Source organism: Alexandromys fortis, unplaced genomic scaffold, assembly GCF_014885135.2.
Source record: "Alexandromys fortis isolate MF-2015 unplaced genomic scaffold, M_Fortis_MF-2015_v1.1 scaffold_208, whole genome shotgun sequence".
In the NCBI taxonomy this organism is placed as follows: Eukaryota; Metazoa; Chordata; class Mammalia; order Rodentia; family Cricetidae; genus Alexandromys; species Alexandromys fortis.
In genome coordinates, this window is record NW_026068082.1 from 1067330 (window position 1) to 1138557 (window position 71228).

A 71228-nucleotide genomic window follows, 5' to 3' on the forward strand; every position below is an offset into this window, starting at 1 on the left:
CTCTTCTGTTTCTGTTAAGGAAAGGGGCAGGTCTCCCATGGAAATCAAAAAAAAAAAAAAAAACCAGAAAAACATGGCATCTCAACTTGCAATATATTAAGGCTGGACAAAGTGACCCAGGTAGGGTCCCAAAAGCCAGTAGAAGAGCTGGAGACAGCCTGTTCCCACTGTTAGGAGTCCCCCAAGAGGATTAAGCTACACAGCTGTAACGTATATGCAGAGTGCATAGATCAGACCTAAAACGATCGTTTTTAAAAAGACTGAATTAGGTGGCTTGTTTTGCACGCTGCTTTAGCCCAGGGTGATAGCAAACACCGATGCTGGCTGAGCCAGGCTCTAAGCTTTACAACAAATCAGTGCAATTCCAGCAACACTCTTGGAGGAAGGTACTATTAGCAAGCTTCGTTTCACAGGTAAGTAAGGTGATCTGAGTTTACTGTGAGTTACCACCCAACCGCACCATGGTTTCCCGGCTAGTGGAGGACTAGCGGGGATTCCAGAGCAGGAAGCACACTGGAGCTTACGTGTTCTCTACCAACACAGTGGGGCTGTGACTTCCTATCTGGCGCTGCCACCGGCCACAAAGACCAAAGTGTACAGGGACCTGGTTACTGGCAAAGTAGCCACCGATGACACATTTTCTGATGGAGGGGTTTCCCTGTCAATCCTTAGCTGTAACCAGCCCTCATCTGTGCAGTGGGCTAGCAGTCTCCATAAACACCTCTGTGAAAGGACTTAGAGAGCTGTGGTTTTGAGGCTGAGCCATCTCAACAGCCAAATGGCCTTCATTTATTTCTTTGTTTGTAGTCAGGGTCTCACTATTCAGTCCTGGCTGGCCTGGAGCTCCTTATGGAGACCAGGTTGGCCTCTAACTCACAGGGATCTGCCTGCTTCTGCCTTCATAAGCTACCATACCCAGCAGATCTGCAGTTAAAACAAAACAAAACAAGCAAAAACTAAAAATCTTATACATAAAAGAAAACTGACTCTCCAGGAGCTGAGGAGCTGGCTCAGAGGTTAAGGGCATTTGTTGCTCTTGCAGAGGACCTGAGTTAAATTCTCAGGACCTGCTAGGTGGCTCACAACCAACTGTAACTCCAGTCCCAAGGGATCCGATGGCTTGCTTCTTCTAACCTCCTCGGGCACCAGGCACACATGTGGTACACATACATGCGTGCAGACAAAACATACACATAAAATGACCGACCCCTCCCCCAAATAAAAATGGGAAAAGTTCCTGCTGAACGCACATGGACTTGGATCACCTGAGTCTCATCCTGAGATCTGCAAAGAACCTCAAAATGCTGGCCCTGTCCCCTGGGTTATCCGACGACCGAAATCCAAGAGCAGAAAGAGATGGCGAAAGCTCTTATCCAGGGGCCCCTTGTCTTGTGGGAAGGCGAGCTGGTTCTCGGAGTAGAAGTGTGTTCCGAGACGGTTTCAGTTCGCTTCATCAGATCTTAGCTACTCTGCTGCAGAGCACGGGTGAGGACAGAGCCTAGGCTACAGAGAAATGGTTTCTCAGGTGGGGGAGGGGAGTGGCGGGGAGCAGGGGTTAAGCAGACTCCTCACTGCAACCCTGCCTGGCTTGCAGGCCTGTGGGCTCCAAGACCTAGATTTCCAATGAGTAGCTAAGACCTTGGCTTTTGTGCGAGAAATCTCTCACCTTCCTTTATTTAGTGAGTGTGGGAGACGGTCTCACTATGTTTGCAGGCTGGATTCGGTCTTCCAGGTTGCCACCTCTGGGCTAGGCACTGAAGAACGCGACGAACCTGGGTCTCAGCTGATCCAAAGGGAGAGACTATCGGACTGTGAGGGGTCCATGCAAGGGACTGGCCTGAGGTTGGTCTCTGCAAGCTGCCATCCCCGGGGTCAGGTGCCATCCCCGGGGTCAGGTCTCTAGCTAGGCCCATCCTAGTGGCTTTGTAAATTGGTTCTATCTGTGGCACCAGCACCCCCTTGTGGGCAACACGGGAAGGGCCTCATACTTGAACCCAAGTTGACACCTGCAGATCTAACACGTCTCAGGGTCTGTGAGTACCTTGTCACTCCTAGTGATATGGATGTGCTGCGGGAGCGCCTTCCGCTCCTTCAGCCAATAGCTGCTGAAATACCAGCCCACTGGGGCGTGGTCTATTTATCTTAAAAAAAAAAAAAAAAAGCGGCAAGCCTTGGCCTGCTCTCTTGGTTCCGGCTTCTACTCCAGCGACTAGGCTCCTTTCCTGACGGTTGGTGTATTGTGAGTTTTACTCCCCAAAATAAATACCCCTTTAAATCCTAACTGGTGTGGGATTGTTTCGCGCATTATGGATGGAGTCAGTGTCTTTGGTAAGGAAGCAAAGCCTTCAAGGGACAATGACATAATGACGGTGAGGGAAGAGAAAAGAAAGGGGAGATGGGCTTCGTTATACTCTTCTCTGACTCTGACGGTCACTTCTGGTTGCTCGGCCCTCACGGTCCAGAGTGTACCGCCGCCAGTCATTCATCTGGACCCTTGCAGCCCTACGCCTTCAGGGCTGCGGAGAAATCAGGTAGGTGCTTGTTCAGTGTGGCGAGTTTGCTCCACTTTCCAGGGCCACACTCATTTACGGGGTTTAAAGTCCATTGTGTTGTGTGCTCTGGAAGCTGCCTGTTTGAGTATCTCCTTCTTGGGGGTGGGGTGGGGGAATCCCTTCTCTTCCCTTTATTTTTGTAAAAAGTCAAGGCCCACTTCTACTGTTTCCATAGTGTACAGGGACATTCCAGCTAGCGGTTTCATTGATTTCCGTGCTTTGAGAAAGCCGCCCAGTCTCAGCACGCGCCCTGCCCTTTGGTCAGCGCCAGTTCTTGCCACACTCATTCCAGTTGCAGACCCACCTCATCGCAGTCGCAAGCAGGCTAGCGTGCTGTCTCCAGCGCCAACTTCTGTGAAGTCTCCGCTTCACAGCCTGTGACGTTTTCACGGTGCTTCCTGAAGGCCAGATGGAGGCCCTGCCCATGGGCTGGCCATGGATACTCAACTCACATGGGCGCCTTGAACCCTCACGTCCACTGCAAATATATACATGCTTATTTTGAGACAGGGTTTCTCTATGCGGCCCTGGCTGTCCTGGAACTTGCTCTATAGATCAGGCTGGCTTTGAACGCAGAGAAGATTCACCTGCCTCTGCCTCCCGAGTGCTGGGATTAAAGGCGTGCGCCACCACTGCTCAGCTTATTTATTGTTATTATGTGTATATACGTGCCTGCACGTATGTATGTGCACCACGTGTGCAGTGCCTGCAGACAGAAGAGTCAGATGAGGGCGCTGGATCCCCAGGAACAGTTGGGAGCCAACTGATTTGGGAGCAAGTAACCGAACCTGGTCCTCTGGAAGAACAGCAAATGCTCTTAACTGCTGAGCCATCTCTCCAGCCCCATCAGCAGCAATTTTGCCACTGCCCATCCCACAGCTCCAGCATATAAAATATATGGCCTAATATGAAGTTTGGGGACACTTGCTTCATGAAAGGTTGTTAGGAACATCGCTGCTAAGCTAACTGCAGTTCTTAGTTCATTACTAATCCCGTGTCTTCATGAATGTTTCAGATCTTTAGAAAGTTTTGGAAATACAAAAGCAAGCCTTGTGTAATAGCACACACATTTATTCACCACACTGGGCGGGCAGAGACAGGCAAAGTTCCATGAGTTTGAAGCCAATCTGGTCTACATTGTGAGTTCCAGGACAGTCAGGGCTAAATAATAAAGGGCCTGACTGAAAACGACCAGAGGACCTGTGTTAGGTTCCCAGCTCACACACGGTGACTCACAACTGTCTGTAACTCCAGTTCCAGAAGATCACATGCCCTCGTCTGGCCTCTGCCATGCAGTAGGCACTGCATGTATTGGTGTAGACAAATCCCCATACACATTTTTTTTTTAAAGAAAGAATGCAAGAGCACTGGCTAGTAAGATTGGGAGATTCTAGTTTTCACCTTGGCCATAAGTCTGAGGTTTTTCAGTTGCTAAGCTGCAGAGACCTTGTTGGCAGCAGTGGGAGGCTTCCCCAACAGCTATGTGATGTGCTCGTGGTAGTGGGTGGCTTCCCAAGATCTCTAAAGAACGTCGTACTAGCTTTGTTGGCTCTTGTCTCTCTCTGACCACCCATGGCTCTGAAATAAAGTCAGTGATGCTACGGTATGGCCCATAGAATAGGGAGTCACTGGCGGATAATCAATGATGCTACGGTATGGCCCATAGAAGAGAGAGTCACTGGCAGACACGGCACCAATACCTCTGTGCAGCAGATGGGAGAATGAGACAGGGAACTCACCTCGCCAGGAATGGGTCACGCAGAAGTGAATTCCAAGGATGGTTATGGGTGCTAACACAAGATCGCAGAAACTCCCAGATCAACAGACCTAAAGCCATTACCCCTTGTATTTCTAGAAAGAGTAGATGTCAAGGGAAACAGGACAGAAGAGAACTTGTAGCAGCCTTGCAGCTGCCACAATGTTGTGGGTTCAGGGTGTCCCTGTAAAACTCATGGGTCAAAAGCTTAATTCCCAATGGATAGCTTCATGGTATTTGGAGATGTAACCTATGGGAAAATTTTGGGATCTAATTAAATCCCAAGTGTAGGGCTCTTAAGAGGCTGGAACTGAAATGTTTGCTGTCTTACCATGTGGTACCCTACACCAGCATAACAGCGAAGGCAGCCCTCACAGGATGGGAAGCACATATTCTCAGATGTCCCGGTTTTCTGTTCTTCAGAACCCAGACTCAAGTCTTTTGTTCCAGCCGTGAAATCTGGGCTAGGACCCTCGTAAGTGGAGGTTCTAGGCATCAGCAAGGAGCATCTTAACCAGGACTTGTCCGATGACCAGTTTTAATCTTAATATTTATAACTTAGGTCAGAAAAAAGCTGGGAAATAGTTTTCCTCTGAAAGAGGAGGCAATGACAGGGGAAATGTATTTCTATGGTAACATCAAACTAGTTGTTAAGGCTTTGTGTTCTTCATGCCCGTCATTCCTAGGCCATCCAAGACTGGTGAACACCAGGACCTGGCAATTGTCTGTGTTACGGCGATAACCGGCTGTCCCATCTGCCAGGCCCTACCTCACCAGCCTTCACCAGGGCATATGAGAGCCAGGCCTCACCTGAGAGATACAGAGAGGATCGGGCATTGTATGGGAACTTCCTGGCTAAGGGTGGGGATCCCTGAGACACCCCCAAATATGGAGATGGTGTGTGGATTTCTGGCACCCACACTGTGAGGCACTCACTCGCAGTCAAGAGAGTGAGTATTTGGCAAAAAGCAAGGGGGATATCATGGAAGCCCAGTCATAACATGAGTGACTCAGCCACCTCATGAAGACACTGGGCTATTTTTGCTTGTAACTGGCTTTATTCGTGGTCCAGAGTAGGGTGGGGTCGGGGGGGGGGGAGTCAACAGTTCCTTGACTTGTAAAGACATGGATGTGGTTTTACTTCTGGTTTGTACTTTGTTGTTGGCAACTGTTGCCAGCAGAGTTTTGACTGAGGACAGGTGTAGCCCAGTCTGAGGATCACCAGTCCAGAAATTAGTCAACAATGGCCAGACATTTGAGGTCAAGGTGAGTTTATTGTCCAAATAGCATAACCTAATTGCATCCAAAACCACTTACAACTCCATCCTCGAATCTGACTTCACACTCATCAGAAGAACAAGTTGCTTTTTAAAGATCACTTAGAACTTAACGGCTGACTGTGTCACGGCACCATCGTAGCTGACACAACGTTCCCCCCGGGTTTCCTAAAGACCTTAATTTTCCCCCCACACTGATCATACTACTTTAGCATTGTCTAGCATCCCAACCATAAAACCCACCCACACCTGATATAGAGTACACTGTGAGAGAGTAACATCGCTATGATATGGTATCACACTCTTAAAGCAAATTAAAAAAAGAAAAAAAAACAATCCAAGACAAGAGATCATAACTGATAGATCTGAGGTACACAGCAGAAGGATAATAAACATAAGGGAGACAATTTGATGGCCTGATGACTTACTGGGGACATACAAGATGATCAGTCAAGAATGACAGCCAATAAAAATTAAGAGACCTTTTTAATTTTTTTTTTTTTTTTTTTTTGTCAAAGATAGGCACCTGTTGAAATCAAGTGGCTACTGTACTGGCTACGGTAAGGCACTTCTCCCCCACAAGTAGGCTGCAGGCAAAGCCGTGATCTGCAGCTCCATCAGGTGTGTGTTTGTTGATGGCTTCTTACAACTAGAGCCAAGAATGTGTCTGCTATTCCCGTCAAGGTTAAAAGCAGAGGGGCACAGGTTCTGGCTGGAGCACCTCTTCTGTGTTGTTTAGACTCTAGAACCATCGAAGGCCACGTGGGGTAAGGAAGTCACAAAACCTCCTGGATCTTCCTACCCAGATAGATGAGCGGGCGGCAGCTGCTCAAAAACACCCAGAGTCTGCACCGAGAAATGCCTGTGTGCAATGTGTACCTATGGAGGGGCTTCTTGACTTAAGGGGACTTCACTGTCTCGGTATTCATTTCCCTTTTAAAGCTATTCCCAAGGTTGGACTGTCTAAGATAAGCAAAGAGGAATCCTTCGGACTTAGAAGTCAGCTGGCTTACTTAGACTTCTCATTGCTACCCCCAGTTTCCATACCACCAGTATACCCTCTTGAACTAGAAAATCAGTATTTACAGGACATAAGGTACAAGTGTGATCCTCCCAGTCCTGTCCTCATAGCCCGCCCATGCAGAGAAAGCTCATCCGCCCTCTTTGTGAAAGCTGTCCAATCTTAAGTCTGTTGGCCCTACAGCTCTCAAGGCACAGATTGGTAGATCCCCAATAGCTAGGCTATAAGAAAGCTATTAAACTCCCTCTGAGGGGTCACTTATCCTGCCAGCAACAGGATGGGGTCCAAGGCAGCTCCATAGACCCCTAGCCCGGGAGCTGCTAGAGAGGTGTCTTGGTTGGCACACACTTTAAGATTAACTGCCTCCAAGATGTGCCCTGCGCTTCCCTGGTGTCCTGGGGACAGTGCACACAAAAGCAACCCCTAAAAGCTGTCCTCTTCAAGAAGGAGCTCACTCCTCGATGGATGGTCAGCCTTTGTCCTCTTGCAGGCTGCCTGGCTATTAGGAACTGTTATGAATCTCCTAATGCTTAGCATATTATTTTTGGCATACTAGGGTTTCCTCCCCACTAGGATTTGGTCAAAACAGGGAAGGATCAAAATTTGGCAAGCTGGGGGACCAACTTAGCCCCCACAGATGGAGAAAGAACAAACAACAAGAAAAAAAAAAGAAGAGTTTGTTATCAAGGCAGAAAAAGATCAGAGTCTGCAATCCCTTTTGAAGGACGTGAAGGGGGTGAGGGAGCAAGCTGAAACCCACAGGGTGATTTATACCCCTTTGGGACAAAAATATGACCAAGGAGACCCAGATTTAAGCAGAGGGTATCGATCACCAAGGAATCAAGGCTCCCCACCTTGTGTAAGCAAAGAGCAAGCAGAACAGCCACTCTGCACCCTTCATCAGACAGGCTCGGAGGACGGCAGACAAGAAGTGTCCTCTCCATCCCAGATGAGAGGACTGGAGGGGCCGACAGTAGCCTGTTTCTTCTCTGCTGGGTCAGTTTCCTTCATTCTGTATTGTGAAACCCCAAGGTCATGTATGCCTTGTGTAACTCATCAGGCACCCCAGGTGCCCGAGAACTCAAGGGATTGTGTTGTCTGTCAGGTTCTTAGAGACCAGGAGTATGGGCTGTGCAGTGTGAGCTCTGGATAAACACTGGCTAGCTGCAGGCTGCTCTCCCCCCCCCCCCACACTTCCCAATTCGTCACCCACGGTTCCACCACAAACTCCCTAGAATTTTAGGAGTTAACTCCCCAACTCCTGATCCTTCCTAAATACACTCGAGACCGGAGGAACGGCCTCTCGCTCCCTCTCGGTGTGCATCCCAGACTCATTCCACCCATGCTTCCTATCTGACTCACTCAATGGGACTCAAACCCTGAAGCCATCCAAAGCCGCCCATGGACACCCTAGCCCTGCACAACACTTGCCTGCCACTCTGGAGGACGGGAGTGAGAAATGGATGCCGCAGACTGAGCACCACAGACTCTGTCCTAGGAAGACTTGGAAGACCATCCTAAGTTGGGGTATCAGTGTCAAGGAGAACTAAACTGGTCAACTTTCATGATGAAGGGGCCCTATGAAGAAGAAAGTCCTGTTTCCAGATGGGCTACAAGATGTGTGTGTGTGTGTGTGTGTGTCTCCTAACTGTCTGCCGGAATTCTTGATTGCTGATCCAGGTGAACTACATACAAATCAGGCTTGCCCCGTCCACTGCCTGTGTTTGCCGAGTGCCTGCTTCGCGTGGAGGAGCCTTTTGGCATGCTTTTATCATGAGGAGGGAGCCTGAGTCAAAGGGGAGCCTGGTAACCTTCGAGGCAGAAGATCCCCGGGGCCTGAGACCCTAGGGTCAGATCCCTTCTGCCTTCCACCTAGGAGGATGCCCAGCTTCCGCCTTCTGCCTGCCCTCTGCCCCGTGACTCCTGCTAGCGGCCTTCCCAATAGAAACTGTATAGCTGCGAGGTATCGTGAAAACAAAAACGTACATTGTTATCATTATTGATTTTTTGTCCAGTAAACCTGAGGTAAAGAATACTCTCTTTGAAGAATGTGATGGGGGCGGGGGAGATCCATGAAAGGAAAGGAGAGAAATCAAACGGATGAAATATAACCATGCTATGCTACCTGAAGGAAATAACTGAGGAAAGCCTTTCCAGTACAAAGAACTCATCTCAACCCTCTACTCCGGGACTTGAAATTTAAGCAGTAAAATAATATATTATAACAATGTTTCTAAAATAGCAGCACACCGTGAAAACATTACAGCTAGGTACTGTTAATGTGAATAAGGATGAATGATCTCAGCTTAGCAGCGAAAAATAATAATAAACAGAACAAAAGAAAACAAAAGATAAGAGACCCTTAGCTGTTTCTCCGTCTTCAACCCTCACACTAGGAAACAAGGCAGAGCCTGTGCATGAAATTCTTTCTTCAAAGCAGCCCTGTTCTGATCTTTTATCTTAAAAAAAAAAAAGGCAAATATTTTAACAAATAGCTTCATTTCCTGTCAACTGACAACTGTGGCTCCAACTTCCGTTTGCTGATTGCCTCAAAGAAGTAGGAGAGGAACAATTCAAGTACGATGAACACAACTTTGCAGTAAAATTAAACAAACAAACAGAAAAAAAAAAAAGAACAACCCAAAAACAGAAAAGGTAACAAAATGCCGCACCCTGATGTTTCTTTTCATGTCCAAAGAAGAAAATTCCAGATGGGGATCCAGTCCTTCTGTGCCACCAGAATGGTTTAAACCTTTGTTTTTAGGCTGGGATGGGAATGTCAGCGGAAGGATCTCTTAGTCCTGGTAGGGACACCAGAGTTATGTACCAGAACATCAGACTCCAGAAGTGAGTAATAGGAAGGGGACGGGGAGGGGAGGGGCAAAGAAGGAAGGAGTATTCAACATGATTGCATAAACCATCCCATCTGCCCACCTCCCCCCACCACCCCAGAACAAGTTTTCAAAGTGCTTTTCTAATGGAATGGTTTATAACAACGTTAAACTGTGGACCAGACATGCCAGTCAGCACCAGAAGCTAAGCTGTTGTTTTCCTAATAAGGGATTACGGATCGCCTCGCCCTCTTCCGTTACATAGGATAGCTTTGTTTCAGATTCTCTTGTGCTCCTCATCTGCCCCCATTTAGATGAGTTTTGGTCATGGCCCATAGCTAGTTCCCCCCATTAGATAGCAGTAGGTACATCTGCAATGAACCATGTTTGGAGGAAGAAGCACAAACTCACCAAATACGAGACTTAGGAGCCAATCACCTGTGTCCGACTGGCAAAAGACATATCCCTTAGATAGCAGCTACTGTAGACAGCGAGAGAATGCAACGGAGAGACCCCGCCATGCTAAGTCTTGGTGACACATGGTGAGGCGTCAAAGGCGCTTCTTACATCCAAAATGGTTCAGCCATGTGGACAGGTAGTTCTGTGCAACCTCCCCAGCGCGTCCCTTCTTGCTTCTGATTCCTTCTTGCGCTCATTGCTTTGCAATCTAATCCTGCATGCCTTACTGGCATCCACGGCTCCTTGCAATTCTACTAAAAGGGGCATATGTACTAGTTCACAAGCAAAAGACAGTTTCCTCTAACTGGTTCCAATATTGCAGGTGTACGCGATCGAGCTAGCCTGCGCGTTCTCCTGTAAGCATCTTACTATGACTTTTCCATCATCAAACAACAACTGTTCGCTTAGACAAGGGATCCCCTTATTGCTGTACTTTGAACAGGCACCACATGCGTTTCAATTATAGGGCCTTTTCCTCTCACTTCTAAAAGATCTTTAAATATGATCTAGGTGGGGGCAGATTTTTTTTTTAAGTTTCATCCTAAAACACAAAGAACAAAGCATAACTAGAGAGAGAAGGAGCGAGCAGATGACGAACACGCCTCTCTCTTGCGGGGCCCCGAACGGCGTCCTCACAGGTCAACATCCCGAACGTCTGTAGGGGTGGTGGCTTGGTCCAGATCGTCCACAGACTTGGATCCGCTGTTATGCTGCTGCTCTTGACGGAACTGCTGCAGGCTGTTGAGCAGCACAGCCTCAATTTGCTCCTGGCAGGCTCTGAGACAATCCTAGAGGAGGGAGGTCCAGACAGGAGCCATTAGCAGATTTACTTGCACAGAGCCTCTCCCAGAGACAGACACTGTCCAACTCACATCACCCCATACTCGTTTTCCTGTAGAAGGACATATGAAGAAGGGATGTTCTCAAAGGCCACGGAAGCTTAGCGCATGAAGTGGCGTCCACGAGCTGGCAACGTTAGCCCCACGTGGCAGCTACAAGTCCATCCCAGATTGAGCCAATAGGAGCTGCCATTTCAGCTGAAACCCAGGCATTTCCTCTTCTAAACCACAGACCAGAAGGTGATCCAGCTTTTAAAAAAAATCCCTTGCCTGGACATCAAGGGGCCAACTGGAGGTTTTCTGTCTGGGAACGGTAGGAGGTGGCACAGGATTTGGTTCCCACAGGATGCTACACTGTTAGCCAAAGCCAGCAGCCAATGAATAGGTAACAAGGGGGGGATGCTTAACTGCTTAAAGTGTTCAGAAACTGAAACTCCTGCGTTTTCTGCTCCTCTACCACCCTGGAACTCCTTTCACAAACACAATGCAGAGTGTTTACAAACCTCAGGACACTCGGGCTTGTCCAATTGGGGAATAAGCAAGAATTTGCACTGTTGCCTTTATTAGTCTATATTTGGTAGGGAAAATCCAGAGCAAGCTGCCCCAGGCAGAAGCTTCTATTAGCTGGGAGATATGGAATGCGAGGGCAAGTCCCGCTGTCACTGGGATGGGACTAGGGCTCAGGCTAGGAGGCTGGAGCCAAGGAAACTGTTCTTCGTAGGGACTTTTCCCCTTCGCCTCTTGGGTCTGCTCCCCTGCGCTCTGCAGCAGCCTGTGCACACAGAAACTGCACTCAACTGAATCTTCCCCTGCCTGCCCACAGTTTAATACACACTTCCCCTCTGTTTATTTCTCGGTGCAGATCTCACCACCTAGAGGTTGCTATTTTTCCAAGCACAAAGTCATTATCTTTATTTACCAAAGACCTAAAATAAAGTTGGCATTAACTACCAAGGAGCCAAGTTTCCGTCCCCTCCCACCTCCAATTTTTTCTTTCCTATCTCTCATCTGTTCCATGTTTCAAACTGCAGCTTGAAGATGAGGAGTGACAGCCGACCAAGGGCAGAGGGCAGAGGTGAAATGCTTCCCCGAATCTAAGAATGATGGAAAAAGGAGGACGGTGTTTGCTGCTTGGTCCCCACTAGCAGGGCACAGTTCCATTTGTGACTCCTCTCTCTCTTTCTCCGCCTAGAAAGATGAACTGCTAAGTAGCAGACCAATACATGATCACGGTTTATTATGTGAGTGTGGTATGTTTTTTTTTTTATCTGTCCCGGAATCTGAAAGAGTCCTTTGGACTTAGAGATTGGATGTTTCTCAGGCTGGCTTCAACCAAGTGATCCTCCTGCCTCAGCCTCCGGAGTATCCGGGACTGCAGGCACACAAACATGGCCATCTTAGATGTCTTTAAAGGAAGGTAAGGATTAGCAATTACTTAAGACAAGGATGTGCCACAGGTCTGGTCCTAGAGATAGTGTGGTCCAGCCCTGGGGATCACCAAGGCAATTTCATCAGTGCCAAACGAGGCGCTCATATGCCAAGGATCTAACGTCTCACCCTGATCTGTGGGCAAGATCATCTGGGTTGGCACATCCGGCCCATCGTCATGACCAGTGTGCATCTCCATGGTACCAGTGTATGAATCATGCCAGATGGTCCTCCGAGGAGATCAGCCTGCAGAGAGCTTAAGGACTTGACTGTAGGGTTTGCCGTTTCCCGACTCTTCCTGCTAGCAAGCCTTCCCGTCTAGTGGCCCAAGACTTTAAAGGGACAGTGCTGAGAAACCCCTCCAGGGAAGACAGGACATCTGACAGTCATTTCCACTGGACTTGGAGAGCCGAAGGCTCAGAATGATGCAAGTGGCATGCGCCCACCAAGGGCAGGTTCACAGGCTAGCCTAAGCAACGGAGGGAGATGCAAAGATTTCTATAAAAAAATGTACACTCTCCTTTCTGATGTTAATTGAAAGCCAGTTCATTATTGACTCTGGATGACCCTTGACCTATGATCCCTCTCACTTGGAGAAGAGAACAAGGGCTAATGTCAGCCTAGGCAACATGGCCGGAACTCTACCTGCTGCTCACAGTAGACTGTTAAACCCATCTGGGGTTTTTGCTGGACAATTTGTTCTACTTTTATCTAGGGCCCCTCAGTCCTGGCTCAGGCAGGTAGAAATCTCAAAAGCCTGCACCGCCTGAACCACGGGGAATACACCACTTACTGCTGGTGGAGAAATCTGCACGGTACCCTTTCAACGTCAATAAATCCCAGTATAGTAGCATCCTCCTCCCCCACAGCTCTGTGGGAGCCCTTCTCCGGCCCAACGGGGCAAATGAACTTCCTATGAGCTGGCAGAAAGTGAAGACGCCATTGCAGGGGAGTCATGACTTACAATGAGCAGAAGAATAAACTGCAGGCGGCGACTTAGAAGATGGAAGAGCCCTGCCCCCAACCCAGCCACATAGCTTGCGCCAGGAGGCCGCGGGAGAGAAGTATGGAGTTCGGAGCAATTCCAAAGGGACAGGACTCACAAATGATATCTTAATAAATAATCAGAGTATCAGCAAATTTGGAGACGTAAGAAACCTGCAGAGACCAACCAAACTGGGAACAGGCTTGGGGAATGCGAGTGGCTTGTCCCCAAATGACAACAGAAAATCCACGCAAGTCGCCAGTTTGAGAACTTTCTCTGCAAGTTCTCTGCTTCTTTCAGGATGTAATGAAGGATATAATGGACAGAGATTCTCCAGAAAGGAAGACCCAGGCCGAGTGTGTGTGTGTGCGCGTGTGTAGGGGTGATGACAACAGTGCCCCCGATGAAAAGATGCTACATCCCTGTGACAAGCGAGAACTCCAGGACCTCAGCTTTGCGGCAGCCTCCCAAAGCAGCAGGCACTGTGTTAAGATGCCCCAAATTAAGCTGATTAAAAGGAAAGCTCTAATGCTAGTCTGTCAGCCGGACAGGTGGCACTCCACTGCGCTGGAGGTCGGGCACCCCTCCAATTCCTCTGATGACGGCCCCCTCCCTGCACGGCCCCGGCCCCCCAGCCTCAGAGCCCTGACAGCAGCGGCTGTGATCTCCAGCTCGTTACTCGGTCCCCGACTTCCTCCACTTGCTGGCTCGAGCTCCCTGCCCTGCACCCTCCACCGGCTGCATGAATGGGCCACGGAACTCCAACCATTAGCCCTCAGTGTAACTGCATCAGTCCATTTTCCTTACACACGCACTGCACTCAACAGGGGGACAAAGGGCTGAATGAGCCCCAGACCCGCGGCCAACTCAGGCAGAGACAACTTAGGAAACTATCTCATTCTTCCTTTTTTCACAGGCTGTTTGGCTTGTTTCCTTGCATGCCAAATGAGACTGACGAGGGAGGCAGGCAGCCCCCAGCTCTAGCCCACCTCCCCCGCCCCCCAGCCCTGTTGCCTTCCAACCAAGCTTCCCAGAATCGCTGACCTGGTAAAGCCCGCTAAAGGGTCACAGGGATGGCTTGAGAAAACAGCAAGTCTCAAGCTAAGGGGAAACAGAAGAGATGCTAGGGACCTCACAGAAAACTTGGGGTCCAAAACAAGCCATATTTCCCTAAGTTATTAGTTTTCTAATTCCTCCCTGATAAGCAGTATCATGAAAAGCCAAGATGAGCCTAAGGGAAGAACATTCTAGAATCTACTCTGGGCAGTTCTTGGGAGCATGGCAAGAAGTTCTGACGTAACCCAGATCGAACTAGCTGTCTGACTAGAGCCTGTATTTGGTCTATTAAATATCTTCTAGAAATGTTCTCATATCTTTAGAGCATGAAAACCTCAATTCAATTCTTTTTCCTCCTGGAAATGCTGGGAATTGAACCCAGAGCCTTGCACGTGCTAGGCAAGCATTCTACCACCGAGTTCCATATCAACCGGAAGTTCCACTCTGTAATTCGTTAAGTGTGTGGTCGAGAGTGAAGGTTAAGTGACGTGCACTAAGTCTTCTGACGCGTAATCATGTATGTACAGACAGACAGGTAGATACAGACAGATGATACATGCTTCCAAAAGTTCTGAATGAATGAGAGGCACACTTGAAATCCATCTGCCTGCCCTTCGCTCCTTCCTTCTTCCTTCCCTCCCTCCCTCCCTCCAGTCTCACTACCCGATGACTGCCAGAGGCTTGGGATAAAAAGCCAAGTCTACTTGGGTCTTATTCAAGAGGCCCTATGGTCAACTTAACAGTGAGGTAAATGCTGGACCAAAGCACTGTCACATTGTGGAGGGGAAGGGAAGAGGAACCCAATTCTGCAGGGGTCTGGGATGGTCGAGCCCTGCTCTCAAACTCACCCTTGGCAACGGAAGCCTGGGTAGGTAAGAAGTTCCCCGAGAGCCAGCCTGTTTTCCTGGCTAGGGTCTGTTTTTAGCAACTCTTAACTTGTAGCTGGAAGTAAGAAGTACTGAAAATACACTACCCTCTGAGACTTCCCCTCCTGTAAAACTGTCAGGCCTCTCACTCAAATTTCTCTGTGGAATGGAGCGTTCTGGTTTATTTTGGCAACAAGATGGGAAAACAAAGACCCACTTTCTCAGAGCCGCGTGGGTCCCTGCAATCCCAGCTATCTGCTGCCACGGAGCCATGGAATGCAGCCCACGGGTGGCAGATGAGTCAAGGGGACCCACTTTCAGTCTTGTTCTCAGACCATCCACTTAAAGTGAGAGTCGAACACGGTGGCTCTGAGTAGACTGGAAAGAAAAAGGTGAACTCAGGAACTTCGGTCAGCTCTCTGGGTGGCAAATGTGGTCCTGAGTGTTGGTTTAACGTATCCATGGGACAGCCCAAAACACCCACTGGCATTTCACATGGGGGGGGCCAGGATGTTTTATATGCATCTGTATACATAATGCATATGTCTATATATCTATATAGACATATACATAATCCATGTGTATATATCTACATATCCATATATGTATATATAGATATAAAGTATTAGGACATATCAACCATTTCTATCATATTTTAATGCTGTGTACATCTGTACTGTGGGTTATGCCCAGGACACTCATCTCAACCTGAGCTATATATCTGTTTACTGTGGACTTCCCTTTCCTTCCCCCTCCCTGGTTCTGGGAACCTCAGTTACACTTTTTGTTTCTATGAATTTGACCTCTCCAGCTGCTTCATAGACAGCCAGATCTGGCTTACCTTACTCAGCACAGTGTTGTTCAGCTTAAGCCTCTGCTGATGTTTCTTTTGAAAGACTATACAGAATCCCATCACATGGTCGTATCACATTTTGTTTCTCTAGGTCAAGGTCCTGTTTTCCAAACTTTATTCTGCTCAAATTACAACCAGCCTCATGAGGTCCTTCACTTAAAGGAATGCCCTGTCTTGTTTTAAGTTCAGAGCACGCTAGCATTTGTTAATCCATTATCTTTTCAGGCCACTCCAGGCTTTACTTTTCTTTTTTAAAATGTAGTTAATCTATTTTATGTGCACCGGAGTTGTGCCCGCCTGTGTCTGGAGTTACAGACCGTTGTGAGCTCTCACATGGGAGCTGGGAATCAAATCCAGGGGCTCCGAAAGAGCGGTCAGTGCTCTTAAGCAGTAAAATCGTCCCAGCCCTTACTTTATATTTCTCGATTGATCCCCAAGCTATTTTCTATGCTCTGTCTGCCTAGTCCAGCTTCTAGCACTGTGCCTGGGGACTACTCTCTAATGCGGTGGTCTGCAGCAACTGGGCATTCTCAGTGCTTCCAGAAATGAATGGAGAGACGTGATCCAAACACACCACTTCTTCATTCCCAAAACGGAGAACAGAGCCCGGGAAAGCAGAATTTTCCCTCTGAACACCAGGGCATTCTAAATGGAAGCCGTATTGGCCTTCGCTCTGGAATTCAGTTCCTCAAGAGAACACGTGCTGATGGAGGGGGGGACTTTCAGCACCTGGGGAGCTGCAGGAACAACAAAACTTTCCACTGAGAACACTTCCGGAGAGCAATGAGTGAGCTTCGGGGGGTCAGTGGTACCCGTGGGACTTACTGAGTCACAGCCATTTACCTGGACAAGTGAGGTCAAGCTGGCTAGTTCCTATGTCAACGCCTAGGTTTTAATGCTGCGAGGTCTATTCTTGGGTGAACTGTGAGAATCAAGCATCACCTGCACCCCAAATTAAGACAAAACACTGGTCCCTTGCAGAAATGAAGTGCCAGAGACAGTGAGATGACTCAGCGGGTAAAGTTGCCAGCACCAAGCTTGCTGACCCAAGATGAATTCCCAGCATCCACATGATGGAAAAGCCAATTTCCAGAGCGGATTGTTTTAGTTGTGTTACACACATGCGCACACGCACATGCGACACACACACACAATTGAAAATGTTGTTAAAAGAAATAGCTGCTGGGAGCCCAGTTGTATTTATCTCAGTCTGGCGGCTGACTTGGATTTCCTTACTGCTGCATGGTGTCTGAGAGGGAAGGGGGCACCCCCAGTAGGAAATGACAGGCTGGTGTGGGGTCGTGTAAATCAGGGCCCACACAGAGAGTCTCAGTGGTCGACCACATGAGCAGTTTCTGTTACATGAGCATTTGTAACAGTAAGGACTGGGGCAAGAGAAAGTCAAAAGCACTGAGCCCTGCTGGGATGTCAGCCAATCAGAGCAGGCCTTTAACTGTTGAAAATGTGGAGACACCTAAGGGTCAAACTGTTGTCATAGGCATTTGTGTGTGTGTGTGTGTGTGTGTGTGTGTGTGTGTCCAGAAACTGAAGACTTATTTGCAACCAGCTAGCATCCTATCTACAACTGGAGCCTTAACAGGAGACATTAAGAAAAGGCAAGAAGAGGGACGGGGCCCTCCACACACACACACTTCCCTTGGGGAATAATAGATGCATTCTTCACCCTGTGCTGGGGTTGGAAATGGAGAACTTTGCAATCTATATTCTGGAGCCCTTCCTGAAAAGCATACATTTTGGCACCAACATTTAATACAGTCCATCTAAAAACCGGTTCAGAGAAGAGCCCAGGCTTAGTTCTACCAAGCTCTTTAAGGTCTGCTACTTCTCTGAGCTAGCGGACAAGGCCAAATCTGAATACAGGGAAATTGACGGAAGGCCTTGAGCTCCCTGAGTTTAAACAACCGCCGCTCAGCATACCTTGGGGAAGACACCAGCCACAGGCCTGTGTATCACATGATCACGTGACATGGCCCTAGAACCCAGTAAATTCCTTCACAGGGCACTCTCATTCCTGAGCCTCTCCTTGGTGAAGCACCAGGACCTGAGAGCCAGCAACACTCGTCTCTCTCCTTGGCCTTTCAACGAAATGCCTTTTGCAAATACCAAGTTCCCAGGAGCCACAGCAGCGAAGAGTTTCCAGGTTGGAGTCGGAGCTCAGAGGCATTGAGTCCCTGCTCTGCTACTACCTGTCTTGCCTCTAGGTTGCCTCCTTTACCCCCTCTGCTGCCTGGTTAAAATGCAGGTAACTGTCTATCTGGGCTCTGCGTGTCATCCCAGATGGAGTCCTTCCCAACTGTTATGTCCTAGGCGGTAAAATCAGGACCTTATGGAATCTCAGTCCGTCTCAAAGCCCTCTCTTGTTTAAGAGCTCTGAATTCTGGCAGCCAGCAGCAGACTTGGGGCTATCCACACAGAATGGAAAAAGTCTAAAGCTAATAATAGTTTCTCGAAGTTGTATTGCGCTTGGTCTCTGTATGCCTTGTCATTCATCACAACTTTGATCCAAAGGAAAGCCTGAGACAGGATGGTGGAAAGGCCTGACATCACGCACACTCCCTCCACGGCAGCCACTGCCCAGCCAGCTTTAGCTGTCCCCTCGTTGAGCCTTACCGCCTCGGAGGGGAGTAGCAGAACTGGAGCCTCTCCATGGCAGAGCAGAGGCCTGACAACGTGTACATAAATGGACATGAACCCCACACCACAGAGGAAAAGTAGTAACAGCCCTCCCCCTCCCATCAGCCTGCTAAGGTCTGTCTGGATTTTAAGGCGCATGCAGGCTTTCAAGCCCACAAAAGGAAGCAGGAGGTAGCGCTGCACACCTGTAATCCCAGCTACCAGGGAGGCAGAGGCAAGAGGATCACAAGTTCAAGGTCAGCCTGGGCAACGTTGTGAGAATGTCTCTCAATAAAATGATGACGTAACTCAGTGATAGAGGGACTGCCTGGTATGCCCAGAGCCCAATCCCCAGTAACACGCACACATTGAGGGGGAGGTGTCACTCCGCTGGAGCTTACACCACCTTAAATGCTGACCCTCAAAGACAAACAGAAAGAAAAAAACAAACAACAACAAAAGCCCCAAACCCCTTTGACCCGCTTTTTCCTGTAACTTTGGGAGAGACATCCGGTTTTGGCCAAGGTGGCAGGTACCTACCACATCAGTGTGGGTGATCTTGGCCAGCAGCTCGGTCAGCGCATCACAGGTGAGTGTGTTCACTTCTTCATCCTGCTGAAGCCCGCAGATGGCGGCTCCCACACTTCCAGTGGCGATCATCGATGGTGGGTACATGGCAAACTTGAAGTCTGCAAAGAGAGAGAGGCTATGAGTTAAGCCCAGAAGCAAAATGGGACCCAGAGCTTGGCAGGCTGCAGCTGCGCCGTCATCAGAAGGCGTGGGACCGCTGCCCTAGCATCTCTGGCTCCAGCACCACTCTCTCCTTGACTTCTTCCACAGGAACCTCTTTTGCCAACTATGGATATTCTCAGCCTTAAAAAAAAAGAGACACTGAGGCAAGAAGGGAAGGGCAATTATCTGAGTGTATACAACAAGTCACCAAGGGCCCCGCGTCCTGAGGTGTCTATGTCCTACAATTGTCCAAGAAGTCAATACATGGCAGGTACCAGGTTCTTTGCCTTGGCAGGGCAAGGGAGGTGAATGAAATGTGGCATCTCCATGGGTGATGGTGGAACAGAGTCAAAGAGGCCATGCAATTGTACAGACAATATTCCATCCACCCTACAGGTGGGATAACTATGGGTTTTCAATGTTTGAAGGAAGGAGGACCAAGTACAGGGAGAGAGGGAAGTCATGAGAATTTTTGTGAAGAGTGATATCCCCAGTAGGATCTTACTAAGAGTAATAGGTCTCTCCCCGGCTAAGCGTAAAGAAACACCACAGAGGAGCTGGAGAGTCGACTCAGCTTATTATTGCTTCTGCAGAGGAGCCAAGTTCGATTTCAGCACCCACACGGACTGTCTGTAACTCCAGTCGCAAGGGATCTGATATCCTCTTCTGACTTCCACAGGCACCGGGCATGTACACGGTATACACACATATACGCAGGCAAAACAATCTTAAGTGTGTGTGTGAGTACATGCTCATGTGTGTGCATGTCAGCTAACTACAGAAGCAGTAATGTAGGAGATGAGGTGAGGTGGCTCAAATTCACTTAATTCTCAACTTCTCGCCCTATGTTAAGGATCTTCAGAGCATCAGAACAGAGGACAGAACTTGACTCAAACACCAAAGATGAATGTTTACTTTCCAAGGAGTTAAGACAGAAGATTCATCTCAGTTAATAAGGGCAACTTGGGACCCGAAACCTATTTCCTACTGAATGATTCATTCCCTAAGGGGCTTCTTGACTACGATCCAGTAACTGTGGGCCTGCCAACTGCTAACAGGCATGCATTGAATGTGATGCCTGTTTAACATAAATATCAACCACGGAAGATGACCTTCTGGTGGAAGGAGACCTAGGAACTGTCAAGTTGATCCTGCCTTTGCCCCTGCCTTGAGCTCACAAACTAAAGAAGAGAGAGTGTCCTCACTCAGTCCAGTAGCAATTGTGAAACGGGACCCACTTTCCAGTGTACGAGCTCTAGTTGGAGCAAGGCCCCGACAAATCCAGTGGGGACAGAGGGCAGAGGAGTCATACTTCAGATCGTAATGAGACCACCAGGCAGAACGTGCAATGCTCACGGCAACCTAGGCTCCTCCCTTCTTTCAATGCAGTGCTCCCTGCAGCAGTGTGTCACTGCGAGGGTTGTTCAGCGGGGAGCACGGCGCCTGCCTCAGCACTGAATCTCTACTGTTCTTAGCTGCTCCGCAGATCAGCCAACCGTGCACGCGTCCCCTCCCACCTGGACCCAATCCCGGGAACACTGGGTAGGCCTGGCCGTCTGTCTGTCTCTCTCCTTGGCTTCCTTCCCTTCGCCATTCACCACGCTCACCTTGAGGGCCGTATATTATGGGGTCTCACCCGACTCCTGCTGGCCGCCAAGCCCTGCCTGTGTCTTCTCTATCCGCCCAACTGGTGTGACAGAGCCAGCCTCCTTGCCCCTGCTCTGCTGTAGGTCTCTCCCATATGGGCCACAGGAGACTGTTTCTCTGCCCAATAACCTTGTTAGCGCCCCTCTGTGACATTCATAGCGCCAAAGAGGCAGCCAGCCCATGGCCCTGGGTCCGCAGAGGACAGGGCAGGGAATTGTCCCCAATGTTCCCTTTCTTGTGCCCAGGCTCCCGATCAGGAGGCATGAGCGTCCTCCCTGTAGAACTCTGCAGTCACACTGCTAACAAAACCAACTCAAGGTTAGCATGTGGAGCCAGAAGGGCTATTTTTCTTGACCTGGGGTGCAGGTACAAGACCTTTATGTGGGGAGTCCTCCTTGGGCACAGTGTGACTGACTCTTTATACCCTGATCCGACACTCACGACTCTTCCCCCTCCCCAGGGGAAAAACAGGTGTTTCAAGAAGTAACAGCTTCTTGTGGCTGGGTAGCAAATTTACTACACAGCAATACACCCCAGTATGGTGTATTATGCTTGGTTTTATACACACTACACGGCTATCTTCAAAAGAAACTTTTCTGACCTAAAAAAGGGTAATCATTTGCTGGGCAGTGGCGGCACACACCCTTAACACCATCACCTGGGAGGTAGAAACAGGTGGAATTCAAAGTTGAAGGCCAGCCTGGTCTACAGAGCAAGTTCCCGGACAGCCAGGGATACTCAGAGAAACCCTGTCTCGTAAAAGAAAAATAAAAGTCTGAGCACTAATTGACCCTTCTCGCAGTGCTAGCGTGAGGACTAACTGTAATAGCCTCGGCTGTCAACCCAGGCACAGAGCCTGGCTCGGGTTCTATGAAGCACACAGGACAGACGTCAGTCATCCTCGACCCTAATCCTCACCCTCCGCTGCTCTCACCGCCGGGACCGCCTATTTGGCTGTTAAGTCAGTGGTTACCTTTGCCATGCAACTCACACTTATTCAGGTGTGGTTCACCTAGAGCCCAGGAGCAATGCCCATGTGAGGAGCCCCAGGCTGGCCTCCTCACTCCCTCTTTGTGTTCAATTCACTAGGTGTGTTGGACTTCTGACTAGGGACACCTTTGTACTCCAATCCAGTCTGGGTTTAAAACAATCTTCAGAGTTGCCTCCTACACAATGAAGGAAGACACAAAAGAAGGGCTCTTAATCAGAAGCCCAATTACGTAGAGCCTAGACTCGTCCACTGTTTCTGCAGTATCAGCAGGAAACTGTGGTACCAAATCCCAAGGATGCCACAGAAGCAGCTGGCTGTCTGGAGTGGCTCCCGCGTCTGGACAAGGACCAGGAGAAGCACTCCCTATCCAGAAACTTGGAATCTGCACTTCTTGGTGAGATTTCACTGGCTTTGCTAATGGAGTTTAAATCTGGGATGCTGTGTGTGGTCCTGCTCAGAAAGCTTACCGCTGAGTAAAAGTAGGAACCTAAGTAGTGCTGGCTAACGAAGCCTCCCAGGGGCTGCGTTATTCTTGCCCGCCACTAGGGGGAGCGTCGTTCATTTTTCGAGACTGAACAAACCCAGAGTCTGTTTTCTCTGCTTCTTCCCCTTCCTCAACCTATAGTGAGGGAGGTGTAACTTTACAGGACCAGACCCAGGGTGCTCATTGGCCAGCAAACGACACCCTTGACATCATTCAGCACGCGCTCATCTGCCACCCCCAGAAAGGATTCAGCATGGGGCAAGGGTCATAACTGCGAGTGCCAGAGTTCGCTTGGGTGGGAGGGGGAGAGGGCTACTGCGCCCCCGGAGAAAATCACCCATTCATCTTAGGGCCAAGACGGGGTGTGAGATAACCGGCATCACTCACAGAACTCCAGTTCAACAAGCTACTTCCTCCTCTCGGCCCCATGACTGCCCTCTGGGGGCAGTTCAGAGGCCCTGGTGGAAATGTGGGTTTCGGTCTTCCTTCCTGGCTACCAGAGGCTTGGATTACATTCTAGAACAAGAGTCAGGTCCCCGGACGTTTCAGGGCCACCACAGTCTGGCTACAACTTGGGGCGGGAAATCAAGGACCACTTTTAAGAGATGACTAAGTGAACCCTAGGATTCCGCCTTGGGGTGGAGGTGATGTAACACAGGCAATTGGGTACGGTTGGGCTCCCTGTGCAAAAAGAAGGGGCTGTGGGGTATCTGGAGCACCTGTACCAAGTTTAAACTCGATGCTACTGAAGCCACATGCTAAGAAGGAGGAGGTCGCTGGTATCCAGGTGAGATCCTGGTCATCTGGGGGAGGGGGAGGCTTCTTGCTCTGTTTTGCTGATCTGGGACCCCTGGTGCAGAACCCGTCAGAAGAACTGAGCCCACTTCGGACCCCTGGTGCAGAGCCCGTCAGAAGAACTGAGCCCACTTCTGCCTTCTGTGGAACCCCGAGTTCCAGGAATTGGAGTTATGAAGATCTCTCAGGTCGTTCAAACTCCACCCCGAGACCAACTGGGAGAGTCATACCAGGCAGCTTTGAGTCACTTCTCTTCCAAAAGCCACTGTAGGCTGAAGAGGGAAGGAAGACACCTCTCTGCCCTGTCACCAACCCTAGAGTCCCATAAAGGCAGACTGCTGGTCAGCCACGCTTCCCTCCGCGGGCCCCTGAACGCCTCACACTCTCTTCCCCTTTCACACACACATACGCTCCGCACACCCCCTCAGAGCCGCTGCCAGCAGCTCTTACACAACTGATTTTTCCCATTAACGAGCAACATCACCCTGGGGCTGGCTACCTACCATCTCTTCAGGGACTGCCCCCTTCCCTTGCCATTATCCTGTGAAGATCCTGGCTGTAGGCACTTCCTCAGCTCCAGGGAGGGATAACCAGGACTGGAGGTAGAGAGTGAGGCCGTATGGTAGGGGGCATCTAGGAGCATCAGCTGTGGCGGAAGGGGCAGGCTCCTCCTGCCTGTAGTCCTTGAGTCACTCTGAGCCTGCTGTTTGAGGGTCCTGCCATGTTTGGGCCCACTAGATCCTAACCCCCCGAAGCTCATGTCCCCAAGAAGACTGTGGTTGAAGAGCCGCAGGTCTTGGTGTTTAGGCTACTGTCCAGCCTACTGCCTGCCCTGCCCCATCACCAGGAGGCCTCCAGAGGCAGAACAGGGGAGAGATCAGGGCCCTGTGGTCAAGCCTGCCCTTTCCACACTCAGGAGGCTTGAGGCTCTTTCCTTCAATTTCACCAGGTCTAGGCCTCTGGCTGGGTACTTGGCATCCGGCTCTGACCTGACTGGAGGTACCCTCTCCCCTATCCTTCCCACTTCTTGGCTAAAGCTAGGCCGCGGCCCCCAAAGGCAGTCTTCCTGACTGCCCCCACCTCCCAGCAGACCTCTGTCCTCAGTCCCTGGATCCCAGGCTCCCTGTTTTGGCCCCAAAGTTGGCAGCTGCTCCAAGGATCTGGACAGGGCAGCCAAGAGTGGGGGATGGGATCCCCAAGAACAGAGAATGGGCCTGTGGTCTATGCAGGATTAGGAGAATCTATCTACTCCAGTGCAAGATCAGGGAGAGAGAAGCGGTGAACAGGCTCCCCCCAAAGGTCCGTTCGTCAAAAGACAAGGTCAAAGCAGGTCTCTGGCCTTTGGCAGCTGGGTGATGGGGTTATTTAGGTCCTGGGGTCAGCTGTCCTAGGGCCAGAGAGAAAAAGTTGTTTCACCCCTCCCCCTCGCTGAACCAAGGCAAGAGAGGAAAGGGACAGAGTTCCTGGAAGACAAAAGAGCAGGTCAATGTGGGACTGACCTCTAGAGTCCAGGCTAGTGAGCAGGAGAAGGGCAGGGAACAGGCGACTGCTGTCCAAAGGGAAGCCAAAGCTTCTGGGGCTTCTGTGTGCACTACCCTTCCCCGCACACTGGCTGTTGGAAGGGCAGGTAACTCCAAGGTCTGGACTAAAGCAGCAACAGGAAACCTACACACACACACACACACACACACACACACACACACACACACCCCTAAAAGTGGGAGGTAGAATCCCATAAACAAGCCAGTCGGAGCCTGTGTCCAGTAGCAGGAAAAGCCGTGTCCACCTTAAGTGGAGAAACTCTGGTCTCGGACTTTCACAGTTAGTACCATTCATGTGCCTTATAAATCACAGGGCTGTGGGCTTTCGTTCTCCTATGCCTTCTACAAAGGCTAAAGCAATGATGTAGCCAAAGGCTTGTTTTGCAGATGGAGTTGAACTTGGGAGAGGTGAGACAGTGTGTGCAAGGTCTCCCAGTGATAAGTAACAAAGTCTGTCTGACCTTTTAACCTCGAACAAAGCCGGGGGCTCTATTGTTCATTACACAATCAGCTATGCAAACACATAATTAAGGTGTTACAAGGAATTAAAATGTTACACCCCATCCCAACTCTCCATCAAAACTACACCGTTCAACAACCCCTGGGGAACTGAGCTTCACCTCTGACCCTGAGGTGGTGAACTCCTGACACATCTCCCCTGGACTTCTAAATTCCTAGAGCCCGGGTTCTCATCTTTCCTAATGCGGCTCCTCTTTAATACAGTTCTTCGTGTTGTGGTGACCCCCAAACATAAAATTGTTTGGTTGCTACGTCATAGCTGTAATCTTGCTACTGTTATGAATCCTGACATAAACATTTGATATGCAGGATATTTAATATGTGACCCACAGATTGAGACCCACAATTCTAGCATCTTCTACCCAGGTGTGGGCCAGTAACAGTTCTGTATCAAAATCTTTTCCAGGGCTTGGAAAATGAATCTTTCCTCAAAGGTTTACTCCCTCCTCAGCAGAGGGAGCAGCCAGAGGGCAATAAATGAACCACGGTGAATAGGAACTCTCTCCCACTTATCGGGGCGGACTGCGTATTTATCTTGTCGTTGTTCCTTTAACCTATATTTGCCCCCACCTTCCTTAAATTCCCTCTTGGGCTTATCTCCAAACTGTCCTTTTCCTCAAAAGATTAAAGATTTGAACACAACCAGTGAGCAGTCTATATAATCTTCAAAGAGCACTTCAGGCATCATAAACAATATTTTAGCAGGTACCAATTTCTTTTCCCTTACCACACCTGTCCCCATAAAGCATTTATGAGTGAAGCAGAGAAAGAAAATATTCTAGTTCCGATAAAGAGCAGCGAAGAAGCCAGAAACGAAGCCCCAGACTTGTCTTACTCGTGCCCACTTGCCTGGACACCCAAAGGGGCAGAGCAGTTGGTACCGCCCCACCGGCCCCTAGCGCAAGCCCAGGAACCCCCCCCCCTCTCACCGGTAGCACACAGAGCGATGAAGGTCTGTGCATGCTTGCGGATTAGGGACAGCTTCTCCTTCTGCTGGGGCAGCTTGCGTAGGATGTGCTCGATGAAGTCGTGAGGGGTGACGGCAGCCAGATTCCACTTCAGCTTGCCCAACACCACCAGTTCCCACTCCTGCGAAGGGCGGGAGGAAAAGGGCAAAGCACTAAAAATCCAGAGGCTGACTCCAGGGCTGGGTTCTAGGCCTGCTTTAATGATTCTCATTAAGGCTCAGCTGTCAGATCAAGACCATGGGGGGCGGGGGGGGGAGGGGAGTTCATTTGTCGCCTCGCCCCTCATGCTTTGAAGTCGCTGACAGCTCTTCTTGTGCTGGAAATGCCAGGCTCCTACGAGGATAAGGAGAGGGCAGGTAACCGCTGCCAAGTCCTTCTAGTTTTCTACCTATCCCCACCCACAGGACCCCGATGCCCACAAAATGCTGCTGCCTGCCCACCCAGAAAGCTGGACCTAGAGCAAGATCTAGTCAAGGTCATTGTGGCACCGTGGTCATTATTTATTGGCTACGTCTCTATCGTAGGGCTAATAGTCTCTTTACTGCTCATGGGGGTGGGGGAGGGGAGTGATGCTTCCAGATTCGGAACGCAAAAAGCTTCCTTGGCCCAACTCACTGGCAACCAATTAGCTGGCCTTTACTTGTGGGACAAAGTTTTGCTCTGTGCGGCTGACACTCCCCTTTGACACACCATGCAGGAGTCTTGGGGATAGGACACTTCACCCTTTCCCCTCACTCCTCGCTGGCCTTTGTCCTCGCGACTCAAGAGTCTGAGGTGCTCACTTGCGACCCCACGTTGCAGTCATTTGAGGCAAGGTGGAGGGGCTTAAACAGGATTCTACAACTCTTGTCAGCCCACGTGCCGGGACACCGCCACCTCCTCTCTTCTGGGCTGCTCACAGCACTCCCACTAGCAAACAACTTCATGCCTCTCCTCTTGTGAACTAAATAAGGGAAATTATGTTCCGATGAACTGGACTAAATACAGTAAAACTGTAAGAGGATCTGCACCTGAGGGTGCGGGCCTGAGCTTCCGCCTCTCTGAGGCAAGCTTGAATCATGCAAGACCTTGTTTCTTTTGTTTTTCTACTTTTTTTTTTCTGAATGTGGGATTGCATTCAGAAGAAAACTGTCACCAGCAACCAGTGATGCCTGGCAGATAGAGCCTGGCTGGCCATGACTTGACTCTTCCATCCGCTAAGCTCAAGGGTAGGCTACAAAGCACTAACTAGCTATGGTATGTCCTGGAGCAAGCTCTTTTCATCCTTAAAAATAGGAGGGCTCTTCCAGACCCCATGCCTTCTGGATAGGGGGTGGAAAGCTGCCATGCTTTATTTGGAGAGAGTTAAGTTAGCTTCGCTGGTCCTGGAAAAATTAGGGTGTCATGAAAAATACCCCAAATCTCCAGCATATCAGCCACACGGAAGATTCTTTTTCATGTGTTTTGGGAGAAAAACAAGCTGGTCTCCAATTCTGATCTTTTTTTTACTTTATTTTTTTTTTTACAAGCTTTCAAGTGTGCCCTAGCTTTTAGCAGAAAGTTGGGATAAAGATCCGCTTAACTAGGCAAAAATCAGAGATGGCTTGAATCCCAGCTCTTCCTTCTTCTAGGGCAATGTGAGCACAAACTCGTCCTGTGGCATCATTATTAAAAGAAGCTGATCTTCCAGAAGAAAGCACCTTTAGGGGCCTCTCAGACCAGACCAGAAGCAGCTGAAATCTGGCAGTGGTTCAAAGGTGAAGTCATTCGTGCCCCTCTCTGCATTCTGGGCAATTCCTCCCCCAACCTTGTACATGTCTACCACTAGGTGGCAGCACAAGCCCAGAAAGGAGGGCTTCTCACAAAGAGCTCAGTTCAAGAAGCCAGTTTCAGCCTAGAAGACTTTGTGCAGGCCCAGGCCATGCCAGCAAGGGGGAGGGAGTGGGCAGAGGGGGTGGTCCTCTTCTAGCAGTGCAAGAGAAAGGTGTGCAAACCACTGAAGGTGAGCCCCAGAAGCTGCAAAAAAGCTGCAGGTTTCCAGTGTGTGGCTGCAATAGGAAGAAAAGGTGCAGGAGGGGGGAAAATGGGAGATGGTGGAGAAAGCCTTTCTGGCAGAAAACCAGAGCCAGGACAGGACCTCCTGGGAACTGTATCCAGATCACAGTCCCCTCTGGAGCTAAGAACCCATCCTTCCGATCCCACCAATAGAAGGCCAAATGTTGACTTGACATAAACATTGCTATGCCGATACTTAGTGATCAGCTACTATATGAATTGATATTGTGAGACTTTATTGATCTGTAAGACATTACCTGTGACACTTTCAGGCTCTTAGGAGACACAACACAGCTAGCTTGTGAGAATTCAGACCTCATTCTCGGGTTCAGTGGAAATCTAGACCCTAATTAAAAACTATTAAACTATCCTATACCCTCCCCCAAGACTCACCCACATTCTCTTGAATTGAATTTCACCCTCACAATTTTCCATGAGGGATCGAGAGTTTTGTTCACCCCCTGACACAGGAAGACTAAGCTATCTCCTACTAAAAGAGACCCCTGGTTAGCGTGAAGGCTTCAGAGGTTCCGGGCAATTCTGAATTCTAAGATGGACCTTAAAGATGGTGGGTGGAAGACACAGTCATGGGGGAGGGCAGAGCCAGGAGCAGGGAGGGCATCATTACCAGCAGCTCCTGGGGCTTCACGGAGTTGTCGGTGTAGATGCACAGTTTTTCAGCAGTCAGCGGGATGGTCTCTTTGAGCTTAGAGGCTAGAAACATGCACACTGCACCCAGGAGCTGAAGATGGGTCTTAGGAGTCGGGACTCCAGCCAAGAAACGGTCCAGATAATTCATGGCCAAAGGAAAGACTTCCTCTTCGCACTTCTGTTCTTCACAGACCTACAATCAGAGTGGAATGGGGTCCGAGAATACCGTGAAAAAAAATAGGAAAGGAATTAAAAAGTATAACCCGTGGCGAACCCCAAAAATTTTTTTTAAAAAAATTTTTTATTGAGAGGGAGGGGGAGGGGAATAGAAAGGGCAGTAAAAACAGAGGTGAGAACATTAGGGAAAATCCGAAGAGCCCTCGGGACTCTGATAGTCCCCCAGGGCTGAAAAGGGTGGCTAACTAAAGCCCCCCCCCAACCCTAAGGCAAAGCCCAGAACAGCAGCCGCCTGCCATTCCCTCCGGCTCCTCGCTTCTCCGCGCTCTCACTCACTCACTCACTCTCTTTTTTGGATTTCGTCATCTTTTCAAAAAATCAATAAAAATATTCTGGAAGCCTCAAGTGTCTACTTCTTGGTCTCATTCGGATCCCCAGACCCTATTCTATCATTCCCGACAATTGAAAAAAATGTCCAGGGTGGTCTCGGCCGCCCAGGGGCCGCTGTTGGGGCGGTGGGTGGAGAAGAGAGGGGGAGGGAGGAGGAGGAAGCGCGCCGCAGCCGCCGCAGCTGGAGCCGGAGCACGGGGGACCGCATCAAAAAAAATTATTAAAAATCGAGGAAAAAGCCTAGAAACGTCATTTGGGCCTGAAAACCCCAGAGAGGCTCCCGGCTCCCCGGAATAGAGGTTTGAGGGTGTCATTAAGGTCGGTATCTCCACCCCAGGGGCTCTGGATCCCGCGGGGGAAACTTGTGGAGTGTCCGGCTGCGGCCCACAAGGGCAGTAGCTAAGAAATCTGTCCTCAGATGGGAGCTGGGGGAGACTAATCAGGGAACCTCTCTCAAGGAGGCACGCTGGACTGTGATCTCTCATTTGGGGGTATCCCCTAGCCCGCTCTACACATACCTCCTCCCTCGCTTCCTACCCCACCCAAATCTGCGCGCTGAAGAAGCAGTCAAACTGTAAGTAACCTTGGTATACTGGGGGCTGGGAGAGAGGGCACGATCAGAAAGAGGGTGGCCACGAACATGGGGTCCTTGGGGGAGCGGGCGAATGTTCCCAGTCCTTGCAATTGGAGTTTGCAAAGCAACATGGCGAAACCACGGCAGGTCCAGAGCGGTGCATACGTGGGCACCCTGCTCTCTCCGCAAAGACTGCAAACAAGGCTTAAGCAGCGGTTCTTTCAGATTCCCCTAAAACGCACGTTTTTCCAGTGTGACTTGCAGGGCTCTCCTGAATTCCCTGTTTCTCTGCCCCCTACTCCCCCTCCAAAGTGCCAACGCGGAGTACCGACCACCCGCAGGGGATCCGAGGCCAGGACAGCATCGCCCCAGCTTTACTGGCGGGAGAGGGGGGGGGTTACTGTCTTTCACTGTTGGTGTGAATTTTCAGGTCCACACACCCTCGGGGGCCCCACTGAAGGCAGCTGTTCCACAAAACAGGTCAGGATGGGGATGGGAGGACGAGGAAGCCACATGCAGACGCAGACACGCGCGCGCGGGATGCCATCCCCCCCACCCCCCCACCCCCGACATCGTTGCCTCACCCGCGTTTCCTCCCCCAGTTCACCTAGCAAGGGACAGAACTGCGTCTCGTCCAAGGGTGTAGGGCCACCTCGCACACGAGTGAAGGGAGGCCGGCGCTACCCCTCGCAGTTTTGGGGTCCCTGTGTGTTGGGGCGGGGGGGGGGGTTAAAGAAGGTAGGACTGCCTCTCCCTGAGAGCGTCGCCAGCACACCTACCTCTAACATCCAGGTGGCCACCATCCTGCGCATGTACGGCTGAATGTCCTTCTGCACGCACTTGAAATAGGAACACTGCGGGAGGTAGCGCTCCTCGATGGTCAACAGGTTCTGCAGAACGCGGTCTTCCAGCAGGTTGCGGTCCGGCACAGCCCTGCGGACCGGGTCTACCTCGCAACACAGCAGCTCCATGGCCAGCCGGCGACCACTCAGTCCCGACTGTGGAAGTTTTAGTAGCTTTTGGAGGGAAGGGGCGCTCCCCTAACCTCCTTCCTTTGGCGAAATTGGTGATTTGAGAGAGGGAAAATGGGGGGGGGGGGGAGAGATTGACTGAGAGAAGGAGAAAGAGTGGAAGGTGAGCGAGCGGAGCCTCAAGGGCTGCCTGCCTCGCACAGTCCTTCCCTCGGAACTGCCTGGCTTTCGCCAGCTCGCTCTCCTCACTCTGAGGCAGTGACGCAAGCTGGCAGGGCAGTTAGATCTCCTCCCCCTCTCCGGTTCCTCCTCCCCTTTCCTCCTCTCCCCTGATGTCCCTCCCCTCCTTTCAATCTCTCCCTCCCTCTTTCCCTTCCCTCCCCCCACTAGCCCCCACCCCCGCCTTTTCCCTCTTGTTATTAAGGAGCACAGCAGCTGGCCCGACCAAACTTCAAACACGATTCCCCGCCTCCACCCCCCCCCCCCGTTCTCCAAGGCCCTCTCCCTCTATCCAGGCCCGCATGCTAGGGGCCCCGGATAGGGGAACCCACAAAACCCACGGATTCCTACTGATTCTCTATCCGTTTCTTACATTCCGTAGCCATACTATGGGGAGGCGGTTTGCCCTCTCACTTTGGGGTCTTGTAGTGTGATCGGAATACTGGCCACTATTCATGATACAGCGGTAGAAGGTAAATTGATTGAACATGTGGACGAGCTCACACAACTTAGAAATAGATCCCCTAACTGAAGAATAAGGGAAGGCTTATTTGAGAAAATTGCAACCTTGCACACCCAGGGATAAAGGTTATAACGCCCCTGAAGCTTAGGTTCCAGATAATTTTCAAGTTGTTTCCCGGCCCAAAGCCACGTCTATGGAGAGGAAGAGGAGGAAGGGGTGGATGCTGGAAGGAGGGGGCTGCTCCTCAGACCTGGGATAATATGACCCTCGTGCAGAAATCCTCGTGTTCTTGGGGGCGCCATTGGGCGGCGCGGCCAGCCACTCGGGGCCGCCGCAGGCCGGGGGCAGGGCTAGCAGCTGGTCCTCCTCCGCCCTCGGCCACGCAGGAAAAACCCGCTTCCTCGCCCCTGCATCTGCTGACAAGCCGCCCTAGGTGTCTGCGCGAGCGTGGCCACACAGATACAGCTTTCTAGGAAATGGCTCGGGAGGGGCCAGGGAGGGGGAGAGGGAGGGTTTAGGTTTGGCTCTCCCTGCGCCAGCGAGGCCACCCTTCCTTTACCCGGAGACTCCTGGGTCGTGCACCCCTCAATCTTACACCCAGCGGGGTCTCGCGCCTCACTCGTCAGCCAGGACTTTGGGTCGGCCCTGACGCGTGCTCTAACGCATCCTGTGGTCAAGGCTGTTTGTAGAAGGGACACTGCGGTGCTTCCTCACCTCCTTCCTCCTCTCACCGTGCTTTTCAGCGTATTCCACTTGGGGAGGAAGGGGTAAGGACCCAGGGCCCCCGGCAGGGTGGCCACGCTGGCACGTGCAGATAGCATGGCGTGGGTTGCGGCGTTCTGGGCAAACCAAAGGCCACTGAGTCCCTCCTTCCCTGAGAACCGGGGCCTGAGCAGGGGCGCCAACAGCTAGCGGTGGCTGGGGGTGGCGCTTGGGGGAGTTGCACCCGTGGGCTCCCAGAAAGGCTCGGGAGGGGAGGTGAAAGGAAGAACGCAGGAGGGGAGGGGGGCAATAAAGCCGAGGTGCAAGCGATTAACTCCGGCCCGGCCAGCCCCTTTAAACGAGGGTGGGGCGGAAGGGGTGGGCGGGGGGAGGGGATATCACTTTAAAAGGGTGAGTAAGAGTTTGGGGCGCCGTCTCCCCTCCCTCTATTTGCATAGCCAATAGCTCTGGGGCTCCTGCTACTGCGCGCTGATTGTTACCGGGCAGATTACTTTTTTTTTTTTTTTTTTTTTTTTTTTTTTTTTTTGTAGGACTCCTTCCTCGCTACATCAAAAGGAAGCCCGGGGAGGGCGGAGGGAGAGAGAGCGGGGACCCGGGCGGGCTCGGGCTACAGAGGGGCCCGGGTGCCTCGGACCTTATCAATGGCTGCGGGAATTAGTATCCAATCTACTGCATGTAAAGAAAGGGGAGGGAAGGGGCGGGCGAGGAAAATGTCTAATTGCAGTGGAAGCCATTAGCTTTCGTGAAGAAAAAAAAAAAAAAAACTCATTGAAAAACCCAAGTTGCAAACTCAAAATGAAACAGTCCCGCGACCAACATGACTCTTGGCTAGTGCACTGTCCATCACCTGTTGCTTTTAATCACAGGCTTCCCAAATAGAAGCTTTTTGGTGTCACCTTGGACAGATAGGTGAATTTACGTTTTAAGACTTCATAAAAGCAATGAAAAAGTTCCCCAGGAACACCTCAGAGGAACGGATCTGATAGAGCTACTGGACAGGGGAGCAAAGTACTGGGCGACATAAGTGTAATGGAGGTGTCCTTCTATCCCGACCGAGGACTTGGAGGCCGTCCAGTCTTTCCACACCACTCGAAGGCTAGCCCTTCAGGGTCTCCTCTACACCTCCAGGGAAGACAGCATCCGGAGCTCCGGGACGGGGAAGAGGCGGGTGGTCGTCGTCGGGGCTCGCCCACCCGGAGGACAAAGTCTGGGTGGCGGGTCCTCCAGTCTCCAGAGCCTGCGGAGGGCCCCTCGCCTCTTCCCTCCCCCACTCTTGGCTTTGCAGTGAAATTCCAGCGGGGAGGGGATTCTGGGGGTGGGAGAGGTGGCCTGCGGCGGGGAGGACGGCAAAGGAGGGGAGGAGAGGGTCTCGGCACGGAGGCCCCAATGTCTGGAGCCTGAGAAGCTCTCTCCTTCAGCTCCCCATCTCCTTCCCCCTCCGACTACTGAGGGTTCCCGAAGGTGAACCTCGCACCGAATCCGTCCCCAGCACGTGGGGTGCGGCGTGAGAGGGTGCGGAGGTTGGCAGCATGTCTCTGAGAGGTTGGGACTGGAAACTGCATTCTCTCTTTCGGTCGCCACTCTGACCACGTGCTAAAAAAAAACTTAATTTTTTTTTTTAAATAAAAAATGCTCTCTCCAGCTAGCACGCGGTAAAGGACATACCGCCATAGGGGCAAATGTACTTATTTTTCTTGAATGTGAACTTGGGTATGCAGAAGAAGCGCCAGTGTGCTCTGCTAGGAGGGGGGGGGGGTTGCAATAAGAATAAGAGTTCTCCTCCTCCCCCTTTATAACCCCTGAAGGTGGAGAGATCCTTTACCGGGTAGGATCGGTGATAAACCTGAACCAAATGCGAGTTTTACTGGACTTTTAGTCTCTCCGGGACGTGCCCCCCCCCCTCCTTTTTGCATCCAGCAGTTTCGGTTGGAAAGTATACAAAGCCTGTAGGTGTAAGGTGCAGCAGGGGGTTGGGTGTTTATAGGCATATTTCTGCAGGAACCTGCCACCTAGGCACACATTCTAATACGCTCACCTGGCGGATGCCAGACAGCCAGGTGATCCTGCGGTCGGCCACACGCTGGGGAGTCCTTGGTTCGAATCCCGTCACCTGGACATTCTGGTCCAGGAATGGGGGGGTCATCGCCTCCTCTCTGACTCCCACAAAGAATAGAGCTGTGTTTGTGTTACTCCACCGACGTCAATCCAAACTCCAAAAACTCGACAGTTGCCCATTGTAGAGCTAAGTGAGAAAAGGCTCCGTAAGAGGAGTGAGGGAAACATAAAAAAAAAATAGGTTTAAAATGTGAGAAGGTGGGTGGGGGTGGGGAAGAGTTGGGGGAAAAAAGTCCGGAAAAGAGGGGGCAAAGGACCCAGGACTGGAGGCTCCCACGCGGAGACCAAGCAGCTTCAGGTGGGAAAGCGTACCCGGGACCCTCCCCGACGGCAGACCAGTAGACCTGATGAACACAGTCTCCAGCCCTGTGCACTCCAGCGACCCTCGGGTGGATTTCAGCTTGGACGCCCGTAAGGTCCCTGTGGCGGCACATGAGGAGGTTCAGAAGCCAGAGCCTGCAGTTGGCTCACCCACCTCGCACCTCTCCTTTGGAAGAAAAAAATTAAAGACCCAAACTTCCTCGTCTTCCTGTCTGATTCAGCTTCTGGACACGCCTCACCCGGCCGAAAATAGCCCTGGAAACACATTTACTTTGTAAAAGTGAATTTGCTAGAAAGATCTGGCGGGATTGGGGAGGGGGCGTCGGGCCGGCGGCGTCGGGGGTCTTGGTTCCCTCCCCGGGTCACCCCCGGGAGGGGACGGCGGGGCAACGGAACCACGCCTCTGCTTGGGGAGCCACCACGCGGCTTTTTCGCGGAATTTTGACGTCACCCACATGTGGGGGAAGGGGTTGGGACAGCGAAAGGAAACGGCGGGGGAGGGGGGCGGCGCGGCCGGTAGCGAGGTGGCCGCCCAGGCGCTAAGAGGGTCCCAGGTCCCTAAGCACCCGCTAAGTGCCGCGGTTAAAGTTGCGTCTCAGCTGCAAAGTTCGGTTCCCTGCTCCCTGCTATTTTCTACTCCCCAAAACTCCCCCCCCCCACCTTCCACACTTATTTTTATTTATTTTTTCACTTTGTAATCGAGACCCGCCCTTTGCTCCAGAAAAAAAGCTGGTTTCTTTGGTTTGCGGTCCAGTTCTTCTGGTCCCTGACATCCAACTGAGTATCGCGATTGCTGGTGGCGACGACCAGCCGGGGGCTTACTAAACCTCTCTGCACCCGGGAAGACAAACTTGAGTCATTCTGCTCCTTGGGAGCAGAGTTCTGTGTTTACTGCCACACGCGGGATTTTTCCACGCGCGACCGATTCCTCCCTGTCTCACCGCACATTCCATTTAAACATCCTCTGAACTGGTTACTATGGCGGTGACACACGGAAGCTCCTGGGGTTGCATGGGAACATACGCCCACGGATTTTGCTGCACCCACAGCTAACCTATCTATAAACACTCCCGTGAGAAGTACAGAGAGATGAGCGCAAGAGCAGGGCCCCTCCCCGCCCACTCTCTGGAGACCCACAAGGCATCCGTACACGTGGAGAGTCTTCTAGAGAGACTGTAGGGGTTGAAAGTTGCAGGGTGAGCCCACGCACCTTCATTTCCCTGAATTTGGGCAAAATCTTTTTAATCTTTCAGTTTAGAGCCGCGAGAGCCCCTGGTAATTAGGATGAATCGATGGTCACAATCAAGTAGCCACAGTGGGGTATTGAGGAGAAAAATGCCGCCTGGCTGTACTTGGAAATGGACTTAACGTGGAATTATTTGCTTCAAAACTAGGGGAGTTTTCAGTTTGAATCAGAGGCGAAGATTGGAAAGATTTCTATTTTGGAGACGATAGAGTGGTTATGAGCAATGCTTTCTTGCTTCGTTTGAACACATTCTCTCTATTTTTAAATTATTATTTAGTTCGTTTTCGTTTAATGATTGCTAGTCTGACCCAAGCAGCTTTGTTTTGTTTTTTTTTTTTTTTTCTGGGGAGGGAGTGGAATTATAATTAATAAAAATGTCAATAATTGCTCTTTAGGCTCAGGGTGAGGAATCTTGATTGAGGAATGCTGCTTTTTAGGTGGCTGATGTGATGAACATTGGCTTTGTGTGTACAAGATAGGGAAACAGAATAGATTACTAAACATTTGTTTTAAAAGAAAAGAGCTAAAGGAAGTGTTTTACGAACCTAACAGACAAACATGCTTTGAGTTTTACTTCACCTTCATCTGACACTTTAAATTGTGGACATTTCTCTGTAAAACTTTTAACACTAACCCCACTAGGTATTTTTTTTAAAAGCAAAAGTCAATTTTATTTGTTTTCCAAACACTTTACTTTTGTTCAAATTCAAACTTTTTTTCCCCTCTAAAAAATGCCCACTTTCTTAGTGTGGTTGAACACATTTGATTTCATTGCATTACTGAGCCATGCATCAGCCAAATTGCAGCTTTATATACCCTCACCATTATTCTTTATTTTCTATCATATTTTTTCAGCTATTAAACATAAGAACAGTCAGCATTTGTTAGCCCAGTTTCTGCGCAATCCCCACAGCACACCAGATTCACTCTCTAGCCTTTCCACACTTAATTCATTTTTTTTAAAAAAAGGAGAAATGATTTTTTCTTTAGCTCTTAACTTTTCCTCCTTTTTTCTAGAGGCAGGATGAAATTTATTTCTAAGATTATTTTCTTGGTATGGTTTTGCTGGTAAAAAGAAAAGAAAAAGAACGAGCTTGACGCTGTGCATCTGGTTTTTTTTCCCCCCAAGTTTTGTGTTCTACTAAATGTGCACCTTCAGGGGAGATGCCATGCTCTAGACCTGACCTGTTGGGGCTGAGTTTGTGTCGGGGTGCTAGACAGCACACGCTAGCTTAGACCCCTATGAGGAATGTGTGTTCTTTTTGCTCAGCCTGAAGTCAGGGCATCTACTTTTGCATGACCTCGACACAGTGAGTGTCTGTGCACTGAACAAACACTCTGGGCAGAGGACTTTATATGGAGGATGAAAATCAAAGCAAAAAAAAAAAAAAAATCCAAAGTTGTTTCTGCTTTCAGCTGTCTGCAATCACACTCTTCCTCATCGTCCCCTGAGATGCAGATCAAATGAGTCTTGGTACCATGTAGAGGAGTTAGTTTCTCTGAGCCCCAGTGTGTGTGGTGGTCATGTTAGTCACGGTGATGAGGGACAGCAATGAGTCTCAGTATTGCATGGAGTGCATGCAGGAGCCTTTACTTTCTTCTTGTCCTCAAAATTGTTGTCAGATGGTTAAGTTTTTGTCTGGGGACACAACACTAAAAGCATTTAGGTCTAACATTTTTTGAAACTAAGCTACGCACTGCCTAGATGAAGGGTAAAAAAAAGAAAGGAAACCCATGAAGAATTTAAAGTGAATACGAGCATTTCTTTGCCTTATTTCCAGAGCATTGTTCCTTCATCATGCCCATATATGTTTCCGTTTACTTAAGAGCAACCTCAGTGTCAGCACAATGGGGAAATGGCAGCATCAGGACCCAAGCCCCACCCTGGTATCAAAAAGGATGTTGTGAAGCCAAGGGTTTAGGTTAATTTACAGAAGGCTTCGTAAGAAATGTCTTACACTTAGCATCCCATGGCCACCAATTGTTTCTGGACCATGAAACCTCATTGTTTTTAAAAAACAAGCAACAAAAACTAAACAAACCAAAACCAATGTTTTTTTTTAAGGGCAGAGGCTTCCATCATGACTCGGATGTGCAGGCCACCGTGGTGTGTGGGGTTCTCACTGACATTTAATTGAGGACCTTTAGCTGTATCAGGAGCAGCACATGACCCCCGATGTCTGATGATAAACGCAGGAGGGACTGACTTTTCTACCCCCTCCTCCCTTCTGAAGAAAAAAAAAAACCAAAAACATTCTTCTCTTTTCTTTCAAAATAGTGTGTTTAATTTAAAATTTCCTTAGCAGAATATTGAATAAGGCTCCAACTTACTTGCTTCGGTAAAGAGACGTTCACATAATTACTCTTTGTAGTGCAACTACCAGCGATTTTATGTCCAAGCGAGTCGGGAATGGAACGCTCGTGAAATTTGCTACAGTTGAAATGAAAACCATACTTACCTTGAGAAACCAGAGCCATACCTCCTCTCCAGTCACTAAAGACCGCAGACTGTATCTCACACAGCTGAAGACCCAGTTTTAGACAAGCATTGTTCTGGACCATCGATTAGACGAGGTGTAGCTTAGGGCTGAACCTCCTGAAGTTTTGGGCTGTCATAGAATATGCCTCTGTGTTCAGGAGTTTGCTGTTGAAACTATATAACATCCTTCAGGGTTATGCATGTTGAGAGAGCTCGTATATGCTGGACTGGTAGCATTGCAGGTCCATGTGCAGATACAGCAGGGCATGCTGGGGGCATGATTTGGACTTGCAAGGAAGAACTTGATTGGATGAGTTGACTAGGCTGAGATTTCCATGCATCTGGCTTTGGCACTTTATTTGCTTACGGTTGAGTCCTTTCAAACCTGATCTCAGTGGTAGAATGGACATATAGCTGCTAGTCACTCAACAAATGTGAAGGAAAAAGAATTGATTCATAAGCTCCTGACCCCAAGAAGCACATTCTCTAGTGATTAAGTGTGGGAAAGAATTAACATACCAGATGAATGGATGGGTTTTTAAAATAATAAAATCTCAGTGGGGAAGTAATTCTTTTTCCTAGTGTGTTTTTCTGACATACAGGAACCCTGGGTTCCATCCCTGTCACCCAGTAGAATTAGGCATAAGAGTACGTACCTCCTAGCATTTGGGAGGTATAGGAAGGAGGACCAGGAGTTCATGGTTACTCCTGGCTACATAGGGAGTTTGGGGCCAGCGTGAGACACATGAGACCGTAAATAAATACAAGTAAATAATGAAACTCTCGGTCAAAGGGCTTAGGATGAGATATTGTGCTGACTTGAGTAACTCACAGCAGGGAGATGTAGTGACTTCATTTCAGATGAAGTCCAGTAACCACTGGCTGGGTTGCACAGCGTTTCTTCTGAAGACACATTCTTGGCTATGCTCTCAATTTGTAATCTATTACAAATATTACCTGTATTAGAGGTACTGCGGGGGCCAGAATGGGATGCCGCAAACCCTGCGAACTAGTTGATTGTCTGAGTCCTTTGTGGCCCCTCATTCCCGTGAGCATCCGTTTCTGTGAGTGACTGTGTGTCTCAAGAGTATTGCCTCCAGTGGCACTTGACAGGGCAGAGGTCAGTGTGTACTTCTCTTCTGCGGGGAGGGTATGTGATTTGAGATTAGAGTAGTTTATCCTGACATGGCCCAATAGATAGTAAACAGTCTTTTTTTTTTAAATGTACTTATTTTTATTTCATATACATTGGTGTTTTGCCTGCATATAGTTGTCAGATACCCTGAAAACATATGGGTGCTGGGAATTTGAACCCGAGTCCTCTGGAAGAGCAGCCAGTGCTCTTAACCACTGAGATATTTCTCAAACCCTGTAGGTAGTAGCTTGCATGCCACCAGAATATGCCCCTGTCTTTGGCAGCGCAGAGTGGAACAGAGCTAGCCTGGAAGCCAGAGGTCTCCCTTTCCTGTTCCTGGTTTGCCCTCGACTAGTACTGCGACCAGGGTCGCTGTCTGTGATCCAAAAAGACTGAGTTCGCTCATCCACAGAATCAACTGCCCGTAATAAACGATCTTTAAGTTCTTCGGTTCTGCATTGCTGGTAGCACCTTTGGTTTTCTTATAGTCGTTGTCCAAACAGGATTCTAATCACACAATGTCTTCTGTATATTCTACCTTTCATACAAAGATTTTAAATGGTAGCGATGTTCTCACTCCCTTGCTAATTGGAAGACTGTTACCTCATTTTCCTTCATTTACAGCTGTTGTCAGCTGATGAACAATGGACAGTGGGGTCCATCTTGTCTCCAGCCACCGGAATAAAATCAAAGCTTAAAGGCATATGGAGAATGAAAATATATGGAGTATAATCTTGCTCCAGGATGTTTAAGGAAATCCTGGCTAATTCAGACAGAGCACGTACACCTGGTTTGGAGTGAGTTCTGATGTAAAGATCCTCTTCCAGGTGATTAAGCGATGGGCAGTCCATAACCCCTTCAAGTCTCTTTGAATGAAGCCCCTTTTGAGATGCATGGAACTCACGTAGCAACAGGTCAATTGATTGTAAAAGAACGCCACAGATGCCCCGCAAGCTGCAATATTTAGACAGGATCCTTCTTGCTTTTTGGCAAGCCTTACTACTCAGCAGCCTGCAGTGGAAACTCTGTTGGCTCCCATTTTTTCTCACTCATTTTGAATCTTTGAATATATCAGAAACACCATTTGTTTGGGTTGTCTGCTCAGCAGTGCAAGTCAGCAAGCTACCCATCCCTGGAATTACAAAAACATGTCCTATTTCAAATTTGGCTATTAAAGAAGGGAGACATGTGGAAGGTAAATCGTTGCATTCAGTCAGGTTTCTAGACAGTTCTCCACACATATTTCTTTGCGTTCATGGAATCACGAAAAGAGGGTTGGCCCGGGGTTCAGGGAGGTGTACTAATTCCCTATCTGCCACTACAGTAAATTAGGGCTTCATCGCTGTAATGAAATGCAAGGGGCAGCTTGGTTTGTAAGCAAAGAAAAGAGGCTGCTTGTCTCCGTGGCTCTGGACCTTCAGAGTCCCAGGTTAGATAGTTGACGCACGCTTAATAAAAACCCAGGGAGATATTGGGGTTCAGCCTGAACATACCCGATGAGACTTGGCATCCTCCCACAAAATCTTCCTGACAGTTTTCATCCTCGCGGGCTGCCTTTTGTCATGAAAGCATGGCAGAGCAAGACTTTCCCCTAGCCCAGACTGTCAGTTGGCCAGGTCCCTGTGTGTGCAGTTCCTTCAACCACTCTTCCTTGAAGACCATGCTAGGAAACCATGAGCCGCCATCATTGCCTCCCTGGCCCTGGGTTGCTGGAGCTGCTCAGTCTCCAGTAGCCCTGAATGCACCACTATCAAGAGAAATGATTCTGCCATCTTGTCCAGGCCAGTTTCATGAATGAAACCTGAGATTTTACCTACTTGCTCATTATCTGCAGATTAAACTCAACTGTGCATCGCCTTCCATCAACTGCGTGCAGCAGCCCCAGGGAACAGAGCTAGGGTTTCCGTAAGAGTCGTACTGCTGCAGACTGCTACATATGATGAATTCAGGGAGATGAATTCGAACTGCACTCTGGGAGATGCAGTAGTGGAGGATGAGCCTGAAGAGCACTGCACTGCTCCTGGACAACTGAAAAAGGCAGGTCTTATAGGAAGATGCTTTTGAAAAGTGGGTTCATGGAGCTGGCAGGAAAAAAAAAAACAGCTCAGGCAGAAAGACACCGAACTAGAAAGATGCAGTGTTGGCTGCAGCTACGGGAGTGGTCGACAAAGGAGCATGCCATTGGTAAGTGGTAGGACCAGAAGGCCTGCCAGGAGGCTTGGGTCATCACTGGGCCCACCTTGTCCATCCACATTGCTTCCCGCTAGGCCAGTGCCGCCACGTGTCCTGTAGTGGAGCCACCGCCGCCACTGCTGCTCTTTCTGCTCACCCTGCTTGGTGGAGGAGGGACCATGGCGATGCCTAAGCCGAGAGCAGAATGGTCAGACCCAGTGTCCTGCCCCCAAACACACTGTCTAAAGAATAATTACCCTAACCCTGAGCAGCAAGATATCTGAAATAAAGAATGGTTCATTTTCTGGATTAAATCTTCCTGAAAGACTTCTGTGGTCTGTGCTGTGGCCGGAGCCCATGTTGGTGTCCAGGGCCAATGCTGATGTCTGTGAGCCATCCCTGTTGATGTCCGTGGTCTGTGTTGCTGCCAAAGGCCACGTTGATGTCCATGATCCAAGATGCCATGGAAACCATGTTAAAGTCTATGATTAAGCGACCTGTGCCGGAAACCATGACTGGTGCTGCCACTGACTACTATGGCCAATGAAGCTTCTTCTGTGGTGGTATTGATGACTGCAGATCTAACTGTGTACAGAGACATTGAAGATTCCTGTGACAATGTCCCTGCTTCCCCCTCTCCCCCAAAAGCAATCCAGACATGAAGCCACTAAAGAGAGTCCTTAAAAACTGTGATAAAAATGCTGAATTGTAACTCTTCACAGTTGATGCCTTCTGGTGGGGTGGGATTGGGAAGGACTCGGTTTTCTTTAGAGGGTTGGCAACTGGGAGTTGACCGTGCTCCAGTGAGCTTGGGCAACACAAGTTGGATTTGGTGGGGCGTTTTTTGGGGTGTGTGTGGGGAGGTCAGGGTGGAGGGGTGGACCTGAAAGGAACAGGAAGCAAGTAAGATAAAGGTGCACTGTACAAAATTTCCAAATAATTAATAAAAATATGTTGGGGAAAATATATACATTTCCTTTAAAGCTTAAACAAACAAACAAACAAACAAACAAACCTCACAATTCTGCCAGGCTGTGACAGCACACGCCTTTAACCCCAGCACTCGGGAGGCAGAGGCAGGTGGATCTCTGTGAGTTTGAGGACAGCTTGGTCTACAGACTGAGTTCCAGGGCAGCCAGGACTGTCACCCAGAGAAACCCTGTCACAAATAAATAAATAAGCAAATAAATAAATCGATGAGGCCTTGTCTTGTGTAGGGCTTTGGTTTCCCCATCTGCAGAATGGTATAATACCTTCCCTGAAGAGCTGTAAGGGGTAAAGGCGGATAGCACGTGGTGCCATCCCTGTGGCCGGAGGCTCAGTGGCTACTGTCCATGCAGTTTAATTTCAGACCAGTCCATTCTAGAGTCCTAAGCACACACTCTTTACCGGCAGGTATCAAGAGCTGCCCCTATTTTTGGTAGAAGGGATGGGAAACCCACCTACATCATCCTAGAAGTATAGAGACCTTCACACATCCACTCCTGTGCTCTCTGAATCAAGGAGAGTAGTTCGTGGAGATATGGTTCGTATTTTAATGACATGGTATTTATTTTAATGAAATTGGGGGGGTATCATATTAAACTCATGATTTCACAGACATGATGGTGTTTGATGACTCCGTACATTTCACTAGCGTTTCCACGGCACTGACTGATGGAGGTGGGTCTTGTATCTTATCTGTTGATTTCATTGGTTAATAATAAAGAAACTGCCTCGCTCCTCATAGGACAGAAAATTAGGTAGGCGGAGTAGACAGAGGAGAATGCTGGGAAAAAGAAGCTGAGTGAGTGAGTCGCCATGATGCTCCCACTCCAGACAGACGCAGGTTAAGATCCTCCCTGGTAAGCCAGCTTGTGGGCTACACAGAATATTAGAAATGGGTTAGAACAATATGTAAGAACTAGCCAATAAAAAGCTAAAACTAGCCGGGCCAGGCAGTGTTTGAAAGAATACAGTTTCCGTGTAATTATTTCTGGGCATAAGCTAGCCATAAGCTAGCCATGCGGGCGGCCGGGTGCCGGGGACGCAGCCCCGCCGCTCCTATTTCAACAACTGACGTTTTTAGAGGAGGTTCTGTTTCACAGCATGGAAGGTGAAGAAGCAGTATGTTTTAGAAGAATGACAGAGGTGTGTGCAAACAATTCAAGCTGGGGAAGCACTAAGTCCTGGCTTTCTCAGTCTTTCCTCCCAGCCGCAGCAGAGAGGGCAGATTCGGAAGTTCAGGCTTCATGTAGGCCGTCTTTATTTAAACAGCGGTGCCGTAATTTTCTCATCCCTCTCCTTTCTTCCTGCATCTGCTCTACCAATGACTCACCCTCCCTGCTTGACCCTGGCCACTTCTCATTGCTCACTTCTGCTTTCGTGGTGTTTCCCCCGCTGCCCGTGACTTTCGCCTCTCTGTGTGGGTTTGCGTTTGTCCTATTCCCCTCTCCTTTTAACTTTTTTTTTTTTTAAGCCCCTGACTTTATCTGGCAATTCTCTGGAAGAACTCCATTCTAGAGACTTCCATTATTTGGTCTCACCCAGTTCCTGTTCTCTGCAAAGAGCCCTGGGCCACCGCATTTGTCCAAACAGTCATTGGCCGATGTTTAACGTTCAAACTGCCCAGGTGACATCAGTCAGGACTGATACCAGGGGACTTTATTTATTTATTTATTTATTTATTTATTTTCATTAAAAAGCAAATCCATGGGATACCCTGCTGTAGTTTAGTTTAAAAATTTGATTTTATTCGATTCATTTATTTTTACATTTATCTATTACATAATATTTGACATTTATGTGTTGGTGGGGGGGGGCGCATGCCAAGGTATTTGTGTGTCTATCAGAGGAAATGTATGAGAGTTGGTTGTCGCCTTTCATCATGTGGGTCCTGGGATCAAATTCAGGTCATCAGGTTTGGTAGCGGGTGCTTTTAGGCTTTACCCACTCAGCTATCTTGCTGACCCCATGTTGTCTGAGTCCTGATTACACCCCTGCATATGCATTAAAGGCTTGGTCCCAGCCAGTGGTGCGAGTGGAGTATGGTAAAACTTGAGGAAAGGAAGATAGGTCACTGAAAGAGATCCCTTGAAGGACATATTGGGATACCAGTTACCTAGCCCCTCCTCCTGCCAGTTATCTAGCTCCTCCTCCTTCCTGGCCACCTCGAATACTAAGACGTGAGCTGTCTCACTGCAGACCCAAAAGCAGTGGTGTTATCATTTATAAATGGTGGTGACCTGATGCCAGTCCCACGAGGGGCAGCAACGGCCACCCAGACACCTGAGGTCTCAGTGGGTCCCCTTGGCAGGTGGGAGACCGCGGTGTTAGAGTGACAGAGAGATATACCATGCAGGGAGATCTGGGGTATAGAGTTTATTTAGTAGGTTATGGAGGGGGAAGGGAAAAGGAGAAGGGGTGGGGAAGGGAGAAGTGGGGGAGAAGACAGAAAGGCATAAGCTGCATCTCCAGAGGGGGGGTGGCGGGGGGGGGGGGGGGGGGGGCTGGAGAACTCTGCTTCAGCGGGGTGTATGGGATTGGAAGTGGGCGTGGCTTGTCTCTTAAAGGGACAGGGTACCTAGGTGATAGACCAAGCCAGTAGATTCCTAGTGGGAACAAGGGACTGAGTCCTCAGAAATGGTGAGCCAAGATACATCTTCAACCTTTAAACTGAATAACTTAGATGTTTGTCACAGTGCCAGAAATCTGACCAGTATGTGTTTGTGTGTGTGTGCTCCCGCTGTCCATACAGAGCTCTGTGGGACCTTTCTTTTTAAAGATTTATTATTTAATTTATGTGCACAAGTGTTTTGCTTGCATGCATGTGCACCATGTGTGTGCCTGGTGCCCTGAGAGGTTAGAAGAGGGAACCCTAGGCACTTGAGTTAAAGACGGTCTTGAGCTAGCAGATAGGTGCTGGGAATTGAATCTGGGTCCTCCATAAAAACCGTCAGTACTCTTTAGCACTGAACCTGGCATATGTATTTCTATGGATGTGGAAGTCCACAGACATGGTTCCTATATGCTGTGGAAAAGCCGGAGAAGGCATTCACCTTTTCAGCTGAGGACACAAAGTGACAGTGACACCAGGACCTTAAACAGCGCAGCAGATGGCTAAAGACATGGTACCACAGACAGAAAGTTCCTCTGCAAAAGCTGGGAGACATATTGGCTAAAGCCATTTAAAGAATTGCTTGTCTGAGCATTATCTGAAGACAGGGAAATCAAACAGACTCTTTGAGGTAGATTAGATGTAGATTTTGTAGACGAGCAAGAGCATAGACTTCACACAAAAGGCAGAGGAAAGTCAATGAAGGAGATGCACAGCACCAATAGTGCCCTGGTGCCGGGAGTGGGGGTGAGGGGTGGCGGGGCAGGGGTACCAAGCGAGAGATCTCACCTCAGCATAGAAGGTAGAGAGAGATCAAGGACAACACCTGACACCAACTTCTGGGCTACACACATACACATGGATATACACTTGCACACACAATGGTGTCCATATGTACATGAACTCACACATCACACACAAACACACAAATAAAAAGTAAAGGAGGCATTAAGGTATTTTCAGATAAACAAAAGCTGACAGATTTTATTTTTTGTTGCTAGCAGATCTCCCTATATAAAATACTGACTGGAAGCTAGAAGTGTGGATCAATGATAGTTCACATAGTTGGCACCTGAGGAGGCGCTGTACTAAATATCTAGCCAGAAAGGTGGGAAGAAGGGAAGGGGGGAGAATATTGAAAGCTCTTGTAGCTTTAATGAAAGGACATTAGACAGTAACTCAAATCCACACAAATAAATTAAGGCACCAACATGTAATTATGTAGGTGCCAAAAAGTAAATTGTATATGTGGGTTTTATTCTTTTATATAACATTTTTTATAATTTAAAATTAAGATTTATTAAATGTCATTGATGGTATAATGTATAAAGATGCAGTTTGTATAATAACAGCCCAGAGGAGACAGAAACCATGTTGCACTGGTGTTGAGTGTTTGCTGGTGTTAAGCTGGAATCATTTCCTGCTATATGAAAGTAGGATCTTAATTATAGTACCAAGAATATTCTGTAAGAAAATAACTAAAAATTAATCTGTAAAATTAAACAATAAAATAATTCAAATGTTATATAATATCTGTTAAAATAAAACACTGGTGAGGAAAGAAAAAAATCTCAATATTTGTAAGATTGATAGGACAAAAGGAAAGCATAAATCCTGACTTAATTACATTAACTATAAATGGCCTAAATATTTGAGTGGAAAGGGAACAGATAAGTAAAGAAAACATGCTCTGGATATGACATGCTTTCGATGCAAAGAAAATGTACTTTAAGATAAAAAGTTAGAGACTGTGAATGTAGCTCAGCAGTGCTAAAATGTATTCATGAGGCTGTGGGCTCAATTCCCAATACTATTTTTTAAAAGAAGGTTAAAAGATGAAAAAACATACACTATACAAACAGAGAAGAGCTGGAGTGGCTATATCATGCCAGACAAAATCGACTTTTCTATATGAAAGAACATTTTTATAATGTTAGGAAAATAAGTCCTCCTCCAAGACTTAGCAATTGTAAACATTTATGTACAGAAAGAAAAAGCTCCAAATTAGTTGGAAAAAAATTGTGTGTGTGTGTTGCAAAAGCTTGCCTGCTATTTTTATTTTTTGGTTTTATTCTGTTTTCTGAGACTTACACAACATAAATCTAACTAGTATATGGCCAGACGGGTTTCATGTGCTTGAAGACGATGCTCATATCTTTTCTGTTTCCATTTTCATGTCGCACTAGCAATATGAATATTTTCCGAAGATACAATTCTATTTTTCTGCAAAGAGAGCTACTGTGGCATTAATTAGAAGAGGAGGCACATTCACAGAAACTCAGGACTGAACAGAAACTGATTTGATGCACATCTCTGCTTTTGTACATGAGCAGACCGAGTCCCACATTTAGCTCTGTGGGACTTAGCTGGGTCACTCACCTGCTTAACCGTCCAGTTTTTATCCATGATAGGGTTCCTGGATTTGTTTTCTTTTGTGTGCTTTACTGGGGGGAGAGAAGAGAAGAGAAGAGAAGAGAAGAGAAGAGAAGAGAAGAGAAGAGAAGAGAAGAGAAGAGAGGGAGAGGGAGAGGGAGAGGGAGAGGGAGAGGGAGAGGGAGAGGGAGAGGGAGAGGGAGGAGAGGAGATATTTATATAGAGATCCCTAACTTTAGTTACACTGACATTCTTTAGGATTTATTTTTTATTGTTTATGAGTATGTGCATATAAGTAGTGCATGGCAATGTGTCCATGTGTACAAGGATCTAGAAGAAGATGTCAGGTCCCTGAGAGCTGGAGTTCCAAGCAGTCATGAGCCACCCTATATGAATACTGGAAATTGCTGGGAACTAGAGCTTAGGTCCTCTGGGAGGACTGCAGGAACTTTTAACTGCTGAGCCATCTCTCCAGCCCCAGCATTGGTATACTTTATCTCAAATTTGCCGTAGTATGAAAAAAGCTAGGAGTAGTAGAAGAGTTGTATTGAACTTTTAAAGTTTGGATCCAGTAATCAACTTCTTGGATAAGTTGCTTCAAAATAAGAGTTTTTAGTGGAGGTGTAACTCAGTGGTTGAGTGCTTGCCTAGCATGTGAAAGGCCCAAGATCCACCCCATACCAAATAATAATGATAGCAATAACAGTAAGAAGTCATACCCAAGATACCATATAGTTAGTATCTATTGAGCACCTATAGTCATGAGGCATTTACTACATACATTACCTATGAGCCTCTCTGTGCAAGTGTAGTGTGACTAGGAAGCTTCCCAGGAGCTTCCTGGATTTGGATATTTGGTTGCCTGCTGATGGTCTATTGGATAATGATCCTAGAGGCTCTGGCTTCAACAATGGATTAATCCCATCAGAGATCCCGAAAATTATGGAATTATTGGGAAGTGGGTCATCTTGCCCTGAGCCCTTCCTGTAATCCTTTCTCTCTGATTCCCCATTGCTGTGATGTCACCTGCTTTGCTATGCCTGGCATGATCAACGGGCACCTCTGGGATCAGAAGCCAAAATCAGTCCCTCTGCCATTAAGTTATTAGCTTAGATTTTAATCCCAGAGCACCTGGAGCATCAACCCTTTCCCTGCAGGGTCTCCATGGCGGCTGGGGTATATACATCCTCTGAAAACTAGAAGACCTATTTAGAACAAGTCCAGTGAGGCTCAGGTCTGTGTGCTCTCCCAGACACCCCACTTACACTTTGCTCAAACCAACTTCACCCCTAAGTTTTTCTGCAAACTCCCTGTTGTCAAGGTTTCAGCATTTAAGGGCAACGATGGATTCTGTGTGTTTGAAAGTGGTGCCATTGCCTATTGTGGGAATGAGAATGAGGAGCTACGGGCACAGCTCAGTGACACAGTTCCCTGGTGTTGCCCATCTTGGGTATCGTGGACCACAGCAAACAGGCTCCTGACCATGCATAGGAGGCAGTGAAGAGAATCCTGGGCGACTGGATGATGCTTGGATGTCTACCAAGGTCTGGTACCATGCTATCTCCACCCTGCTACAGCTTTCTAAATAGGTCTTGGAACTTATTGTTTTCAAATTTTATTTTTTTTTTAGTTATGTGTATTTGCATGTAAATGTGTGTGCCCCTGAGGCCAGAGGAGGACACCGAGGCCCCTGGAGTTGGAGTTACAATTGGTTGTGAGCTGCCTGATGGAGGAGCTGGGAATCAACTCAGGTCCTCAACAAAAGCAGCCAACACTCTCAACTGCTGAGCCACCACTCCAGCTCCTCTGAGACCTTCTTTTTTACTAGGGTTTCCCAGTTTCAGCTTCTGGTTCCTCATCTGTCTTTACCAGCTCCGGGGCAGGGCTGTGTCGGGGGAAGTGAAAACAGTGAGAAGATGCCATGAAGATTGCAGCAAGCCTGTCTGAAAAGAGTACCCCATTAGAAGGAAGGGCAAGCACCCCAGGCTGAGCAGAAAGAGGAGAAAGAGGCAGATGTACCAGTCTGTGAGAAGGAGATGGATGAATGTGAGCTGGCACCGGCTGCTGAGCCTGAGGGCAGGACCCTTCCTCACCTTCATGTTGGATAGTTTAAGCATAAGTGTTCCAGTGGGGATGCCATTTGTCTTAGTTAGGATTTCATTGCTGTGCAGAGACACCATGACCGCGGCAGCTCTTACAAAGGAAAAGATTTAATTGGGTCTGGCTTACCGTTCATGTTTAGTCATGGCAGGAAGCCTGATAGTGCACAGGTCGACATGATGCAGGAGAAGGAGCTGAGAGTTCTACATCTTGAGCCACAGGCAGCAGCAGTGAGTGCCACACTTACTTAGGCCTAGCTCGCCCATAGGAGACCCCAGAGCCCACCCCCACAGTGACCCACTTGGTCCAACAAGGCTACATCTCCTAACAGTGCCATTCCCTATGGGCCAAGCATCCAAACACACGAGTCTATGGGGGACATACCTATTCAAACTACCACACCATCACTGTGGGCACTGCATGTTTGGAGATGACTTTGATAAGGATGACTGGTCCCTGTGGTATGCCAAGTACCACTTTGCTGAAAAACTCACCTGGACCTTCATAGGTAGTACCCTCATCCCAGGAAAGAAGAGGGAGGCTAGGTCTGGAAGGGGAAAGAGATCAGGGGAGTGGCTCACATCTAGGAACTAAATCTGCCCCCTTTATCTTTTCCCAAGAATGTTCTAGCAACTGAGGAAGAATACCTTTGCCACAGCAGCTTCATTTTGGGATTCTAGATCTGACTAGCTGGGGGTTTGTCTTTCTGGTAGGAAAAACCCCAGATAACCGGGGAGATAACTGGTCTCTTGAGGGTGGGGCAAGGAAGGATGTCTGGGTCTTAGGGTGGGTCAGTAGAAACGGGGCTCGGCTCTGGACTGTGTGGAGACACTTCTTTTCACAACAGTGTGAGTCCTGGGACCTGATGCCATTTGTCTGAGATGAAAGTGGTACAGATGTGAAGCAACGACCAGGATTTGACCACACACCGTGTCCTTGCTGGCTCTTCGTCTCCAGTGGAGTTCAGACTGGCAGGCAGATGTGTGCTCTTCATGCAGGAGCTGGATCCTGGCAGCAAGGAGCCCCAGACCCTAGTTCTAGAGCGCTTCTCTTGTGAAAACACTTCCCAGGATACGGCAAGGTCTTCAGTAAAGGCAAGATCTTCGAGTGAGCATCTCTGCCATCATCTTCTTGCCAGCACACACCAGTCAGAGTGATGGAGGTCACTCAAGGGACTGAACACGGGCTCAGGGTGTGGGGGCAATCTAAGTAACACAGTGGGAGTTCATAGGGCTCCGCCATCCCGTCCAGATGGAGAGGGTGAGAGTAAAGAGCTGTCTTTATCGCTGTGTTCTTAGGAACCCATGAGCAGCCCTCTCTCACTCTGGAACTGTCGATGAGAAAGGAGCCAGAGGACCCTTCCTAGACTTGTCATCTAGAACACCAATGGCTCTGCCTTCCTTTGACTTCCTACTTCTCTGGGTTTTGGTTCAAACTTTTATTGCACCCCAGGATCTGATCTCAGCCCATTTTTGTCTTTTGTTTCTTCCATGAGCCTTTGATTCATCAATGGTGATATCTTAACTCCCCTCTGGACTTGGTGTTTCTGTTGGAGCAAACTGATGGGATATCTTAAGAGGGGAAGCTTCTTTTGGCTCACGGTTGGCCAGGAGAACATGGGGGTGATGGGAGCCTTTGGAGGAGGGGGCTAGTGACCTACCTCGTGGAACACTGGAAACAAAGAGGGACCATGGCTCTGAGTGGCTTCCTCAGCTCCTGAAGTTTCTAGAATCTTCAAATTGGTACCATCAGCTGGTGACCAAACCTTTGGGGGCAATGCCTCACCTGCATAACAGCCATCCATAGAAAACTTGGTCTGCTCCCAATGCTGTCATGTCTGCTGCATCATGATTTGCCCCTTAGAACGCCATTGGTCTCATGCTTTCCTTGCCCGGGGACCAGCTCAAGCCCCTGAGTCTGCTGCACCTGTCAGGAACCATGCCTTGGCTGACTCTGGATAAGTGGTATGAATCCAGGGTTAGCGAAGTTGTTTAACATCTCTGGGTCATAGTTTCCTCTGTTATAAACAAAAGACACTAGCATCACCGTTCCCAGGGCGTAGGCTTTCAGTGATCAAGGTGATAATCTACATAATGAAACCCAGCACCAACCGGGTGGTGGAGACTTACACGTCTTTGATCCCAGCACTTAGGAGGCAGAGGCAGGAGGATCTCTGTGAGTTCCAGGACAGCCTAATCTACAGGGTGAGTTCCAAGACAGCCAGAGATGCATGGATAAACCCTGTCTCAAAAAAAAAAAAAAAAAAAAAAAAAAAAAAAAAAAAAAAAAAAAAAAAAAAAAAAAAAAAAAAAAAAAAAAAAAAAAAAAAAACCAAAGCCAACAAACAAAACAGAGAGGTAGCACAGCACCCACAGGGGAATCAGGGCTCCACAAATGGAGAAGCCAGTCCACACTGGCCTGAGCTGGCCAACAGGATCCCTTCTGTTCTGCCAAAGAGGTTGAGTTGGAGTTGAGTATGTTAACCTGACTCTTTGAAAGAGACTTGCAGGGCTTCAATGGTGTAATTTTCACGGAAGCCCTAGAATTCCCAAACCACTTTCTTTTTAACTAGGGGGAACATAGTATGAAATCAAAATGGGCCTGCCCCATACCGTGAGGCAGAGCTGAGAAAGCCAAAGGTGCTGGAATCTGAGGCTCACTTGAATATCTCCTAAGGTCCCCACATGGAGAATTTCCATTGCTTGAGCCAATAAAATATTAGGGTGGCGTCAGTTACTCTGTTAGAATTCAAAGACACATTGCAACTGAAGACTGATACTCTACATGTATCATGATCGCCATTTCTGTTACTCCGACCCTTTGCCTCTAGGTTACAAGACCCTCTGGAGCAGAAACTAGCCATCTAAGCCGTGACACTCTGCCACTATGGCCACACTGCAGGGCATGTTCTCATGTTCGTAGATGTTATGGCAAGGGCCCTTTTTGCCTGGAGCCTGTGGAGTTTGAACATCTTTGAGGAAGAAAGAGGAGGTGCCAAGGTTTGGTGGTTCAGTGCTCTGCTTCATCTTCCCCCTGTCCTGTGATGGCAGAGTTAAAGAACATGGTAGATCAGCCTGAGGACACATCATGTATTACATGTACACACCATCTTTCTCCTCTCAGCTACCTGTGGGTACCGCATGCCTGTAGATGTACACATGCGCGTGCGCATACACACGTACCCATACACCACCCGAGCACTACCCACATTCCCCCCCCCACACACCACACTCATGCACTCACACCACACACACACACACCACCACCACCACCACCACCACCACCACCATCATTCCACACCATATTTTTGGAGCAGGAATTTTAATCCAAAGCCTTCCACATGTTAAGTATGTATGGTCTCATTAAGAAACATCCCCGGCCCTCCTGGGTGCTGTTACTGTACCCCAAGTCTAGAATTAGAAATCGGTTCTGTTATGCTTTTGGGCTCAAATGCCCCCCTCCAGACAGGTTTTGAATATTTGATCCCCAGTTTGTGACACTGTTTGGAGGGTTATGGAGACATTGAGGAGGGGTCTGGCTGACGGTAGCGGTCACTAGGGCCTTTGAAGGTTTTATTCAGCTCCGAGCACACTACTTCCCGGTTTGTGCTGTGTGAACAGTCTCTGCCATGTGTTGCTCTTGCCACAAACAGAACCACTTCACCCACCATGATAGTACGAAATCTGAGTGCTGGGGTTACAGGCCTGTGCCACCACGCTCAGCCACCTTCAGCTGTTTCTATTGGGTGTTTTGGTCACAGGGGGGAAAACCGTAACTCAGACTGCTATCTGGCGAGGTTATTAAACATAAGCAGGTCATGAGGCTTTCGCGTGGGGGTAATATAAGATCCAGTCGGGATGGCACACCTGACTGGAAGGTCAGAAGTTCAAGGTCACCTTTTTCACCGTAATGAGTTGGAGGCCAGCCTGGAGTATAGGAGTGAAAAATTGCTATCTCCATACAGCCAAGTAATTCTGCTTGAAAGCAAATTAAACCAGACTCTTACACAATGCCCCATGAGTGCGGCTTCTACATGAAAGGTGAGCCTGGGCTCTAATCAGCCGACCCAGACTTAAAAATAGGCTCTGGCTTGACATCAAGAAGTTGGTAAATAAATGAATGTTAACTTCAAATAAAAGGCTTAAGGTATGTGTGATTCACTCTTGATGATATCTGACCCTCCCAACGTTTTCAGATAACCCACCGCTTGCTCAATCACATCAAAACCCTCATGGTTTTTGGTTTGGGAGTGTGAGAGCTTATGAACCTAAATGAGATCTTGCCAAATATATTCTGCAAATTGATGTTTTGCAGTGAGCTCTTGACATCTTTCCATGTATCATTCATTCTGTGTGGGACGTTTCTCAAGGCTGAGAAAGTGTCATAGCAACTTCTTGGACATGATGGGGGCCCTCCCACATAGGAACTTCTTTGATTTCATGGCATTTGGGGGCCTTCCATGTAGCATCTTGGGTTTCATGGACATTTGGGTGTAGCACAAACAATTAAAACCCAGAGACAGATATTGGGGTTCAAATTGAAGATCAGAAAAGCAAAGCGGCCAGCCACTGGCTCCTACCTCTACCTCAGAACAAAATGGGTGATCCTACCTCCACGAGTCCTCAGACTGAGACTGAGCATGAGACCTGTCTCCTCCCATCTTATATTCCTCACTAGTGCTGGAATTAAAGGCATGCACTACCCCCGTCTGACCTCTGTGGATAACTATTGTGTCTGCTGGGATTACAGGTGTTTGCCACCTCTGCCTGACCTGTATGACTGACCAGTGTGGCTGCTTTGCATTCTGATCTTCAGGCATGCTTTACTTATTAAAATGCAAATAACATACCACTATATTTAAGAACCCTACCACACTGATTTTTTTATTTTTATAAATAAAGTTCCATCAAGCCTCAAAGCACTTGCTTCTCTGTGCATCCGTGTGTCTGTGGGTAAAGAACTCATGCTCCTTATTCAACTTACTAATTTGTCTAAGAAAAAAAAATAAACACCTTGAGGTCATGCATTAGTTACTCTTTGCTTAGATAAAGAGCCTGGCTAAAGCATCAGAGGGAGGGTTAATTTGTGTTCTGTTTGCTCAGTTGGAGGGAACAGTTCCTCATGGCTGAAGAACAGGGTGGCAGCAGGGTGGGGCTGCCTGTTCACTTCTTGGAGGATCAGGAAGCAGAGTCAGGAGTTCTAGCACTAAGCCCGCTTTCTGCTTTATCCTTTCATTTGATCTAGGACCACAGTCCATATTCAGGGCAGGTCTCCCCTTCACAGTTAGACGCTTATGGAAACACGCTCGCAGATACACCCAGAAGTGTGTTTCCTAGGTGATTTTAAAGCCAGTCAAGTTGGCCATCTCTGTGTGTCTCCAAAAACTTTACAGCCCACAGGGGAGTAAAGATAACAAATATGTAATTGTGACTTTAGTGTCATGTAGAGGGAAATAGAAGGAGACTGGATATCTTAGAGTTTCTGTTGCCGTGGTAAAACACCATGACCAAAAGGCAACTTGGGTAGGAAAGGGTTTCCTTGACTTACCTTTTTACATCACTGTTCATCACTGAAGGAAATCAGGACAGGAAGCTGGAGGCAGGAGCTGATGCAGAAGCATGGAAGGGTGCTGCTGACTGGTTTGTTCCACATGGCTTGCTCAGCCTGCTTTCTTTTAGATCCCAGAACCACCAGCCCAGGGATGGCACCATTACAATGGGCTGGTCCTTCTCCCATCAATTACTATTTAAGAAATGCCCTATAGGCCTGCCTATAACCTGATCTTATGGAGGCATTTTCGTGACTGAGGTTCCTTCCTCTCGTGACACTAGCTTGTGTCAGTCACCACAAAGCTGATCAGCATGTTATATATTGTGGAAAGACAGGAAGAGGAAGTCTCAAGGGTTCAGGTGAGTGGGGGACTAAGAAGTCTACATGAGGAGGTGTCACCTGAGCCTGGACTTCAAGGGACAGGTTGTCTGTCTAGCAGTGTGCTGGCACTGCACTGGACTTAGTGGGACCATTTGGCTGGGAGAAATGGAAGATGTTTTGACGAAAGCTAAGCAAGACTAGGAACAAAAGTGGAGAAGCATACAATGTGCTCAGACAACCAAGACCTATGACGTCATCAGCACCACCTCTCTGAGGTACGTGGAAATAGATGTGGGAGGGTTAGACTTGGAAAGCACCCTGGAGAGACTTAGGTTTGTCTGGGAAAGAAGCATCCATGAGACACGTGCTGAAGATGGGGTGGAGCATTTAAGGATGGGTCGGGCAGCTCCCTGATTTAAATGCTATGAGCCCATGCTCTTCATAGGTTTCCCATCAGCCCCAAGGTTTGTTGAAGCAGTTACCATGACAACATCAGGGCTTATTTTAGGGGAACTGTTTCTGTTTTGGATTCTGGGTGGAAGAGAAACACAAGGTTTTGCAGGAGTAGGAGGGAACCCATCTATTTTCACTGGTTACTTTATCCATGTCTATAGACATCTCACCCACTGACAGATTTCCACACTGTTCATCTCATTGACTCTACAAAACATCAGATGCTCCTTCAATAGCTTGACCCCAGAAAGATGACGTGCAGCCATCCAGCATTCAGCTCTGTTCCGAATAACCTTGCTCTGGAACCAGCCTTCAGAAGGGCCATGTGGATGTCAGACACACACCAGCTGAGTCACGTTGACATAGCTGGGATGCCTGGATTGTGCTGGAATCTCAGGGTGCCAATCACAGGCCAAGGAAAAGTCAATGGCTGGGAGCAACAATGCCAGAGTGTTCTCTCTCCATGCAGAGGGAGGCTGGCGATAGTGAGGGGGAAGAAGACCTTCAAGCCGAGTACCAGAAACCTCCTAAGTAGAATAACACCTGTCACCAACGCTGGCCAATGCACAGAAGCATGCCAGGACACAGACCAGGGCCTCCCCCTCCTCCCTCTTAGACTTTGGTAGCCTGTGTCACAGAATCGGTTTCTATCTCCCTTCCTGTTGCCAAGGCTAGGAAGGGATAAGACATGGGATGTGACTCGGTTGGCTATATTCTTATCTGATATGTACAATGCACCAGGCTGGACCTCAGCATTGAATAAACCAGGCGTAGTATACGGCAGCATACACCTATAATCCCAGTAGTTAGGGAGGTGGTAGAGGCAGGAGAAGCAAGAGGTCAAGGTCATTCCCAGTTGCATAGCAAGTTCAAGTTCAGTCAGAATTACTTGAGACCCTGTCTCAAATAACAAGCAAAGAAACACACACACATGCACATTTTGTGTGTGATGTGTATGCATGTGTGTGCACATGTATATGTATATGAGTATGTATATGTATGGGTATATATAGGAATAATATATATTATATGTATATACATATATATATATATGAATCCTACATTTAGTAACAACAAAATGAGGTGAACCACAGTCTTACAAAGGCCTGGCTATTAACCACTCTGCCACACAGCCAGGGTGTCAGTGCATGTGATCCAGGCCATTCACACCAAAGCTACCGCCCAAGGTGTACATGGTGTGTTACATGTAGAGTAAATTCTCCTGGAGGCATGGGAAGGCATATTAGAATATCCTGATCAGCCCCTGCCTTTGCTTCAGTGACTGGATGTGGAGAGTGACCCAGCTGTGACAACCCCTGGTGGAAGAGGCTGTGGACTCAAGGAAGGGTGCACCCAGCTCTGTCTGGGTATGTTTTCCAGATAGTAGATGTATGAAGAGTTCCGTTGCATTTCCAACCCCTTGTCCTTTCTTTCCTTCCTTCCTCGTATTGACTCCACATGTTGACATAACTTATGCCACCATCTTACAGAGCAGGGATGGGACCAAGGAGCAGACTGGGATGGACATCACGCTAAACACCAAGTGTCAGAGTCTGGGAGTGTGCCTCTGATTTTTGTCTCAAAAAGAACGTCATAGTTTCTTGGATCTTCCTTAACTTCTCACAAGGGCACCTAGGTGAAGTGACCGCTCAATAAGAAACTGGCTGACTGATGGTTCAAAGACCATTTCTAGCCTGTTTTTCTGATAGTCAGCAGGAAGGATGCTTTCACGGCAGTAAAATCATGTGGCGTCAACACTGGAGAAATCAGATATGCTGGGGAAGAAATGAGAGACATGCAGGACTCTCTCCCCTTTCTGTGTTGTGTGTGTGTGTGTGTGTACCTGTAGCTAGAAGTCAAGGTCAGGCATTATTCTTTATCATTCCTTATTTTCTGAGACAGGGTCTCTTACTGGACCTGGAACTCAGCATTTTGGACTGTCTAACTGCCCAAAGAGACTATGGCATTTGCCTGTCCCCTCTCCGGTTCTAGGGCTACAGATGTGTGCCCCTGTGCTAGGATCCAAACTCAGGTCCTCAGGCTTGCACAGAAGACCCTTTACCCATTGAACTGTGTGTCACTTTTCCATTTTCCCTTTTTAGACACAGAGTCTAACTATGTTGGCCCGGCTAGTCTTGATCTCCTGGATTCAAGTGATTCTCCAGTTACCTCTTCGTGAAACCTAGGACTATGGGAGAAATTTCCAAGCTTGGAATGCATTTACCTTGGCTGGTCTTTTTTACTATGAAAAATAAAATCCGAGGCTCCATATAAATGGCGGGAGAAAGGACACAGTTCAGACAGATGTTTTGCTTACCGCAGGCCTTCTCTGTAACAGGGTGAACTTCTGGTACATTGGAATGAGTTCCTCCCTCAGAAGTGATAATCTGTCCAGAAAGTCTGTCAAGACATACTTGGCCCCTGGAAATCCCGCAGTCACATCATGTGAATGTCAAAAGGCATTTGAGTCTCACCTTCTTGAGACAAGGATGGAGATGCCACAGCCTGGAGAACAGAAGCAGCTTGTCTGCAGCCCACAGTACAGTTTCCATGTTCCCTGTGCCCTCAGGTCCCTAGGTACTTGGTGCCCGCACCCCTCCCCATTTTGTGTTTTTTTTTTATTAGAAATTTAGATTTATTATGAGAGAGAGAGAGAGAGAGAGAATGCCTGAGTGTAGGTGCCCAGGGAAGCAGGACATGGGTGCTGGGTACCAAACTCAGGTCCTCTGCAAGACCAGTCAGTGTTGTTAGGATCTGAGCCATCTTGGGTTTGTTGTTGTTTGTTTGTTTTATTCTTATTTATTGTGTTTACCATTAGTGTGTGCAAATGTGGGCATGCTTATGCCACAGTGTGTGGCTGCCGAGGACAACTTTGGGGTGGCTTTTCTCCTTCTACCTTTGCGGGCTGTCTGGGGACCTAAGAGGCATCAGGCTTGCAAGGCAAGTTCCTTTTACCTTCTGGGTTATTTCTTTGGCCCATAATTTTTTGAAGACAGTGTCTAGCTGTGTAGCCCTGACTAGCCTGGAACTCGCTATGTAAAGTACGCTGGCCTGAAATTCACAAAGATCTGCATGCCTCTCGAATCCTGGGATTAAAGGATGTACCACCACATGACTGGTCTTTGTTTGTTTGTTTGTTTGTTTGTTTTACTGGAGTGGCAAAATGCTTCTGGGTACACAGACACTACTAACCCTAAAATCTTGAGCTTGAGCTTCAAGACACACATAGTGAAAGGTGTCCTCTGATCTCCTTGTGTGTCATGGTGTATGCATGAGAACACACACATACACACATACACACATACACAAAATAACAGAGAAACATTTACTTTGTGTGTGTGTGAGAGTGTATATATGAGTATGTGTGTGTTCAGGTGCACAGGCAGAGGTAAGAAGAAAGCAAGGTATCCCTCTGAGCCAGAGAACTAACATTTTGAGGTGCACGTCTTGCTATGTGGGTGCTGGGGTTCAGCTCTAGTTCTAGCCAGAAAGCACTCTTGTCCCTGAACCATTTCTCCAGCCCCATTTTCTTGCTTGTTTTCTGTCTTGGTTGTTGTGAGGATTTTGGTTTTGTTTTGGGGGTTTTGTTTGTTTGTTTGTTTTTAGATAGAACTTACGTTGCAGCCCGGCCTGGCCTCAAACTTATAGCTGTCCCCCTGCCTCAACCCCCTAAGTACTAGGATGGGATTGCAGGAGCTAGTCGCCACACCCGTGGTCCCTCACTTAGCCGATCATCTGTTCTGAATTCTGATTCCTTCCAGTGCTGATGCCTTTAAAGCCGATCCAAACACCACAGTTTGTCTCTCACTGTTCCACATGCGGGGCTCATGGCTCCGAGGAGAAAGTCAGCAACAGTTCTTCAACATCATTGACTTGCCCTGATGGAGCCTCCCCTCTGCTCCCCCTCTCTCCCCCTCTCCCCTCCTTCTCTCTGTCTCTCTGCCCACAGCTATCAAGTAGGAGGCGTAACTGGTATTCCAAGTCCAAACCTGTGAACATTTGGGGATCACATTCAGAAATGCCTTTGCTGCCGTTCGTATGGAACAGGGCTTCATGCGGCAGCCCAGGCTGGCCGCTAGCTTGAAGCCATCTTCTTGCCTTAGCCTCTGGGTTCTGGAATGGCAGGTCAGCCTGTGAGCGTGAGGCATTTCCATGGATGGCCAGCTTCTGAGTGACTTTGCACTTCCAAAGACTCTGTGCCTAGAACGGGCACGTCTCATGGCGGGGACAAGTATCACTTACCTCCAATAGAGGACACGGAGGTGCTGTGACAAGACCCAGTCATGGCCGAACCGAGACCATCCAAGTTTCCTGACTTGGCTCCTCTGTGGCTACAAAATTACGGACCCCGCCTTTTAAAATTATAGCTTCTAATATTCAGGGCTGGCAAAGTTCCCAAACCTTCCTCAACGCTTCATCAATCACAGCTCACGTGACCCTCACAGCACCGCTATGAAGGACCTGCCTCTCTCCTCATCACGCTGATGAGACGTCCTTGGCACAGAGAGGCCGAAACATTTTCTGAAGGTCACACAGCACTCGTATTACTTCTTACTCAGAAGCTCATCCTTTCCATAATGTGGAAGCGCCACTCACCAGGCCTTGTGACGTTTGGGAGTGTCTTTAAGTGTGACATAAAATAACATTGAAAACATTTTCTGCTTTAGACACTTCACAAACACAGATGTGTGTTCCCATACCTGTGCCTGTGTGCTCCACAGGTCTAACCCAGAGCTGAGAGGACAGACTAGACTCTGCAGCAGTCTGCCCCCAGCTCACATGGCCAGTGGCCCACACCACATGGTCCCCATGTTGGCCTGGCCCTGCTGGCCCTGCAAACTGTCCTATGTTTTCACAGGAATCAAAGCCCTCTTTAGAAAAGAATTCCCAATCTCCTGTGCCCTGGGCTGGATAAAGTTTTCCACTAGACCCCACCCCGGACTCCCCACCCCCACAGGCCCTCGCCGCCCTCTCCCACCTCCCACCACGCCAGCTCTTCACAAGAGCTCCTCAAGGCGTCACACCTACTTCAGACATTTTTAGGGGCTTGGCAGGGCCTGGGGTGCCGCTGCCAGGAACCCCACAGTCAGGAGGAGGCCAGCTCTCAGGCCCTGCCTGGGCTGTGCATTTTCAGGGCCTGGCAGAGGCCTCGCTGTCAGCCAGCTGATTCTTTTTCTCACACTCCCCAAACAGCACAGTCTTGAGAGGCAGCTGGAGCCTGTGAGGCCTTCAGCCCCGTGCCTGCCACATCCCCAGGCTGTGTCCCTGTTGTATTTCCCCTCTTTTCCCTTTTAAAGGACTTCCCCCCAAGTCCTTCGGTCCCTGAACAGCTGGGCTCAGATATTAGATAGACCCTTTTCTGTGCTCAGCATGAGCTTGTGAACAGAAGCGGTTTAAGAACCCTGATAAATGAACAAGGTCTTGGGAAGATGAAATGGTAGGACGAGTTCAAACAATTGCAATCCTTGTGAATCTTGAAGGCTGTGCCCTTTCTGAGAGGGGCCTGCTGGGGACTCTGTCCCGGAGTCTAGGAGACTCTGCTTCTTTTTTCAGCCTCCCTGTTGGCCTGGCCTGGCCTGGGAAAGTTGGTCTGAAGATGGCCTTGCAGAGGCATCAAAATCCCAGGCTTGCTTTCCCATCTGCTGACTGTCCTGGCTGGAGGTCACAGGGTGCCACTGAGGCCCGTGACTCTTGCTTCTTGACTTTCAGAGAGATGCTAGCTCCCAGGCCTGAGGCTCCCTCCCTTCAGAGCTCCCGTCTGCAACACGGTCCTGTGAAGTCTGTGTCACCACCCTAGACCTTCGAGTGAGGAAACAGCCGGAGACTGTGTGGGGCTCGCCCAAAGAGGCTTCCCAAGCCAGTGTGTAAGGTGCCTGCAGCTCGCTGGCTTCTAGTGGAGCCAGAACTCAAACCTCTATTATCTGGGACTTCCCGCTCTTCCTGGGTAGAAATGAAACCTCTGACCGGGCAGCAAGGGTGCTGCAGAGAGGATCCTGGCTCTCCTGCCTCCCAGCTTCCGGATAGGAGCTCCTAAGCCAATGGAGCTCATTTTGTATTTTCCTTTATTTACTTCTAAATTTTAAAGATAAACCTTTCAAATGTATGTGTGCACAAGCATGTTCATGTGTGTGTTCATGTGCTTAGGCTTCCGGGGTCGACTGGGTGAGGCAGTTCTTTCCTTCTCCCTTGCGGGTTCTGGGAGATGAACTTTGGCTGTCAGACTTGGAGTCAATCACCTTTACCTGCTAAGCTACCTTACTGTCCCAACCCACCCCTAAGTAGCTCTGACTAACCTGGAACTGATTTGTAGAGTAGGCTAGCCCCGAACTTGTGACATTCCTTTGCCTCTCCCTCCCGAGAACTGGCGTCCAAGGTATGGACCACCGTGTCTGACTTTTTGCTGAAGACAGTGTTTTACACTTTGACCCCAGGCTAGCCTAGAACTCAACAGCAATCCTCCTGCCTCCGCCTCTCAGGTGCTGATATTACAAGTGTGGGCTGCCACATCCAGCTCATGGGGAAGCTTCATTTAAAAACGTCCTCCTCATCACCCAGCCTTCCGTGAACCCCTGAAGCGAACATGTTTTTCTGAATGTTTCAATTTCATACCATCCGAATCCCAGGCTTCTTATTAAGGTTTGCTGGCAGCTCAGTCTGACTGGAGTCTCTTCTTGGTCCTGCCTTGTGTGGGAACCGAAAGGTCAAAGCTTACAGTAAAGTGACAGATGGAAAGAAAAGGCTCCCCCCAGCCCTCAGAGCTCCGTGAAATCCTTCCTTATAGGATTTGCCTTGTTGGGACCACAAAGAGAAGCCCGGAGGCTCACAGGAGAAATTGAGAACACATACTCGTTGCAGTAAAAATATCTGACTCAAAGTCTCGGGGGGGGGGGCTGGGGGGGCATCGGAGGAAGGAGGGGAGGGGCAGAGGAGAGGGAAGAGAAGAGGGCAATGACAAGCATAGTGGGGGTTTACTTTCTGCCCTTTGCCACGTGTCTGCCCTCCTTCACCCATACCCAAAAAGAGGCCTTTGAAACATTCCAAAGGGAGAGCAACCTGAGTCGAGAGAGGGGAGAGATGCTCCAGGTACCAGCTACCCTGGAGATTTGCAGATGCGACCCCACCACGTCATTTCTGGAGGAATTTAGGGGTGCAGCTGCATGAAGGCAGTGCCATTTCCACAGTTTGGGCCCTGTGCACTCAGGGTGGCCAAGGGCTGTCCGTGAGGATTTTCTCATTGCAAGCAGACTAGATTAGGTTCACTTGGTCTATACAGGGACCAGGGACCATGATGTGGTCTATGGAGCAAAAGCTGGAGACTTCCATACTGCCCATGCATCTATCATACTCCCCCCATCCTTCTGAATCCTCCTTAAAATTATTGTTGTATTAATATTAGTATTACTATTACTATTAGTGTGTGTGTGTGTGTGTGTGTGTGTGCTTGGCACAGCATATGTGGAGGTCAGCAGATGTCTCTGTAGGGTTGGTTCTCTCCTTCCACCTTTCCATGTGTTCTGGAGATTGAACTCCATCACTAGGCTTTTGGAAGTGTAAGGACCTTTACCTGCTGAGCCATTATTGCCGGTTCTCCTTCATCTTGTTTATTTTTATCTTTTCTTTTAGTTTGAAGCAGAGCCTCATACAACTCAGGCTAGCCTGGAGCTCAGTGTATAGCTGAGGCTAGCCTGGAGCTCAGTGTATAGCCGAGGCTAGCCTGGAGCTCAGTATATAGCTGAGGCTAGCCTGGAGCTCAGTGAATAGCTGAGGCTATCCTGGAGTGATGGAGGAAGGTCATTGGTTAAGTAATAAAGAAACTGCTTGGCCTCATAGGTTAAAACATAGGTGGGAGGAGTAAACAGAACAGAATGCTGGGAGGAAGAGGAAATGAGCTCACAGGCCATGCTCCCCTCTCCTGGGCAGACGCCATGAAGCAAGCTTCCAGGTCAGACATGCTGAATCTTTCCCGGTAAGACTGATGCTACACAGATTATTAGAGATGGGTTGATCGGGATATGAGAAGTAGCCTATAAGGGCTAGAGTTAATCGGCCAAGCAGCGTTTAAAGAATACAGTGTGTGTGTTGTTATTTCTGGTGTAAAGCTAGATGTGCGGGAGCCGGGCAGGACGAAAAGCAAGCCTGCAGCTCCTACTACACTGGAGCTCAGTATATAGCTAAGGCTTGCCTGGAGTACAATGTATAGCTGAGGCTAGCCTGGAGCTCAGTGTATAGCTGAGGCTAGCCTGGAGCTCAGTGTATAGCTGAGGCTAGCCTGGAGCTCAGTGTATAGCTGTAAATGGCTTTGAACACCTGGTCTTTGCATCTCTGCCTCCCAGCACTGAGGTTACAGATGTGTCGCCATGCTTGACTTGTCTTCCACCTGAGTTCTGATGTTTCTTGTTGTCTTTGTGGCAAATCACAGACAAAACATCTTTCTTTGTGGGGTTTTCCTGCCGATACTGGAGACTTTTTTTTTTTTTTGGATTTCTGTTGTTGCAGCTTTTGGTTATTTCCCTAATTTCTTTATGTTCTGTAGCACTGGGGATGGATCCCCGGGCTTTGTACATGGTAAGAGATTTCCCTACCACTGAACTACATCTACAGCCTCTTAAAGAGGTTTTTCTTTTTCTTTTTTTTTCTTTTTTTCTTTTTTTTTTCACATCAGTCTCTTGACATAGGCTGGGGTTTCCCAAGCAGAGTATGAATGATGTGGTAGTGGCAGCAGTGTGGCTGGGGGAAGCGTCTGGGGTGTCCACAAGAGCTGAGTAACCACAAGACACCACATCCTTTCTTGGCTCCTCCGGTGGCTGTCCTGGTGAGAGAGGAGGGTCCTGAGGCATGCTAGGCAAGCAGGCACGACCACTGAACTGTACCTTGCCCCCCTCAAAGGTTAATCTTAATTAGTCTGCCTGCTTCACAGAGAAGCAAATGAGATAAAGTTTGGAAAGTTGCTCGCCAGGATAAAGGGACACGTAGCTGCGCCTGCTGCCAGGCTTCGCCTCTGTGGTTGTCGGGACAGTGCCCTGCCAGAAGGCGTGGGAGGAGAGGGGCTTCCCAAGCCAGCAGCAGTTGGAGCTCTGAGTGGAACACGGCCGGCTCACACAAACCACCCACCACCCTCTTGGCGGGCAGGCACCAAGCCCCAGGAAGGGTAGAGTTTCTGTGGAAACTAGAGCCAGCCATGCCTGCTGAACCAGGCTGGCTAGGGGTGGGGGCAGCCCTGTGCCACATGGTGTGGACCACATGGGCGTGGAGGGGGAGCGACAGCTGGAGGGTAGGGAGCTGGAGGTGGCCAGTCTGTGCTGGGCCTGAGGGCAGCTGCCTGCTCCCGGCTTAGACAATTCGCGGGGGGCTGGATGAGGTTTGGAAAGCCTGTGGGTGGGAGGCCAGCGAGGTCTGGGGCCATCAGGACGGGCAGAAGGTATACACCCTCCACCCAAACCAGAAGGGAGTGGGTTGAGCCTGGCAGGCCCTGGCTGCCTCCTCTTCTGTGGAGGAGGCCCGTTACCCAGCTAGCATCCTATGGCAAGACCATGGTCCCCCCCCCCCCCCGTGCTTCTGGTGTACAAAGTTAAGCCGTGTCACAGCCTCTGTCTTCTTATCCCCCAGTCCCTCTCCTTCTGTGGCCCCTCCTCCAGACACTTTGTCAGTCCCCCCTCCCGTGAGTACCTGCTGCGCCTCCATTTGCCTGACCACTTGGAGCAAAAGGGTGGCATCCAGGAATGGGGCCACAGAGAAGTCTTTGGAGGTGACTGTGGCCACTTTAGAACTTAGGTTAGCCCCCAGGAAGGCTTCACCCTCCTAGACACTGTCCTCCTCTGCTCCGGATTCTAACACCACCTGACCTTTTATAAAGGGGCCTGTGTCGCCATCTGTGGTACACACTCTAAGTCCAGTTCAAACCACACAGTGTGGCTGGAAATCTACGTGTCTACGCGCAGCTTTTGGACTGGCAACCTTGGCTTCTTTCCCTATGGAGTGTGTGGTGCCTGTTTCTTTTGTTGTTGCCTTGAGACAGGGTCTTGCCATGGAGCCCATATTGACCCCAGACTTGCAATTCTCCTGCCTTAGCACGCACCATCACGCCTAACTCCCATATTTGTTTCAACCTCTCTCCCCTTCTCTTGGTTTGGGAAGAGTGTTCAGTCTGCTTTTGTTGGTGTTGGTCTAGCCCTCTCCCTCCTTCCTTTGACAGGACCTCACTTTGTACAGCCCCAGATGGCCTCACAGTCATGGCCCTCCTCTTGCCTCAGCCTCCCAAGTGCTGAGATTACAAGCATGAGCCACCAAGCCTGGCTCATAGTCTGCTTCTTGGTGCTATCATTGAATGCCACAGTCTGGGCACTTTCTAGAGCGTGGAGGTTTATTTCGAGAGCCAGCAAGCTAGTTCATGCCAAAGGGATGACCCTCAGGATGTCACCCAATCCTAATCACATCCCCTCTACAAGACCTCACCCCCAAATATAAGCTTGGGGGCTAAGTCTCCAACACATGAGTTTGAGGCGATCACAGTCAAGCCACCCCAGAGCCTCGGCTTCCTCACCCTGACAGAGAAGAGGAGTGAGGCTTCTTCCCAATGGAAAGCTCAGTATTAACCTGAGTGAAGGCTGTTAACTCCTGTTATGTACTTAACCACACATGCTCCTTTTCTTCCAACTCTCACCCCAAAGCCCTTCATAATTCTACTAGGGAATTATTATAGTCAGCCTTCGCCCAGCTGAAACTGTCTCTTTAGACCCCAGGCACAGGAGCTTGAACCCAAGCGAGCTCTCTCTGATTGGTATTTCTGCTGTTTCCAAGTGAATTCAGCCCCTCTGCATTGTTTTCCTAGGCTGCTGCCCCAGGATGCTTCTTCCCATGGTGACAAGCTCCTTCCACCACACCTAACTACTCTCTTCCTTCCTTCCTTCCTTCCTTCCTTTCTTTCTTTCACTTTAAGAACTTCAACTTTTAGCTTGCATATATTTTTAACACACTGTAAACCATTTAGAGGTTTTCTTCACCTTTGAATCTCTCTTACTGTATATCTCTCTTTTTTCACACACGAGTCTTTAATTTACCGAACAATATCAGTAGGACTAAAGCCGTGACTTTGGCGGCTGGATCCAGCCCATTTTTTAGCTTTCCAGCCTCATGGTGGAGGTAATAGCTGTAGCCATTTTTATTGCCACAACTCTATGGCGTTTCAAGGTTCCTGCCAGCAAGAAAGCTTCAGCATTCTGCTCACAGACCACAGTCAGTCAGCCTGCCTGTCTGAAAGAGTCAGAGTTTGCCCTGGCAGTATGGCCCAGAAAGCCAGCATTTTAAAACGGTGTACCTTTTTTCCTGCTATGGCTGAAAACCGAAAAACATGCGTTCAGCTTTTCACTAATACTGTTTAAGTGTTTCATGGCAGGACCTCTTAAAAGAGCTGCAAGGTTTTGCAGCTAAAGCTGAGTCAGGAAAACTCCCTTAGATGAGAGCACTTGCTTGCCTCTAGCAAGCAGAGCAGACCTGAGAAACTGCTACTACCAAGAAAACATGCTTTACTCTATTCTTTCCCAAGCTTTCTCAGGCTTTCAGTGGATTCAGTTATCCACATCTGGCCGCCATTTGTAAAAGGAGCTGTGTGCTGCTTCATGCCACCCAGCTCCCGGCCGCCTGGCTAGCTTACTCCCGAAATAATAACACACAAATTGTATTCATTTAAACACTGCTTGACCCGTTAGTTCTAGCCTCTTCTTGGCTAATTCTCATATCTTGATTAACCCATTTCTAATAATCTGTGTAGCACCATGAAGTGGTGGCTTACCAGGGAGGATTCAGCATGTCTGACCTGGTGGTTGGCTCTATCTCATCTGCCCTCACTTCCCTTCTTCTCAGCATTCTGTTCTGTCTACTTCACCCACCTATGTTCTGACCTATCAGGCCAAGCAGTTTCTTTATTAACCAATGAAAGTAACACATACATCACTTGGGGAAGTCAAGGGACTTGCTGGAGGAGCTGGTCAGGAACCAGGATGAGAAGCCAAGTTTTGCTCACCCTCGAACTCACAGCCTTTCTGGGTCTTGCACCCTCGCTGCCTATTCCTACTTTCCCATCTTAGCTACTCATACAACTTGAGGATGCCACACAGTCCAAACGCTCCATTGCTCCCCCTGGCCCCCACTGCCGAGTAAACCTTCCACCTGCGATTCTTAGGAATCTGTCCTCCTTATACACTCATGTCTGTGTGCTTGCTCAGACTTCTCTCTGTTGTCCTGGACATCTTGAATCAGTGCATGACCACAGACTATCGTTCCCTCCGCTGTCACAGTGAACTCTCTGTCCTCTGCTGCATGCTGTGCTCTCTTCATTTGTATCAGATAGCTCTTCTGAGACGTCCCCTGCCTCCTCTGTGGATCTGTGAGAGTCTCCATGGTAGCGATCACGTTATTTGACACTATCTCCATTTACAGAACTGGATGCTAATCTATGTGCCAAATAGATTTTGCAGGGGGTGGGTGGGGCTTCAAATGAACACCTTATTAGTTTAAATAGCAATGAGTTAATGTTGGATCATTTTCTGGCCGAGGATGCTCACTCACCCTAGTGGAACAGTGGCTGCTCTTGGCTTCACTCAGCAGGTGGGGGTGACAGGTTACAGATTGGTTTCTGGGATCCAGGAGATTCTTGTCCAGAGGCTGAGATTTGCTGTGTCTTGTTTTGACTTTACACGTGGGATATTTGGGGGAATCATTCTGGATAAGCACAAAGACCCTCTCTTGACAAGCCACCTCTTGGTCCCAGTTCTATGGGAGAGTCAGCACTTGAACCCCAGGTTGGAGGCAGTATCTAAACCAGTCACCCTGGGGCATTCATCATAGGTTAGCTAGTATAACTCACCCGTGAGTCATTAATGTGGAGTTTACAAGCAGGGATTTAAGGCCCCTGTTTCTTTTAGCTTTTATGTCAACGAGGGAAACAAGTTATTAAAATGATAATGATACGTTCAAAGATGACACCCTGATGCAGCACAGAAGCACCTGGAAGGAATCTTTACATGGACTTTCAGAGATGTTGCAGGGGTCTGGAAGGTCCTTTCCAACAGGGGCATGCGTGCGTGCGTGCGTGTGTGTGTGTGTGTGTGTGTGTGTGTGTATGTGTGTGTGTGTGTCTAAGGCCCAGGCTGCCATTCTGCCCATGACTCTCCTGCCTCTTCTCTTCCATCCTCATCCTCATATTCTGGGTGGAGTCGGGTGCCACCTCTCCTGGATAAAGTCTGTTTCCCATCTTTTCTGCAGTAGGTCCTGTGGAGCAGCGTCTTCCCTTCCTTCTATCTGCCTAGGATAGACTGACTTTAATATTTATTAAAGTCAGTTATAGGATAAGTTAAAAGTAAAACCGCATGTCCCCTAAAAACAAACAGAAGTGGGTTGGGGCACTTCGTGAGTTTGTATTTTAAGAGCCAGTTCTTCCTTGTGATACTGGGGAAGGTCAGAGAGGGTGGGTGAGCAGACATCGGAAACAAAGTGATTGTATCTTCTCAGGGAAGTCACAGTACCAACTCAGGTTAGCCCATCGTTTTTGCCCAGGATCTGCAGTAAGCCATACACAGGAACAGGAATGGGAATGAGGGGCCCAGCCACTTCCCAGAAGCCCGTGCACCGCCCCTTTGGATAATGAGAGAGACTGATTTCAAACCCAAGGGTCATGGCCGCATGGGGCAAAGGTTGCCAGTGCTCAGAGTCAGGGGATGAGGGGCTGCCTGGGAAAGCCGGGAAGCTGCCAAGCGCCTTCCATCCAAGGATCCCAGTGGTATTCTGAGGAAATGGGGGGTGGGTGGGTACCACGGAGTACAGTGGGAGAAGGCTGTTGATGGAAATAGCTCTGTTAAAGTTCTAGAACTTTCTCTAGGGTGCTGAAGGGGCAAAGGAACATGTCTAGAGACCATTCCAAGGGAGAAGGGGTAGACAGCTGAGGGGTATTGACCCTGGACTGAGCCCCTGAGTGTGACAAGAGTCCTTCCAACCCACTGCTGCAAGGAGACTTTCCCATGGGAGAAACAGTTGCAGATACTCGGTGTTTTGCCAGAGAAGCCTTACCAAGGCTGGTGGCTTTCTGTACTTTATTCCCACCTAGATTAAAGATGAAGTTCAATAGACTTGAACTCTGTCTTTAACAGATTTCAAAGACTCCATAAAGGAGAGGTCTGATGCCCATGGAGTCCCCCGCACTGTGTCACTACTGCCTATTCTTTGTGGGTGCAGGGTGGTACCATATGGAATGAGGAGAGGGAAGAAGCTGGTGACTTAGCAACGGTTCTCTCTTTCTCTGTCTCTCTCTTTCTCTCTCTCTCTCTGTCTGTCTCTCACTCACTTATCTGTCAAGCCACCTGTGAGATCCTTACTCCATCTTCTCATTTAGGCTTCTGGGACCTCAGCCTGCTTCACACAGCCTGATGCTGAAACTGTCCCCTCCTCCTTGGTCTAAAATCTTCCACATGCTGACAAACTAATTCATACGGTCCCTGCTTAGTCCCCTGGCTTCCATGATCCAACGTCTCTTCCCTATGTGCCAATAAACTCACCAAATGAGAGGAAAGATGTCCATTTGGAACTGTTCTCATGCTGAAGGTACACTGCCAAACACAGTCACTCTTCCAACCCAGACGGGGTACTGCTGACCATTCTACCCCATTGCAACAGCTCTCATGGGGATCAGATGTGGCAGGGGAGTCCTGGCTGAAGGAGAGGGGAAATGCAGAGGTCAGCATCCGTGGTGCTCTCACAACACGAGGTCTCCTGGGGCAAACAAAATTATGCAAAACTAACAGCGACATTGGAGTCAGCTGTGGGTATATATAGGGGACTATCACCTCCCGGCAGGTGGAGAGGAAGCGAGACTTGATTCCAAACTTGGGGGACAGAAGGATACTGCGGAGAGGTAGGGGGATGACACGCCTATGCATAGGAA

The 71228-nt window shown here is 48.9% G+C and overlaps 1 protein-coding gene across 1 annotated transcript; it reads right to left on the reverse strand.

Annotated features, from left to right (window-relative positions):
• Positions 1 to 6068: 6068 nt before the first annotated feature.
• Positions 6069 to 31296, reverse strand: Ccnd2 (cyclin D2). Its single transcript, XM_050121998.1, has 5 exons — positions 30840 to 31296; positions 28897 to 29112; positions 26196 to 26355; positions 19098 to 19246; positions 6069 to 10684 (listed from the first exon to the last, which is right to left on the reverse strand). Exons 1-5 carry the CDS (start codon positions 31029 to 31031, stop codon positions 10529 to 10531), a joined length of 873 nt encoding a protein of 290 aa, XP_049977955.1. The 5' UTR covers positions 31032 to 31296; the 3' UTR covers positions 6069 to 10528.
• Between the last annotated feature and the right edge of the window lie 39932 nt (positions 31297 to 71228).

Excerpts from the sequence above, each read along its gene's own strand:
- Ccnd2 (XM_050121998.1), bottom strand. The coding sequence starts at position 31,031 with ATGGAGCTGCTGTGTTGCGAGGTAGACCCGGTCCGCAGGGCTGTGCCG. Across the intron at positions 26,356-28,896 it reads TGAAGCCCCAGGAGCTGCTG|GAGTGGGAACTGGTGGTGTT; the intron begins GTAATGATGCCC and ends CGCCCTTCGCAG. Across the intron at positions 10,685-19,097 it reads AGATCACCCACACTGATGTG|GATTGTCTCAGAGCCTGCCA; the intron begins GTAGGTACCTGC and ends TCCCTCCTCTAG.